This window comes from Triticum dicoccoides, chromosome 5B (assembly GCF_002162155.2).
Source record: "Triticum dicoccoides isolate Atlit2015 ecotype Zavitan chromosome 5B, WEW_v2.0, whole genome shotgun sequence".
Classification (NCBI taxonomy): Eukaryota; Viridiplantae; Streptophyta; class Magnoliopsida; order Poales; family Poaceae; genus Triticum; species Triticum dicoccoides.
The window spans coordinates 446,561,678-446,633,766 of NC_041389.1; the positions used below are offsets into that span (position 1 = coordinate 446,561,678).

The 72,089-nt window shown below is 45.9% G+C and overlaps 1 protein-coding gene across 1 annotated transcript; it reads right to left on the minus strand.

Moving 5' to 3' along the window:
• Window positions 1–23,949: 23,949 nt before the first annotated feature.
• LOC119310411 (phosphatidylinositol 4-kinase gamma 5-like) lies at window positions 23,950–28,360 on the minus strand. Its single transcript, XM_037586174.1, has 2 exons — window positions 28,087–28,360; window positions 23,950–26,546 (listed from the first exon to the last, which is right to left on the minus strand). The coding sequence occupies exon 2, from the start codon at window positions 26,337–26,339 to the stop codon at window positions 24,387–24,389; it is 1,953 nt and encodes a 650-aa protein (XP_037442071.1). The 5' UTR covers window positions 26,340–26,546; window positions 28,087–28,360; the 3' UTR covers window positions 23,950–24,386.
• Window positions 28,361–72,089: the final 43,729 nt, after the last annotated feature.

Below are 72,089 nucleotides of genomic sequence, written 5' to 3' on the forward strand. Positions count from 1 at the left end.
CTTACAAGTAAAGATACTTGACACTTGGGGGCTAATGTATGTTGCAAATTTAAAAGCCTTATGTTATAACCGGGTTAAGTAAATTCTTCTTGAGCCGGATAAGTTAACAGGTATAGCAGATTTCTAAAAGTCTATAGCATATTTGTTCAATAAGCAATAGACTTGGGGGCTGGTACAGTATGTAAGACTCAAGTAAACAGTATAAGTAATACCTCAGATTTGTGCTGTATTTGTTTCACCATGTCAATTTCCAGGTCACGGCTATTATGCACTTGATTCAGATAGCCCGAGACTATATCACCAATGCTTAAGTGAGTATAATCAGTAATGTCCTGCTTGGCCTGTCGGTGTTGGGCAAATTCCTCCTTGGCGGTACATTTGGCACGGACGGTAGGTCGTCCTGGTTCAACAAACTGAGACTTCACAATCTCAACTTCCGGTTCATTTGTTTTGACCGGGCTAGGAGTTTCCGGGTCACTTGTGTGGAGAGTATCTTTGGCAAGTGGATCAGAAGTTGGCATTGGAATATCAGAAACCGGGTCTGGCGGTGGCCGATGGGCAGAGCTGTTTGGAGCAGATGCATTAATCACCAGTTCAGCTACGACCGGCTCTTCGGATGGCTTATTCTTCTTTGCCCGTTTACTGGGCTTCACTTGCATGCTGTTAACAAAAGTAGAAGGATGAATACGCAAGCATAGGTAAAGTAAAAGTGCATAAGGTTACATTACCTGGGAGCAGTTTTGAAAGTCGGCATGTTTGACTGCATGGATTCACTGGAAGAAGGAGAGGTATCCTGATAATTGGAGTCGGGCGAAGTAAGAGGATGACGAATTAAGCCCGCTAAAGGTAAAACAGAACGTAAGTAGGAGATAACCTCAGTCCGACGCTTCCTGGTTACGTCAGGTAAGCCGGAGGAGAGTTCAGCATCCTTGTTGTTCCGGGTCTGCCTCCGGCTCTCAAGCTGTTGTTGCTTCAAAAGAAATTGAGGATCTTGATAAGCAAGTGCATGTGAAAATCTTACTTTCCGGGTCACCCTTCGGATCTTTTGCTTTGGCAAAGGCTCTGAGTCGGAGGAGATTATAGTTACCTCTTCATTGGCTGCTCGACTGTTCCCCGTATCCTCCTGAAGGGATAAAATGTCAGACAAGTGATAAGAAGAAACTTAAGAAAATTTAAAGATTACCTCTTCCTCATCTGAAGAGTTATCCTCCAATCTGAGTAAGTCGGAGGCGCTGGGTTTTTTCTTCTTTGAGGTTCCTACCTTGGTGGCTTTCCTTTCAGCTTTCTTGGTCGTCCTGGCTTGTTTGGCAGCTTCATGATCATATTTGGCTTTCCAGAAGTTATCACCGGCCTGTGGAAAAGGTGAAGGAATTATGAGTATCAAAAAAGGTATAGTATAGCAATAAGTATTTGTTACGATTGATAACTTACTGCGGGGGCCGGGTTATTCTTGAAAAATGGAAGTAAGCCGAAGGTGTTGCTCGTCACAGTGCCTTCCTTCAGCAGTGACTGGGTCGTACCATCCACTACGTCATCTGGTAGGTTGTCAGGGCTATGGCGTAACGGATCATTCTTTTCGCCTGTATAAGTACACATTAAGCCGGGACAGCGGCTTAATGGAAGTATTCGCCAAGAGACCCAGACTCGGATCAGGTCGATGTCGTTTAAACCATTTCCCAAGAGAGCTTTAATTTTCTTGATGGTGGAATTGAGAGGCAGGCGTTCAAGGGTTGTCAGCTTGTCTGGTAGCGGATGGTTAGACTCAAGGTGCAGGGCGTGAAAGCCGGGCAGAGGTTTTTCATCAGCCGGAGAAGTGTCCTGACAGTAGAACCACGTCTGGTTCCAAGATTTGGGGTGACTCGGCAACTCAGCATAAGGGAAAAGACAGTCTCTCCATCGCTGGATTGAGATGCCGCCAAGCTCAAGACTAGGCCCATTCGCACGTTCATTTTGCTGGTTCATATAAAAAAGTTTCCTGAACAATAGCAGACTTGGCTCCTCACCCAGGTACACCTCGCAGAAGACTTGAAAATTACAAATATTTGACACGGAATTGGGTCCAATGTCTTGAGGTCTAAGGTCAAAGAAATTCAAAACCTCCCTGAAGAATTTTGAGCCGGGAGGAGCAAATCCACGGCTCATATGATCCGTAAAAATTATTACTTCCCCTGCTTTGGGATGAGGCTTTTCTTCAGACGGGTCAGGGGCACAGTAAGACATGACATCCTTTTTGGCAGATGTCCAGACTTCACAAACTCAGCTAGTTTGCTATTGGTAACTATGGATGGAACCCAATTGCAAGTTACAGGGGCCTTGGTAGCCTTAGGAGCCATCACAGCAATTGGCCTATGGAAAAACAAGAAAATCCGGTTCAATTTTAACCCGGGAGAAAGATCCTAATTATTCAAAGTGGCAGCTTAATGAGGGGCCTAATGATATAAGGATGACTGTGCAAACAATATTTAAGCCGCTACAGTTCTGTTTCAGGGCATTTACCAGAAGAGGTTTCCGGGTGATAAAAACAAGTTTTCACAGATAACAGTTATTACGCTGGATCAGAATATTGCTCTGAAAAGAAATTTTTCTAGACCTAAAAACAGGGCAGAGAAGTTCGTACACTCAAAGAGGGTTTCCAAACAAGGGAAATGAGATATATTTCTATGCAAGGTCAACACAAACAAGTACCGCAGCAGTTCTACGTAGTTTTCACGATCTAAGCAGGGCATTGGAGGTAAGAACTAGCGAGGGTTTGCGTCAGGCAGTGATGAACGCTGACGAACTCGACAAAGTCCTAATGCAGATCTGAGAAGGGGAACGAAAGGAACTCATGGATGGGGATGATCTGCGGAGGAGCACCGTCGATCTCTGGTCAGAGTCAGGTTGATGCAGCGGCCTGAGTCGGTGAAGACGAGGGGCTCGACAGTGGCGGCGGCAGAGCTCGGGAAGAGGCAAGAGGAAGAAGATGACTGGGGAAAGACCTAGGTCACCCTATTTATAAGGGAAGACTGACCGAGAGGGCGCGAAAGACGAGGAGATAACGTTTATTATCCAGCGGCTCTGGCGCCTCGATTCTCGGGATGGTCAGTAAAGACAGAGATCCGTTGAAAGATTCGACAGAATAAAAAATGAATTACAGGAAGAATGATGTCACGCCGGGCTAAGACGGATCCAGAAGATGACGTCATGGCGGGTTAACAAAAACCCTTCGTATAGTCAAGAAGGCTGAAGATTTAATTCTTTAAGAATATTTTTTAGATTGACATGAACAGGTTCAAATCAATCTGGGGCCTAATGTTGGGAATATAACTATTTGTGTAAGCCACCCAGGAGGGGCCGGGTTACGCAAAGAGATTCATTAGAGAGAAGCCCAAGGCCAAGCATGAAGATAGCGGATCAAGAAGGGCTTAAGGCCCACTGGCGACTTAAGGCCCGTTGTAGTAAACCGTTGTAATAACATTACTTGTATCATAAGGTAGACTTAACTAGTCACCGAGCCGGACATTGTTTATAAGCCGGCCAGGACTCTGTAAGCCGCAGGGTGTCCACCCGTGTACATAAAGGGACGACCCGCTGACGGCTTAGGGCAAGAAACAACTCATCGAGAACCAGACATAGCGTGTTTCGCTCCCTGGTCATCGAAACATCAATACCAACCCAACTAGACTTAGGCCTTACCTTCACCGTAAGGGGCCGAACTAGTATAAACCCTCTCGTGTCCTTTGTCCCGATTTAACCCCTTCAAGCTTCCTAGTTGCGATGGCTCCACAACTAAGTCCTTTCACGAGGACATCTGACGTGACAATTCCACGACATAAATGATGTGGTCGATGGCGTCACTGTGACACGGTCCTTGTTGTCATGAAGGTCGTGTCTTGCAAAAAAGTCTATCAGAGGACGCTAGGCGTCCATCTTGTGGACGAGGCGACAGCGGTGTGTTGACAATGATGTTGATGAAGACCTTGGTGATGATGCCTCATCATGATCGAGGTAGCAGCAAGCGTGAAGTAATGCTTCGCTTGAAGGCATCCCTCGCTGACGACGTGTGTTGATGCCTTGCTGCTGAAGAAGTCGATGAAATCATGCTCCACACCGGCCTGCGTGTAGTTGATGCCACTTCTCGTGAATGTGCTTGAGGAAGTATGTTGTCTATATATGCTAGATATATTGATTATGAAAATGTTGAAGTTGGAGAAATGGCCGAGGGCCAAATGGGTTGTCGCACTACCCAAACGAACCAAATGGATCAGACGGTTGGGCGCACTGCCCAGATTGACATGGACAGGCGCGGACGCGAGCCAAACTGGCGATCCAAACAGAGAAAATCCGTGTACGTTTGGGTCCTTGCGGTGGAGTTGACCTTAGCACCCCTGAAGACAACTGGCGCTCACTACAACGTCGTGTGGGCCAACCCACAAACATGAATTGGTGGTCGCTCGGGTTGTGCTATGGTTTTGGTCTGTTTTCTTTTTCTGCAGGGACTTGGGTTTGATCTGCTTACCTGACCCTCCTGACCATTGACTCCGTTGATCATTGGCTTGACCCATTGACTGTTAACTTGGTCGTTGATCGATCAAAAAAAGTTCACACATTTGAAAAGTTCACATATTTAAAAAAAATGTGCACAAATTTCGCAAATATGAAACAAGTTCATGAATTCAAAAAAAGATCATGAATTCAAAATAGTGACAGTGGAGCATTCAATAACACAAGAGAAGTAGGAAACCACCTATGAGATTATATAGCAGATAAATTGTAGGAGGATTATATTGCAAGAAGAGCTTGATATATGTATTGCAACATGTACTACAAACAAATAAATTGTGCTTTTCATAACGATGAACTGTCTAAGTGAAAGTTATGCCAGGGCACGTTTGTCAGCCTACCCTTGAGACCAGGACTTCTATATAGGAGTAGCAGATTCCCCGGTACCGTCTCGCTCTTCCCGTTTATCCTGTCTTGTTGGCGACGTGAATTTCACCACCAGGCTCAAGCAGGCATTGTGCGTTGCGAGAGAACCCCCTCACCAGCTTCCTATGCAACCTATATACCAGAACAAATGGTTAATGAGTAATTCAAAGAATGACTCAAACGCCTGTTAGAACATCAGATTTTGACAAAAGGTTCTTGGGCTTGTCTCCAACCAAGTAGAAAATCACCAGACAAAAGCCATTGATACATAAAAATAGGCTTCCTTCTAAGTACAAACTCTGTTGCTCATTGCATAAGCACAACACACTCAATCCATCTAAATTTTGGGACAATGTGTTTTTGGAATGGACGTATGTCTACTATAACATGTGAAGCTTTGAAGATTATGTTAAAATATGTCTACTCATGATTATGTTAGTAGTTGTGGGTCCGGAGCTTACACGTGGGACCGGGTGGACGTGGGTCCGGAGCTGACATGTAGGCCCGTGCAACTAAATCCCCAAATCATTCTAGCTCACACCCATCCGCCCGGCCGGCTGTCCTGCGCCGCCGCCGCGGCCACCTGCGCCGCGGCCAGCACCTGCCCCGCCACCAGCTGCATGGCCTGCTTCGCCGCTACCTCCCTGCGCCTACGCTCCACGGCTCATTGTGACGCCCACCACCTTCCTGCGACGCCACGGGTGGGGCGCCCGCCACCTGCTCGATTCGCGGCGCGGCCTCCTTCCGTGCGCCCGGCCGGAGCGCTCAAAGGTGGGGGGTTGCTGGAGCTATTTGAACTAGGAGGAAGAACCCTAGGGCGAAATGGTGAGCGGCGGCGACCCCGGAGTATTTGGCGAGGCAGGCATCGGGCCGGAGATCCGCCGCGTCCACGACTGGGTTACCGAGGGGTAAGTTTCGCCTCTTGTTTAGATTGAGCTTAGTTGTGCATTTGAACACTCGATTCAAGTAGGTTTGCCCAATTAGTGTGCTGATTGCGTCTCTGTTTTTTGCCGGTTAGGATGGAGTTACGGTTTGCTTTCATGGTGCACATTAGAAGGGACCGGTACATGTTCGATGCAAAGGATAAGAAGAAATACCAAGGAGGTTTTGATTATCGGTTGCCAATGGCTAGTAATTGGAGTTTCAGACAATTTGGGAGGTAATTTGTAGCCAATATCCTTGGGGTTTGCTTGATGAAGTGGTATACAAATACTATGATGGGGAAAAGAATTGGGTGGCAGTTAGTAATGATGAAGAGCTAGCTACCATGTTTGTTAGGCATAAAGAGAAAGATAATTTTCATGTGAGGCTGCAAGTTGATGTGCTTGAGCAGGCATTTGGACCTAGGATGGCGGGTGCAACATCTCGGGGAGAATCAAGTCATCGTAATGGCATCTCTAGCCAGAACAGTTCAGTTGGTGCACGGCGACATGGTGGCTCGACAAGTGTGGGCAACAGCAGTAGGGTCCCCCTTGAAGTGGAGCCTGATGGCTACAATTCTGGGGTTGATGAAGAGAAGTTATATTCTGATGTTATTCAGAATTTACGACGGGCTCCTCGGGCTGAAAACCAAGATGAGGCTCAGAATGCAGTCCGTGTGGATGATGACGCGATGGGTGAGGACGAAGACCTTGCAGCTGTTGAATGGGACCCTTTGAACCCTCAAATGGAAGAAGGTACAGTTTTTGCATCCATGAATGAGTGTAGAAATGCACTTGTGACATACTGCATCAAGGTAGAACGTACTTTCAAAGTTGACAAGAGCGATCAAGTACTTACAGAGTGCACTGTCCGACTGAGGGTTGTCCATGGAGGTTGCTTGCATCTAAAATGCGGAATAGCACTAATGTTCAGGTCAAAGTGAACCCTTTTAAGCACACATGCCAGGAATGAACCCTTAGGAAGGATACAATCAGTAGAGCCAAGTCAAGATGGGTGGCAGAAGAAGTAAAAAAGTGGGTGAAAGAAAACCAGCAAGTGGGTCCAAAGGAATTGCAGAAGAACATCAAAGATAAGTTCAAGATAGATTTACCATACATGAGGTTGTTCAATGGTAAACAACATGCTATGGATTCTATTTATGGTAACTGGCAGGAAAGTTTTCAATTGTTGTATTCATTCAAAGGTGAAGTGGAGAGGACAAGCCCAGGTAGTATTGTAGATTCACCGTGGAGTACACATTCAGGGGAGTGACAAAGACCAAGGAATGCTTTAGAAGGGTTTTTGTCTGCTTTGAGGCTTGTCGCCGGGGTTTTTTGGCAGACTACAGGCCTTATTTGGCTATTGATGCCACTTTTCTCACAGGGGGGTTTAAAGAACAGTTAGTAGCAGCTTGTGCAGTTGATGCACATAGTTTTGTATTTCCAGTTGCTTATGGTGTGCTGGAGACAGAGTCTGAGGAGAGCTGGACTTGGTTTTTGCATAATCTCCGCCGGGCTATTGCACATCCCAATGGGTTGGTCATTCATACAGATGCCTGTAAAGGTTTAGAAGTGGTCGTGGACAATGTGTTCCCTGGAGTAGAGCATAGGGAATGCATGCGTCACCTTGCTACAAATTTCATGAAGAAATTCAAAGGAAAAGTGTATACCGACAATTTATGGCCAGCATCTTTGACATGCAGTGTGAAGAAGCACAACTACCACTTGAGGCAGTTATACATGAATCCCAAAGTGAAAGAATACTTGGAAACACACCACTCCAAGTTATGGGCCAGAAGCCAATTCAGTGAAGTGAGCAAAGTTGACTATGTGCACAATAATCTAGCAGAATCTTTCAACTCAACGATCCGGAAACTAAAGGGTCATTATATGGTGGATTTGCTTGACAGGATAAGGATAGAATACATGCAGAAATTTCATTATCGTGCAGGAATAGCCGAGGCAAAATTCATGGGCCACATTATCATCCCTGCCATGATGAATGAACTGAAGCAGAAGACAACAGGCTTGGAAATGAACATGACGCTTTGCTCGGGTACCACAGCAGAGATATCATATTTGGATAAAGAGAAGAGGGAATGGAGATATCCAGTGGATTTAGAAGCTAGAACTTGCAGTTGTAGGCAATGGCAGATAACTGGGTTGCCATGCATTCATGCCTTGTTTTTCATCACTTCTCTCCCAGGTCCAGCAGGGAACATACAGCAGTATGTGCATGATTACTACTCTGTTGCAAGGTTCAAAGCCACATATGCTTATGCCTTGCCTGCTATGGAGGGAAAACAACAATGGGACATGGTGGACCCTAGATTCAAGCTTTGTGTTCCAGTTCTGAAGAGGGCAACAGGTAGACCAAGGAAGAGTCGAATCAGACCTCGCAGCGAAGGAGCTGGACTTGGAGCGAGGAAGCGTAAGTGCACAAGATGTGGTGGGTCTGGTCATCTCGGTAAGTATTGTGATAACACAATAGATCCAGCGTTCTGAGAGAGTTTTGATGAAGGCTTCGATGAAAATGTTGGTCAGCAGCCGGTTGCCTCAACAGATGATGAAAATGATGGTCAACAGCCGGTTGCATTAGATGAGGATTTTGACGAGGTTCCAAATGATGATGGTCAACACCCGCATGATTTTGACGATGATCCAAAATATCCTCCAAATAATGATTCAAGTGAGGCTCCAAATGGTGATCCAAGTGAGGCTCTAAATGGTGATCATGGTGATCCAAGTGAGGCTCCAAATGATGATCCAAGTGAGGCTCCAAATGGTGATCCAAGTGAGGCTCTAAATGGTGATCATGGTGATCCAAGTGAGGCTCCAAATGATGATCCAAGTGAGGCTCCAAATGATGATCCAAGTGAGGCTCCAAATGGCGACCAATCTTCTGTTGTTGTGAGTTCTGCTAGGTATGTAAATCTTGCAAGGGTCAAATACTACTGTACATCTATCACTTGACACGATCTCATTACCGTTTATGTTTGGACCCTTTATGTTTTGCACAGCTCTATGGTAGGTTTGAAGAAGACGCGCAAGGTACCGACAACCAAGAGAAAAAGAGAAGAAACAATGAGCACAAGGTGCACGAGGAGCAAAGTGATGGCAAGAAGCTCAAGGAACAGACAGAAGCCCCAACGCTATCTATGAACAATTATGAAACATTATGAATAAGGAATGATGTTGTATTATGAAACATTTATCACTTGACATGTTGTATTTCTGTTGGATGATGTTGGACCTATGTTAGAAGTATGTTTGACATGATGTTTAAATATCTGTTGGATGATGTTTGAATGAGCACATGGTTTTTCCTCTTTTTTTGATTTTTTTGAATTTTGTTTTGCTCATTTAAATTCTGGCCAAACCTAACTTTGACCAAGATTTAAGCAAGTCTAAAACATCAAAATGAAAAACTAAGCCTGGATACTTCTTAGTCAATCCAAAATGAAGTTGTGGTGAGGTTTTTGAAATTTTCATGAAAAATATGCTAAAAAGAGGGGTCCAAAGGTAGGGTAAACGGCCTCATTTCTAAGCAAGGTTTTTTTCGACCTTATCTAAATCAGCCAAATAACTTTCCTACACATATATTCTATATGTACAGACTATGTGCGCTTGTTTTTCCATTTTTTGATTTTTTTTAATTTGTTTTGCTCATTTGAATTCTGGTCAAACTTAACTTTGACCAAGATTTAAACAAGTGTAAAACATCAAAATGAAAAACTAAGCCTGGATCCTTCTTAGTCACTCCAAAATGAAGCTGTGGTGAGTTGTTTGAAATTTTCATGTTCATTTCCCCAAAACACTTCTCTTCACTTCATACAAGAGAGTTTGAGATACTCGAGATATCATACAATACACATGAACTTATCATTTAAATGTATGTAAAGCTTGTTTATCAACTTAAATCGTTAGTATATGACATAAGAAGACTATGTGTGTAGGTTTTTCATTTTTCTGATTTTTATTTAATTTATTATGCTCATTTGAAATCTGGTCAAACATAGCTTTGACTGCTCCAAACCCCTCCCCAACCCCGCTAACCCTAGCGCTGAATAAGTACCGTTCATCTAACCCTAGCGGCGATCAAGGGCCGTCGATCTAACCCTTCTAGAAGGAATCTGCGGGGAGGAGGCGGGCGATCCGCGAGATGCAATCTGATTGGCTGGGAGATTGCTTTTTTAACAAATATCGGGCGCGCTGGATGGACCGTTGGGCCGTCTCGTTGTCTGGGCCTGAGACCGCAGTAAATAGCCCGTCTCAGCCTTTCCAGGCCTTGCATGCATGGAGGCGGCTACGTGGGTTTGCGCATGCGCGGGAGGCGGCGCCGTGCATGCATGCGAGTGAGGCGAGCAAGGCGCGCTAGGTGAGCTAGGCTAGCGAGGCGAGCTAGGTGGTTCAGGGCAGTGGTTCAGGGCAGCGATTCACATGCACTGCCCGGTCAAAGATGCATCGTTTTCGTGCAAAAATTTAAGTGTGCAAAACATAATGGATACACACACGCGTCCGGATTCACACACGCATCGTTCTCATCCTTTCTCTCTTCCTCTCCCACCCACAGGCATATAAATGGGGTGCCTCTCTTCCTCTCCCACCCACAAGCCAGATCCGATCCTCTCCAACTTCAAACACCCAAGCGACCGAGCCCTCCCCAAGCGAGACCAAGTGAAGAAGATGCAGTTCAACGGGCCGACCTTCAGCCGTCCGCCTGTGGTGCCGGAGCTGCGCTACCCACCGGGCGTGCTCGTGGAGAGGGAGCTCCATGTGTGGGCTATTTCAAGGTGGAGGGGTTCCGTCGAACTCACCCGCGCCTTCCTCAGAGCCGGCTATGCCCACCTCCCACGGGGCTCGCCGAGGATGTTCACCCTCAACGAGGTTCGTGACCGCGGCGGCATCCTCCTACTACTCACGGTCATCTTCACCAACCCATTTGACGCGCGCGAGCTCCTCGGCGAAGTCTTTTGGTGCGGCTGCGAGGCCATCTTCTTCACCATCTACAACATCTACACCAACTACGAGCGCATCTTCCCCGCTCCAGGCCAGATGCACTCCCTTCCCTACGACGACGAGGAGGAGGTGTGAAGATGAAGACGGTGTTGAAGGGGCGCGCGCGGCCAAGGTGGAAGAAGGAGGTCAAGATGAAGATGTTCAAGCCCGGAGTCAAGCTCGTCATGTTTGCTTTTTTATTTTGTTGCTTTTCTATGTCGTGTCGTGTCGTGTCATGTTTCGTCTGTGTCCGTGAACTGTCCGTGAACTTATCTAAGTTATTCTAATGGTACGGTGTGTTCCATCTTATTATGTGTGTTAAAAAATGTCCGTGCCCAAACTTATCATTTCTTCCCTAAACAAGTCATGAAGTTCGAGAACTTGTGGTTTTCGGAGGGGGTGAGAAGCCCTCTGTTTCATTCAAACAAAAAGTCATGAACTAACATGCAAATTTATTCCCTTTAAATCCTAAACCAAGTGTCACTCTAACTCTAAACCAAGTGCCACTCTGACCAAAATCATGTGGTAGTGCAACATACATTTTCAACCTTCCAACCCTCCAAAATTTAAGTGCAAAACAAAGGAAAACCACTCTCACGCGTGTGCAAACATTCACGGTCTCACTATTTTTTTTAAAAAAAATTCACAGTCTCACTATGTATACCTTCCTTCCCTACCCATGTCAAAGTCTTGCCATCTGTCCTAGCGGTTACCAGCGCAGCCCTAAACACCACAAAACCACGCGGTCCTGGGTTCGAGTCCCCAGCTGCACCAATTTTTTGTGCATTTTCCACCCTTCATTTTTTTAGACATATTATGTTTTTCTCAATGTAATGCCCTTAAAAAATATTCATTTATTTTGGCACCTGGCATAAACCTCTACCAGAGCTGAGGCACATTTTCCATGACCTTTTGGTCTTTGATTTAAATCATGGTGTATTTGAATTGGATTAATTAACAGCTCCAAAAAATTTCTAACCTTAATTGTTTGGCTCCGGAATAATTCAATTAGCTTCCACAAAAAGTTTCAGCATTATGATTTACTGCCTAAATTAAATCAGAATAGAAAACAGAAAAATAAGCAAGAAAACCCCTGAATGGGCCTAATTGGATGCACTTGGCCCATTAGTCTAGTCTGCACTTGGCTCTACGCTCTGAATTTGGCCCAAGAGCAACCTTTTTTTTGGACAGAAAGGCAGAGCAGAGAGCTGCATTTCATTGATCAAAAGTTTCTGAATTCCTAATTTCTTCTCTTTTTTCCAACATATTTAAATGTTGGTCACTTCTTATCTTTTTGTTTCAACATTTAAACAACTTTAACCAACATTTAAACTAGGTGAATTTCTCAAACAATTTCAAGATTACAAAATCCTTCATAATTCATGCCTTTCCATACATTTTCAACATTACAACCAGTGCGGTTACCATACCTACAAATACCCAAAAGTATTTGCAAATGAGTATTGGTAGTGCTTGATCTTCAAGCTTCCTAACCTTCTTCTTCAACATCCTAAGCTCAATAGCTAGCTCTCTGTCAGTGCGTGCTTCGCCATCCATCTCTTCTTCCGGAGCTCGTGGTGTGGCCACTGCCGTTCGTGGCAGCATGCGCAACCATTCTTCATGCTCTTCTTGCAGTTCATTCATCAGAGTCTTGGCCAGAGCATCGACCCAAAGAAAGAAGCATGTCACCTGCATGAACACCAAACAGATCAACCCATTGCTCAAACATCCCGACGACGAAAATGGTGCAATTGCCCCGATTCTTACCCCATTCTCGCTGCACACGTAGAACGGACGATTCTGGTTCCTTGGTGTGTGAGAAACCCTTCGATCAACGCCAGCACGGCACCACGGACAGACGAAGACAGGCATGTCCACACGCGCCCGGCTCTGCATCCGCGAGGTGGCGCGGGAGCTTGAGGAAGACATGGAGCTCGGAGCCAAAGGGGATCTCAACGCCGCCGCGCCCTCCACTGCTAGCTTCCCACCGCCGCGCCCTCCACAGCTAGCTTCCCGCCGCCGTGCTCTCTCTCTCGCCGTGGTCACCGCCGTGCTCTCTGTCTCCGTGGTCACCGCCGCTGTCGCCCGCTTATATAGCACACCCGCCAACGGCTCTCTGCTCAACGGCTCTTTGTTGGGTCCCACAAGCCATGCGTGCAACGGTCTGAATAAAATTGGCCGTTTCTGCCGCCTGGTCCCACCTGTAAGGGCCGAGTCAAAAGGTTGACCTGACGGAGACGGCAGAGTTCACGGAACGAGTCGGTGCGCACGGACTAGGGGCAAAACTGAGCACAATTCGCATCTGAGGGCAAAACTGAGCACATGGACACCACTGAGGGCAAAAGGATAATTAACCCTATGTTTTATATACAAAGGACAAGATAAAGTGCATAATGTTGCGATTCATTCGCTTATCCCTTCTACTTTAATTTCAGCACAATAGACAAATGAATCACATCATAGCATGAACTTCTGCAAGTCATACGTTATGCAGTTATGCACCATGACCTATATGATTTCACATATTCTTTTTGGAAAACTCGGCGTGCCTCGATCATTATGGATTTTTTTGAGCCGAAACCATAGAACAACCGTTGTATGGTAATTCGATCATTATGGATTGATCGATCACAATGAGTCGCTTACTTGAATTATTATTCTTATGGTCAACCATATCAACATACTAGCAGAGGTGGAGCATGGGAATGAGATTTTATTACCCCCCTGGTCCCAATACTCATATTATGTCTTTGGCCCTCCCCTGATAGATTGGCGGGGGTGTTGGCTTTGTCTTCGCACTGCTATGCTACTAGAGCAGGGCGCCGGGGCCTAGGCTGGAGGAGGCGGCGCCAGAACTACAAAGGCCACCTCGCTGTATGGGCATTTGTAGTTGAGGTTTTCTCTGTAATTGTTCAATTATTGGCCTTCATACTGCCCTGCCTCACAACAGTAGGTGGTGGCAATGGCGCTGTAGATGTTGCGCTTCGGCCGGTCCCCCTTCAGCCGGTGTAGAGCTTGAATGTTTTAGTAACTTCGCCCCATGTCATCCTTCCCTCCATGTCTCCTTTCATGGACATTGTCTGCACCATTGAAATGCAATTCTTTTCACAACTCGTGATGAACTGAGGCAAAACAAAGCTTTCAAAAAATATGTAAAAAAAGATTTGATAACATCTGAAGCTTCAGAAAAACATATATTAACAAATCCACTCATTCAAATCGTTGTTTGTTCTAGCAATAATCATAAAGAACTACATAGCATTTCAAACAATGACAGTAACATGGGGAGGTTTACACCGAAGTTTAGTAGTTAGCTGTCTTGCATTATAGGTTGTCACGTAGGATCTCTTCTGTGTACATGATCTATGTAACTTGTGCAAATTGTTTTTCATTCTCGCAAGGAACCATCAAGAGAGAAAAAAAACTCAGCAAGGAAATATAAGTAACTTTCTACCTTGGAACATGACTATCCAGAATGTACCAGGGCGATCTAAAATACTGGAACATTTTTGGAATGAAGTAGCATCTAATAACCCATGGGAGAGAAGTACTTGCATTTTCAAGTGCCAAATAAGAAATGACTCCTTTTCCATGGCTTTCGGCTTTTTAGGGCCTTTTCCATGGCTTGTGGAAGAAAAGAAAATACACGGGTGGGCCGTGTGCTATGTTGTGCTGAGTCACCTTGTTGTCGAAGGTTGTGGCTTGCGGGCTGAGCCCGTAGTCGTAGCCGTGAGCGCAAAAATACATGTGCCGCCAGCGGAGCTTGAAATGGTGAAACAGACGGAGCATTCGCCGAACCTAATCCTCAAGTGGAAACAAAAACATAAATGGAGACGATATATGACACTGCGAGTAACTCCAACCATGCAAGCCTCTCAGTCAGACCCACATCATGTGAGTTCATGCTCGTGTGGCCGAGAATCACCATAGCCGGCAGGCGGGTTCAGGCACAGCAAAGGGAGAACAGCCATGGTAGCTATGGACCCATCAACGTCCATTAGGACACTTCCAAGTAGGAACGCACATGCTAACATGCTCCACACCTAGTGCCTGATAATCTCGAGCCAGCATGCGCTAACCCCCGCTTGATCCAACACGCCTATTGTTAATTCGGCCAGCACGATGGTGCATGGACAGATCTTTGACCGGGGGATATCTAGAGTAGCTGAGAGAAAAACAAACGGACATTAGGGAATAATTTAGTTATTACAAGGCCAAGAATCTTAACTGATAACATTTGGGCATATTGATGGTACACATATTCCTATGACTATCTCACCACATGAACAAGAGCCTCCAAACAGAAAGCAAACAATCGTACAAATGTTATGGTTGCAAGTGACTTTGATTTAAGGTTTGTGCATGTGCATCCTAGCTAGGAGGGAATAGCCTCGGATGAAAGGGTTCTCCAAGATGCATTTAACCATGGATTTCAAGTACCGCATGGTAAATATTATCTTGTAGATGCAAGTTATGCAAACACACCACAATTTCTTGCCCCATACCATGAAACTAGCGGATAGCATTTGCAAGAACAAGCACAAGTACGTCAAAGGCCACGTAATCGTAGGGAACTATTTAACCTTTGCCATGCATAACTACGGAATCATGTAGAGAGAATTATTGGCATAGTGAAAAAGAGATTTCCAGTTCTGAGAGTTGCTACACACTATTCTCCCGGCCAACTAGTTGACATATCAATGGCATGTTGTGTCCTGCATAATTTCTTAAGGCTTCGTGGTGGAGATGCACCATGGCTCAACAATGACACTCTGGATATTAACCCACATCTAATTGTGGACGTGCCCACTGGAGATGAAAACTACACTAGTGATGTTGAAGCATTCAATAACATAAGAGAAGTAGGAAACCACCTATGAGATTATATAGCAGATAAATTGCAGGAGGATTATATTGCAAGAAGAGCTTGATATATGTATTGCAACATGTACTACAAATAAATAAATTGTGCTTTCCACAACACCGAACTGTCTAAGTGAAAGTTATGCCAAAGTACGTTTGGCCAGCCAACCCATGAGACCAGGACTTATTTTTGAGCCGCTGAGACTAGGACTTGTATATAGGAGTAGCAGATTCCCTAGTTCTGTCTCGCTCTTCCCGTTTATATGTCTTGTGGGCGACGTGAATTTCACCATCAGGCTCAAGTAGAAAATCACCAACAAAAGCCATTGGTGCATAAAAATAGGCTTCCTTCTAAGTACAAACTATGTTGCCCATTGCATAAACACATCACACTCAATCCATCTAAATTTTGGGACAATGTGTTTTTGGAATGGACGTATGTCCTGCTATAACATGTGAAGCTTTGAAGATTATGTTAAAATATGTCTACTCATGGTTTATATACAAAAGACAAGATAAAGTGAATAATGTTGCGATTCATTCGCTTATCCCTTCTACTTTATTTTCAACACAACAAACAAATGGATCACATCATAGCATGAACTTTTGTAAGGCATATACGTTATGCAGTTATGCACCATGGCCTACATGGTTTCACATATTTCTTTTTGAAAAACTTGGTGTGCCTGGACCATTATGGATTGATTGATCACAATGAGTCGCTTACTCAAATTATTATTCTTATGGTCAACCATATGAGCATACTAGCAGAGGTGGAGCTACGTGTTAAGCTAAGGGGGCCAATGCCCCCCCCCCCCCAGCCCGGTTTGAACTTATTTATGAATAATTATTATGGGAATGAGATTTTATTATCCCAACACTCATATTCTGTTTTTGGCCCTCCCCCGATGGATTATGTCTAGCTTCGCCATTGCATTGGCCGGGTCGCTGGCTTTGTCTTGGGACTTCTATTCTACTACTGTTGTTGTCACAGACAGCAACGAGATCTAGAGCAGGGTGCCGGGGCCGAGGCTGGAGGAGGCGGCGGCGGAGCTTCACGAGGCCACCTCGCTGTTTGGGCATTTGTAATTGAGGTTTTCTCTGCAACTGTTCAATTATTGGCCTTCATACTGCCCTGCGTCACAGCAGCAGGTGGTAGCAGTGGCGCTGACGTTGGAGGTGTTGCGCTTCAGCCGGTTCCCCTTTAGCAGGTGTAGAGGTTGAATGTTTTAGCAACCTCGCCCCATGTCATCCTTCCCTCCATGTCTCCTTTTATGGACATTGTCTGCACCATCGAGAAGAGGTCTTTCTTGAATGCAATTCTTTTCGCAACTCATGATGAACCGATGCAGATCAAAGCTTTCAAAAAATATGTAAAAAATATATTTGAGAACATGTGAAGCTGCAGAAAAACGTATGCTAACAGATCCACTTATTCAAATTGTTGTTGTTCTGACAATAAGCATAAAGGACTACAAAGCATTTCAAACAATGATAGTAACATGGGGAGGTTTACACCAAAGTTTAGCGGTTAGCCACCTTGCATTATAGGTTGTCACGCAAGATCTCTTCTGTGTACATGATCTGTGTAACTTGTGCTAATTGTTTTCCATTCTCATAAGGAACCATCGAGAGAGAGAAAACTCAGCAAGAAAATATAAGTAACTTTCTACCTTGGAACATGACTATCGAGAATGTACCAGAGCGATCTAAAATACTGGAACATATCTGGAATGAAGTGGCATCTAATAACCCATGGGAGAGAAGTACTTGCATTTTTCAAGTGCCGAATAAGAAATGACTCCTTTTCCATGGCTTTCGGCTTTTTTAGGGCCTTTTCCATGGCTTGTGGAAGAAAAGAAAATACACGGGTGGGACGTGTGCTATGTTGGGCTTATTCGCCTTGTTGCTCCAAGGTTGTGGCTTGCAGGCTGAGGCCGTAGTCGTAGCCGTGAGGTGTAAAAATACATGTGCCGCAGTCTGCGAAGCTTGAAATGGTGAAACAAACACGGCCTTTGCCAGATCCTGATTCTCAAGTGGAAAACGGAAACATAGTTGTAGACCATATATGACACTGCGAGTAATTCCAACCGTGCAAACCTCTCAGTCAGATCCACATGTAAGTTCACTATACTGATGCAGCCAGTGAGTTCAGTGCTCGTGTCGCCAACAGTCACCATAGCCGGCCGGACTCAGGCTCTGACAGGCGCAGCAAAGGGAGAACAGCCATGGTAGCTATGGACCCATCGACGTCCATCAGGACACTTCCAAGTAGGGACAGACACGCATGCTAACAGGCTCCGCACCCAGTGCACGATAATCTCGGGCCAGCATGCGCTAACCCTCGCTTGATCCAACGCGCCTATTGTTAATTCCACTAGCACGATGGTGCATGCACAGATCTTTGACCAGGGGATATCTAGAGTAGCTGAGAGAAAAACAAACGGACATTAGGGCATAATTTACTGCCTACTAGACCAAGAATCTTGACTGTTAAGTAACATGGCCCCTGCTTGGGTAACTACAAAGCTTTACGTTAGTTTTAGTTAATCAGGCACGTACTCTACTCTAATCAATCAGCCTCGCCACCAGAACATGCAGATGCAGACCGCACTGCAAGAAAAATAGGTCGATGGCCGAGCAATGATCTGAACCAGTGGAAGAACCCGATCACGACAAATCGTAGTTTCTTCTCCAAATGTTGTGGTTCGGAGATACGGAGTATGTTTTGTTTGAATCCGATCACGCTCCTTGAATACACGATGAGGCGTTGCAACTTTGCAAGTACTGAGATCCGTCTCATGTCCCATGGGTTTGTCGCTAAGAAAAAATATACTCCATCCGATAATTGTTAAGATTTTGCTTTCAAGAAAAATGGATGGGAGTAGATGAAGGGGGCATGTTCATGCCAATAATTAATTGTCCAGTAGTATCCAAATACAGACATTTTTTGTCCATAATACACAATTGGTAGCGCACATTGCCACCGAACGCCGCCTTGGTACGTCCAACTCCTCTAGATATACACCTCGCGTCTATGTGTTCGATGAAATGTCTGAACATGTTTTTTTATTCTTTTGGCCATTTTTAGGTCACCGATGGATTCTCACGAAAAGACCAATATGGAAACAAGGACCTTGACGAAGTCATATAAAACAAGTTCATCGGTTCTTTGATTTCAGACAACGAAGATGTTGAAATGATGATGATGAGCATCCAAGAGGAAATGGAGAAGGCAGAGGAGCATATACTGGACTTTTCAAGGCCCCACAAAGGGTCAGAGAGTTATTCCCCGGGAAGGATTACCAGTGCACGACTTCTGTACAAGGACTACTTCAAATTAAATGGAATCAACATACCTTGAAGTCTTCCTTTGACGTCCCTTCCAAATGAGCAGAGATCAGTTCTTGCACATAGCGACTGTTGTGAAGAAGGTCGATGACAACTTCAAACTGGGGAAGGATTATTGCAGACAAATTTCTTTCTTTCCTCTGCAAAAATGCACGGCTGCTCTCAGGATGCTTGCTTATGTAAGGCTGCAAATGCGATTGGTACTGTAATCCGAATGGGAGAGACCACGACTCTAAACACCACAATGAAATTTGCATGCATTGTGGTGAAGGTGTTTGGACCAGAGTACGTGAGAGAGCCAACTGTGGAGGACAAAGAAAAATTGTTTGCAAATGAAGTATTAAGAGGTTTCCCAGGTATATTGGCATCAGTTGATTGCATGCACTGTCAATGGAAAAACTGCCCAAATGGTTTGTGTGGGTTGTATCAAGGTCACGTCAAAGAAACCACCATCGTACCTAAAGCAGTGGCATTGAAGGACTTGTGGAATTGGCATGCCTTCTTTGGCACGTGTGGTTCATGCAATGACATCAATATGCTCCACGATCTCCTTTGTTCAATAGACTTTGTGACGGTGAAGCTTCGCCGTGCAACTACACCGTCAACAGGCACCAGAGATGGAGCCAGCCAACGCAAGGAGACGGGGAAAAGTCTATATATAGTGGTGTTTTCCAGCATTTGCCCCTGTAACTAGTCATACTAATCATGGTTTATGTGTACTACTTAGTGGAGAATGGACGGAGCAGCCCGGGCGGCTGCCCAGGGTCGCCGGGAGGTAGCTCCACCCCTGACGGGCACAACTACATGGGGTACTACCTTGCTGATGGTATCTATCCTGAATGGACGGCGTTTGTGAAAACCGCATCCGATCCCATGAAAAGAAACAAAGCCACTTTGTAACAACGCAAGAGACAACTAGAAAGGATGTGGAGAGGGCATCCGGAGTGCTTCAAACTCGTTGGGATATTGTTCGTGAGACTGCAATGATGTGCGAAGCGGAGACATTTTGGCAGCTCATGACATGTTGCATAATATTGCACAACATGATTGTCGAGGATGAGGATGAAGGGGTAGCCTGCTGGCATGATTTTGAGAAGCCCGGTGTTTAGGTCCACCTCCCAGAACAAAGAGGCGGAGCATACTGCCAATTTTCTAGAGATGCATCGACAATATCGATATCAACAGATGCATATGCCACTTCTGAATGATCTTGTGGAGTATGTGTGGATCATCCACGCTAAAAATGAGCAAACTTTGCTTTTGATTTTTCAATTAAGCACTAGGAACAATTTTTATTTTTACACCATGTTTCAATTATGTATTCTTAAGTATAATCATTTTTATTTATATGCACTGTCATTGTTTGGCCGGCGATGATCGACGTGCAAGTGTTTGCATGTATTTGATGTTCCAAAAGTAAGGCCTGTGGTTGGGTCGTTCGAGGACCGGTCGGTCATAAATGTACAAGGCCCCGGAATAAGAAATTTCAATTGTAGATGCTCTGACTTCTGCTTCCTCGATAAAGTAATGATCTAAATGCTTTTATATTTTTTTACATTTCATCAGGCTGAAACTACTCAGCCAACTAAAAAGAGGCTGAAACTACTGAATGCGAACGTACGTTGGGGGCCTAGCAGCAGCACGCCAGACTTCTGATTCGAAGGAATCCGAGACCGCAGCTAGTGATCTCCCCACAAGCACCAAAACAGCACCATCGGAACCCGGTTCCCACACACGATTGTTTTCTCAGTCACACCCCACGCACGCACGCAAGGTCCTTCGATCCAAGGACACCACCACCACAGAAGCACGCCTCGCCGTGGCGAGCGCGCGCGCATGGCGGCGCATTCCCAGGGACAGAAAAGAACAAGCCCCCCGCCTTCCAATTCCGTCCGCATCGGCCGCGCCGAGGCGGCGGAGGAGGCACGTACCCCTCCCCTGTCTGCATGGCCGGTGCGTGCGTGCGTGCGTGCGCGCACCGGAGATCGCCCGAGGTTTTCTGTACATCCTCCATGGCCGGGACCAGGGCATCGGTGCCTGCGCGCGCGCGGGCGACAGGCCGCGGATTAAGAAACTGGAAAGCGCACACACAGCAGTTTGATATTGGGCGCGTCAGACGGTGCCGGGTTTGAATATGCGGCAGCTCCCTTTGACTAGCATCGCTAGCTGTGTGCGGTGGAGCTGAGCTGATCAGTGTGGCGTGGATGGATCTAATCTGCCTCCTTGGTTGGTATATAAAACCCCTGCACTGTCATCTAAACCTCTCCTTTCCCCTGTGCTCGTCCGGTTCAGAGGTGCCAGCAGGTAGCTCCTTGTTGCCAGGTTGCGAGGGAGACCATGAGGTGCGCAAGGAGTGTTCTTCTCCTGCTGCTTCTGCTCTCCCTGTCTGCCTCCACCGCCGAAGCACACAACAAGGTTGGTATACAATTTCGCAGTAACTTCTTGTCCACGGCACGCTCACACTGCGTGCAGGTGGCGCTGTCTCTGGCAGTGAATGCCAGCAATGGCGGAGTGGCGCTGATATCTTGCTTCTCGATCGTGAAAATGCAGGAGAGCTTGGCCGACAACGACGCGGCACCCTTGACCGGCCGGAGATGGCACCTGAGAGCACGGAGGGCAATGGCGGCCCGAGGGCACGGAGAGGCGGGGAAGGATGAGGCCGTGGGCGCCAGCAACACAGGTGCAAACCCTGCCCGTGCACGCGGAGGGAAGAAAACCGTAGAGGTTACCGTTGTCGGGTTAGGCGGTGAGGGTGCCGGGCGAAGGGGGAGTGGCGGCGGCGGCAGGCGCGAGTTTGACGGCCAAGTGCCGCTCCATTCCGATTACCGCACTCCCAGAGTTCATCCGCCAAAGAATAACTGAGGCGCGGCAAAAAGGCAAAGGCTTCTTCTTGGTTCTTGCCACTGATTGATTACTGCTAGTGGTAGTTCATTTTTTTCTCCTGAAGTAGAAGTACAGTGGTAGTGCAGTGCTCCTCGACAATTAAATAAGCTAGTGTTCTTTGCTTGTACTGTAGAGATTCTTGTCAAATCTTCCACCCCATCACCCAAACTTAAACCTGTAATTAGTGTACTGCAAATGTGTCGCGTAGAGAAGGGTAATCAATTAGCTGTACTTCTTTTCACAGCAAACCACTGGACCCTGAATGATGGGCTGATACGTGCCATTTCTGTTGTTATTGCAGGAGCAAATCAAGAATCAGATCATGAATCTGCTGAATTTGTACATGATGAGGCAAGTGCAGCAGCCGCACGCTTTACATGATTTAGCATTGTAGGCATTATTTAGACGGCACATGAGCACATGGCTGGCAACATCACATTTGCATACAGCTGCAGTTCCTACCATGTACTGACGGTTGCAGCTTCATTTCCAGGGTAAACGGAGCAAGAGATCAGCAGCAGCTCGGCCCGTGCTTCAGGGAGCAAGCGGCCATCGTCATCGTCACCATGGTGGGGACGTGGCCTCCATGGCGTCCGACATGCTGAGGATGGACTACTCCGTCTCCGTGGACGTCCACAGCCGGCGGCCCATCAATAACGACGCTCCGTTGGACGAGCTCGTGGAGAAGAAGCCCTAGCTAGCTGCCGGTCGACACACGCGAGAAGATGCGACTCCTATTGCAATAAGATACAGATAGTGACATGGTGTTAGGCTAGCTAGTAGGGGCCATTAGCTAGCACATGGTTAGCTTATTAGTTAGGGAGGGAGGGACTCTCCGGGCCGCACGTAGAGCCCATGCCCGACCCTCGATCGATGGAGCAGATCGAGGTGAGTTGGATGGGCAGTTTTGGTTGCGCCGTGCTCGGAGAGGTAGTAGCGTCTGTAATCTGTCAGCAGCAACATCTCTGAAGCTGCAGAGAATGTAACGCATGATATACTTCAGGTTTCAGCATGTGGCAAGCAGTATGTGTCTCGGCGTACGAAATGCCTTGCAGGTTCAGAGTTCAGAGCAAAGTGATCAGCCCATCGCAGCTGTTATATTACACGTCTCCGAGCTCCCATCATCATAGTTGCTTCCGTCTTGGGGCTCGGATCCTTCCAGACCAAACGAAAGGAGGAAGCTAGCTAGCTATGCCTGCCTGCCTTGCCTTGCCGTAGCAGCCAGCCTGCGCGCCCGCATCTGCGCTCTCGGCCGGCCAATGGCAGCCGTGGCGAACCGGACCACGCCAACTCCCCATGCCGCCGCCGCGCCGTGACAGCGATAGGGCTGGCCGCCAATAATAGAGGAACGGGACGATCGGAGTAGACGATCACACGGCAGCGAAGCATTGGGAGGCAGCCACATCAGGGTGGTCAGAGCGAGACACCTGTGGACACCTGTTGCTGTTATCCTGCACCTGGACCGAGCGATGGACTGCACGACTGCACCCACGACCATGCTCGCTTGAAGTTTTCTGATCTAGTACGTGATGGGCTTGGACTTCTTCCGTCTAGTTTTTATCTGTAGTTCACAGTCCAGATGCAGGAAAGCGACCTCCACTGATGATGATGTTCTCACTCTGGCGTGTGACACGGACCGGCCACCTAACCTGACGGGAAAAGAAGGGCCTGGAGAAGTCACTTCAGGTGTAGAAAACACCAGAGTGACGACACTCCCCAGGGTCCAGTCCAAACTTCCCTAGTGCATACGTCGCGGGCAGAGGACAGGGTCAATAGATTTGTGCTTCCGTTACCAGACATGTCGATATCTGGTCATCTGGACACTGGAGGGAAGCCGTCAGTCCGCACTGACGGTGGAACCAGCCAACCCGCAAGTTTCTACGGCACCTGGGGCGCCCTTTTGACACTACCCGAACCAAAGTTCCAGATCAATCGCTCGTATCACATCAACGTACTATCCCACGTTCTCTCAACAACTTACGCATCAAAAGCACCAAAGCAGAGATGTAAACAGATGATACATATATGTAATCCAGGTGCATATTCATACTATATTATTATTATTATGGTAAGCGTCTCGGAAATGGTACAGTGGCGAAGCCGAAACAGCGGCGGCGCCGACAACACTCAACACGACCACCACCGGGTACCACCAGCCCTGATGGAGCCCGGCGTTGCGAGGTAGGAGTAGTACTTGGTATATATACAGACGAAAGAAAGAACAAACCATTTGATATGTCAAAAGCTAAAACTATGCACAAACACGAAGACACACTTTGCGGGAAGATCGCATGTCAAGGGGACGGTCTTTATTTTTATCGAACCACCTCTATCTTCTCCTCTCCTCGATCCGTAGTCCAAACACACACCTACAGGCGCATAGGGCTGCTTCCGGCTGCCGCGAAGAAAACACCTGCACACCTGGGTCGCATCTACATTACCTTTGGGTACGTACTGCTACCTTCAAAACTGGCAAGAAGTTCCCAGCCTCTGCAGCGGGCGCGGGCCGGCGCCAGCCGCGTGCTTCCGTGCTTCGAAGGCGCTCGGGAGGAGCTCCTGGAACTTGTCGAGGAACGCATTCCACTCCTCGGAGCCCATGTCCGACAGCTTCACAAAACTGGCGCTGGGAGGGAGCATCTCATTCGCGCTCCTGCTTCCAGACTGATACATACTACCTTCGCCACTATAGTTAGTTTTAGCAGCCACCTTGCTCTTCGTCTTCGGAATGCCTCCGTGGTAGGGTTTAGCTTTCCCATGGAAACCAAACCCCTTCAGCGACGCGGACAGTTTTGAGACAGGAGGGACCAGCTTCGGAAACATACCGTTCAAGGGGTCAGAGTCATCCTTGATCATCTCCTTGTCATCATCCTCCTCCTCATCACACTCGGCTAGCTTTGACAGTGGGTTCCTGTGACTTGCCTTCATGGGACCAAACCTGCTGAATGAGGGTGATTCAAATGCATCTGAATCATCCTCGCCGTCAAGAGAGAACTGGGTGAAGTCATCATCGTCGTCTTCAACTCCGGCTTCTGGAAGAAATAGCTCTCTGTCCTCGACCCACTTCCTTGCCTCCATGCAAAGAAGCTCAAGCTCACTTGGCTCTTCTTCTTTCCCAGTAAACTGCCTGCTCATCATCTCTCCTATTTCGGACAAGCAGAGGCCAAATGCTGCACCTTCCTTGAGAAATATTGTTGACAGCACCAGCACCCGCAGACATGCCTTGCGGATCATGGGAAGCTCCATCCGTAGCATATCAGCATCTTTTAAAGGATCCAAATTTGCAATGTATTCAAGTTCCTCCTCAGAGAAAGGGATGGATGCTTGTGGCCAGTGAATCCATTCAAAGTAAGGGTCCTCTAGACATTCGGGCAGACAAAGACCATGATCAATAGGAATGAGTTCAGTCTGCACTCCAAAGTTGTCAGACCCAGGACCAACTTTCCTGACCAGAAGATTGCCCGAATGCCTGTCCGTGTTGAAGATTCTGATGTCAAGAATGCCAATCCTGTGCACAGCAGATACAGGGAAGCTTGATGTCCCATGGTCGCTGGCATCAAAATCATGAGGTATGAACTGCTGCAATGATGCAATCTTGCTCACAGCCTGTGATTTGTTGTGGAACATCTTATGATTGCAGCCAACAGTGGCATTCACATTGAACACAGTGTGTGTGATCTTGACCAGCATGGTTGGAGGAACATTTGCAAAGTGGCCGTGGTCAAGGAGGTAAGCAGCAACCTCTCTGAACCCTGTCTCACCAACTCGTACAGACCTTTTGAGGCCTGGCTGTCCAAGTGTCTTCCCTACAAAGCCTTTAGGATTATTTGGAGCAAATGGTTCCTCATCCGTTGGCTTTACAATTGCAACATGTTCACCCCAAATGTTATTGAAGTAGTAGGCACCACCCATCCCACTGTTAACAGCTACTGGGTCAACATCATTCCTTATGGCTTTGACAATATCCTTAGCAAGCTGTTTCATCTGAGGGGAAGGGCTTGAACATCCAAGGATAGCAATGGGTCCACTACGGTCTCGCTGTTGCACGCCGTTTCCAGTAGGAGAGAGACAAGGTGTTGAGCTGCTCCGATGCATCTGATTCCTTGTGAGGAGCAACGGCGAGTCATTGCGGACATTGCTGAGATCATTGTTCAGAACAAGATCACCAAAGGTCAGTGAGCTCTCCTCTGTGGAAACATTCAAAGCTATCTGCAGCTTTTTTTTCACAGAGTGCGCATTTTCCCCCCTCTCCAGTTCAATGCCCAGGACAGAACCATTATCAGTTTGAACAAAAACTCTCTTCCAGCTCAATGGTCTCCCCTCAGTTTTGCTGCTTGCAGGATAGTCACTGCTGAAACTCCGATCCAGGACTGCAACAGCCATCTGTGTCTGAACAGGACAATCCAAGTCCCTGGACATAGAATGGCTGAGCTGCCTGCCTGCCTTTATCTGCTTCCACCTCTCCTGTAGCCCACCAGAGAAGCAAGAATACTCGTAGCAAGAGGAAGAAAGAAGACTTCAAACTGATCACTGCAGAGCAATCAATAGTAGGCCATAGATGAAGATGTATGCACACCCTCTTGCATCAACAGAAAGCACTTTATCTCACAATTCAGTGGTAGATACCTGCAAAAGAAAGAAAAAATGAACCATGAATAACGCACAAGATAAGCTTTCTAGATATAAATTTTTAGACATGTAAAACCAGGAAAAAAATTGGAAGTATGGCAAACATATATCCTGGTGAGAAGGACGCAGAAGCAAAACAGAAGGACATGTTATACGGTAATGGCATGAATTTCTACAAATTTCGAGTTAAACAGTCTAGCACACCACGAAATAGACTCAAGTTGCTGCCACAAAACAAAGCCTCTTTGGATCTTCTTGTTTGCTCATTTCAGTATTTCTGTTTTCTTCGTAAGTCTTGTACCATAGCAAGCAATAGCCGATAGCATGGCTTCATAAAATTCTTAGTAGTACTAACACAATACACCCAGGGCAGTTGTTAAGCATATTGAAGTTAAAATACACTTGACAATTCTTCCACCCTTACATCTAGATTCCACATCTTCACTTAATCAATAACCATAAACCCCAGACAGGAATAAATATATTTCGGTCCCATGGTGACAGTAGGCTTTAGATCTCAACTTCATTCATACAGTATCATCATTTGATACAAATATCTAGAATTTCAGACATAAGCATGCATACAACTCACAAATAGAAGGCTAGCTCCCACTCTTGGCAGGAATAGAACAATCAAAACTGCAAACAGCTTCTCATAACAACAAACAATCCTTATGATCATGATTCATGACTGTATATGATAAACTTTTTTTAGTTCATATAAGAGAAGATATCACCTTATCCTGAGCTAATAAAAAATCATCATGACCATCACTCAGGTAGAGGAATAAACCGTAGTAGATCTGCAGGCAGTGGTCGAGAGCAAGTAGTTGTTCCTAAACTGATCTCAGTCGGTAGTTCACTAGCCATGGGTAGATCTAAAATTTCAGAGTATCATTACTGAACTCACAAATATCCATCACCAGAACATACACGGCAAAACAATTGGTCGTACCCAGATTAAAATAAGTTAGTCAGAATTATACCGGAGAAAATCTCTCTTCGCTGCATGTATCAATTTCTTCAGATCGCCTAGATGGTTTGACAATACTAGGGAAACGACAAAGCAGGAGCTCGGATAGAACCCCGCAGTAGCGCGGATCATCACACACTCACTCCTACCAACTCGACACGATAAAATTCGTGAGTAAACAGCTTAAAAGTACGAACCCGCGCATGGATCCTGCGTGTTCCCAACCGACTAGACGAACCCCCAAATCCCACGCATTTCGACTGAACAAAACCCAAAAAAAGTAACAGAGGACCCAGCAACACGCACGCATCGCAAGCATTCTCAAATCCTCCACAGCTCAGAACCTAAGAAACTGAAACCCTCGGACGACGGGTCGAGAAATCGCGCGCTAAACCGCACAAGAGAGCAAAACAAGGCGAAATCTCTAGCCGACGCGCATTTCCGCAGGAGCGGCACGCATAGCTCCGGTTCGTCCGAGAGACGTCTCGAGCCCGCACTATCCTCGTCGGACTACAGCGTCCATCCCACCACTGTCCCAGCGCGAGGCGAGGTTGCAGGACTCACCGGCGGGACGGCGGATCTGGGCGCTCGAAGGCGGGGAACGGGACGGAGCGACACCGCCGCCACCTCCTCCTCGGGCGGCCGGGCGAGTCGCCGGCGCAGATCCGACGGCGGGCGGCCGCGCCGTACGGCCTCCTCCTCCTCCCCGCGGTGGCGCGATTCCTTTGTCCTTTTCCGGGTATAATTATTTTTCCTCCTCCTCCTCCTCCGCCTTGCTCAGTGGGTGAGGGTGTGGCTTAACTCGAGGTAGACCAGAGGGACGGGTTAATCTAATACTCCCGTGGTTAAGCCGACCCCTTCGCGCCTCTCTTATAGCCGGCCAGATTTGCGATTTGGCCCCTCCGAAATGGAGCTATTGGCTTTTGTGGGGTCTTGCCTCCTGGGGTCACGACAAGAAATTTTGCCACTTGCACATTGTTGTACTACTCGCTCTGTTCCGAACTACTTGTCTTAGATTTATCTAGATACGGATGTATCTGGCACTAAAATGAGTCTAGATACATATGTATCTAGACAAATCCAAGACAAGTAATTCGGAACGGAGGGAGTACTTCGCTGCTTTGGATCGTTCATGGGGTGACAGAGGCCTGCGATGTATTGTATTTATGAGTTTGTTGGGAGCGTGTGTATGCGCTGGCTCGTGTGATCATCTGAACTACGATCCAATTTTGTGTATTGTGTCATAAATCTCTAATGTGGTCTCATTGTTTTTAAATAAAAATAGGCTTTCTGGTTATATTCTTTCTATCCGCAAAAAAAGGTTATATTCATTCAACGCTATGGTGTGTACGTCAACTACGAGACGTCTATATTGACTTTGGTAATCTTAAAATCTGTTAGTCCAGTCTCTCAAAGTTGATTAGGGTGTTCAGTGCACATACGGGTGAGTGCTCATTTGTGTATGTAAGCATCTGCGTCTTTGTGTGTTTTAAAAATGAAAAAAATAGTGTGTTACAGAACGGTACAACCTCGTGTTCTATTGACATATTAGGATTTTACACCCCAATTATTTGAGTGTATTGTTTTGATGCCTCTTTGATCCCATATCTAAAGTAAGCATGTCTGTATTTTTGGCAAGTTAAGATTAATGGATAGTGTTGTTGTTTGGATTGGGATTCATTGTTGAGTACCACGTCATGAAAGTCTCTATTAGGTTTTACAACCCTCAATCTTATTGAGAGAATGACAGGCGGAACAACAAACGCCAACATATTTATGTAGTACCACATTCCTTCAAGATGGTCTCCGAATATGCATTTTCATCAAGTCATTGTCGTGTTTACGTGTTGCTTCTAGCTCGGTCTCTTTCTAAAAATCAATTTATTAAACTTAATTTAAAATAAATTGAGTTGGTTCAGCCTTTTTGGGTGTAGAATTAAGTATACCTTTTTTGAAAGTTTAGAATCAACTATCTCACCCAAACCATGTGCTGGTATCCATTCCCATCCATAGATACGTGCTAGTGCAACATGGCTGTCAACAAACTGGACTTCTTCCATCGGAATATGTTCAACTACCATACATGACGTGCACTGTTTTTTTTTAAATTAATCACAACAACTGCAGGAAACATTTTTCAATTACTGTCCCTGCTTCTCTGTTCTGGGCAAGATTATACCTTACGCTTAAAACAAGAGCAAACCGTAGTGGTAGTAGGGAGTATTACCCGAAACTGAAGAGGTGGACATCGCCAAGTGCGTGTCCGCAAAAAGAGGGTCGCATACGTCCTTTCATGCAAAAAAAGAGCCCCCGATACTTTCCTCGGGCTCCCGGTCCGGCAAACAATATTTCACGGGTCGAGAGGGGCAAAACGGGAAGAGGCGGGGGAAAGCGACGTGGGGGATTAATTAGCGAGCCGTCACGTCGTGCGAGTCTGTTGCTTCGGGATCGGAAGAAGCCTCTAGAACGGCACGGCAGGTCCGGTCCGGTCCGCACATGGCACCCCGGCGCTCTGTTCTGACCGGGCCGGCCCGATGCCCGGGCACCACCTGGCGCGGCGCGACTGGAGCGGTGAGCGCACCGCGGGACGTGCCCGTTGGGGTGGGGCCGGGGGGCTTGGGCCCCGCGTGGAAGCGGGCGTGGGTGGCGTGCGCCGCTCACCCGCGGTGCGCGTTGGCTGTAGCCTGCAGGAGGGATGGCTGGACCGGTGTGGTGTGATGAGTGAGTGGAGTCGCTCGCGTACGTGGTGGCGCGTCCGCGCGAGCCGCTACGCTGCCTGCGCGGGGGCGGCAGCGCGGCGGTGGCGCGGGATCGTGGCCCGTGGGGGTGGGAGGCAGGCGAATCTCCGGTGACCCCCTCCCTGTGCGTGGAGCTGCGCGGGGCAAAATTTCGTGTTTTGACCTTCTTTGATATAAATTCAGGATTTGACCTCCGTTAGAAAAAAATTCAGGATTTGACCCTTTTCTTACCGCCAGGGCCTCTGGCGGTAGGGTTAGACAGCCTATCGTCAGGGCCCCTGGCGGTAGGGTGCAAGGAGGGGGACGGTCGCCGTCTCCACGTGCTGACGTGGATTAGCACCTTACCGCCAGGGAACCTGGCGGTAGGCTATATAATCATACCGCCAGCTCCCCTGGCGGTAGGGTGTGCAAGGGTTTTCGAGGCAAAACTCTTCTGTAACGAAAAAATCGAGTGCCCTGGTGGTAGGGTCAACCTACCGTCACATGGGCTGGCGGTAGGTTGTCTAACCCTATCGCCAGGGTCCTTGACGGTAGGGTCTTGTCTATTTCAAGTTTAATTTCTTTCTTCTTTTCAAAAACAACATATCTCAAACTATGATATAGAGTCAAAAACAACAATGATATAGAGTCAAAATAACATATCTCAAACAATTAAACTTGGGCATTACATAAACATGTCATACGGAGTTCCACATAAACTTAGTTCAAATAGCAAAGTTAGTTCCACATAGCAAACGGAGTTTCACAAATAGCAAACACATAGTTCAAATAGCAAACACATAGTTTCACAACTACTAGACTTTTCAACTATAGCCAAGTATCAAATAGCAGAATTTAAGTCATCCTTCCCCTCTTGTTCTTGGAGGCACGGTCCTCGTTCCTCTTTGAATGAGTCTCTTCAGTGTTCTTGTTCAAATAGCCAACCATCATTGTCTTAACTAATCAATATATAATTCAGATAAACAAACTCATAAGTCACAAAAGGGCATCCACAAACCTCCATCCCATAACCCTAGCCCCCATTGCATCCATCCCTTTTTTTAGCGCCACCACGTGAGGCCATTGCATTGATGATGACGACAAGGTTGTTGCGGCCCGCCGTTACCCATCTCCCCTCCAGGTCTGACATGTCGTTCCCATGTTGCTATGGATCCCTCATCTGCAGTGTCTCCCAACCTCTCACTGTCACCTCTCGTTGTACGTGCGGCAGTTGGTTGTGGTGACATCATTCCTAGCTGATCGTCCATGGTCTGTGCTTGTTTTGGTGTCGACGACAGTTGCTTCGTTACCTCTTGTTAGGCCTTTGGCCTCTCCCCGCCTATCTCGTCGTCTACCTCTCCCCTCCAGTTGGTCGAATCCTCAAACAGATCTAATAGTAGATCCACTGGATGTGGACCATACGCCTCCCCTCAATCCGTCTTTGACTAAAGATAGGCTTCGCTATTTGTTTTTTCTTAGCAATTTGGCTGGGTCATGATAGGCGCATGGTCTTTGGGTGGCTCGGCTTGTGTTGTATCTACTTTTCCTGGTATGTTACTTGCCCGAGATTCGATCATCGGTATCCCTATACCTTGTTCAATCTCGTTACCGGCAAGTCTCTTTACTCGTTCCATAACGCATGATCCCGGGCTAACTCATTAGTCACATTGAGCTCATTATGATGATGCATTACCGAGTGGGCCCAGAGATACCTCTCCGTCATACGGAGTGACAAATCCCAGTCTCGATTCGTGCCAACCCAACATACACTTTTAGAGATACCTTTAGTGCACCTTTATAGCCACCCAGTTACGTTGTGACGTTTGGTACACACAATGCATTCCTACGGTATTCGGGAGTTGCACAATCTCATGGTCTAAGGAAATGATACTTGACATTAGAAAAGCTCTTAGCAAACAAACTACACGATCTTGTGCTATGCTTAGGATTGGGTATTGTCCATCACATCATTCTCCTAATGATGTGATCCCGTTATCAATGACATCCAATGTCCATGGTCAGGAAACCATAACCATCTATTGATCAACGAGCTAGTCAACTAGATGCTCACTAGGGACATGTTGTGGTCTATGTATTCACACATGTATTACGGTTTCTAGTTAATACAATTATAGCATGAACAATAGACAATTATCATGAACAAGGATATATAATAATAACCATTTTTATTATTGCCTCTAGGGCATATTTCCAACAACCTCCCACTTGCACTAGAGTCAATAATCTAGTTCACATCACTATGTGATTGTAATGAATCCAACACCCATGGGGTTTGATCATATCTTGCTTGTGAGAGAGGTTATTAGTCAACGGGTCTGAACCCTTCAGATCCGTGTGTGCTTTGCAAATCTCTACGTCATCTTGTAGGTGCAGCTACCCCGCGCTATTTGGAACTATTCCAAATAACTGTTCTACTATATGAATACGGTTTACTACTCAGAGTCATCCAGATTAGTGTCAAAGTTTATATCGATGTAACCCTTTACGATGAACTCTTTTACCACCTCCATAATCGAGAAAAATTCCTTAGTCCACTAAGGATAACTTTGACCGTTGTCTAGTGATCCATTCCTGGATCACTCTTGTACCCCTTAACTGACTCATGGCAAGGCACACTTCAGGTGCGGTACACAACACAACATACTGTAGAGCATAGGGGACGACCTTCGTCCTTTCTCTCTCCTCTGTCGTGGTCAGGTCTTGAGTCTTACTCAATACTCACACCTTATAACACAGCCAAGAACTCCTTCTTTGCCAATCTATTTTGAACTCCTTCAAAATCTTGTCACGGTACGTATTCATTTGAAAGTACTATCAAGCAATTTTGATCTATCCTTATAGATCTTGATGCTCAATGTTCAAGTAGCTTAATCCAGGTTTTCCATTGAAAAACACTTTTCAAATAACCCTATATGCTTTCCATAAATTCTATGTCATTTCCAATCAACAATATGTCAACAACATATACTCATCAGAAATTCTATAGTGCTCCCACTCACTTCTTTGGAAATACAAGTTTCTCATAAACTTTGTATAAACCCAAAATCTTTGATCATCTCATCAAAGCGTATATTCCAACTCCGAGATGCTTACTCCATCCCTTAGAAGGATTGCTGGAGCTTTGCATACTTGTTTGCATCTTTTAGGATTGACAAAACCTTCTGGTTGTATCACATACAACCTTTCCTCAAGAAAATCGTCGAGGAAACAATGTTTTGACATCCTATCTGCAAGATTTCATAAATAATGCAGTAACTACTAATATAATTCCAACAGACTCTTAGCAACGCTACGAGTGAGAAAATCTCATCGTTGTCAACTCCTTGAACTTGTTGGAAAACATCTTATCGACAAGTCGAGCTTTCTTAATTGTGACACTTACCATCATTGTCTGTCTTACTTTTAAAATCCATCCGTACCCAATAGCCTTACGACCATTAAGTAGTTCTTCCAAAGTCTACACTTTGTTTTCATACATGGATCCTCTCTCGGATTTTATGGCCTCGAGCCATTTGTCGGAATCCAGGCCCACCATCGCTTCTCCATAGCTCGTAGGTTCATTGTTGTCTAGGAACATGACCTCCAAGACATGATTATCGTACCACTCTGAAGCAGTACGTGTCCTTGTCGACCAACGAGGTTTGGTAGTGACTTGATCCAAAGTTTCATGATCACTATCATCAGCTTCCACTTCAACTGGTGTAGGCGCCATAGGAACAACTTCCTGTGCCCTGCTATACACTGGTTGAAGTGATGGTTCAATAACCTCATCAAGTCTCCACCATCCTCCCACTCAATTTTTTCAAGAGAAACTTTTCCTCGAGAAAGGACCCGTTTCTAAAAACAATCACTTTTGCTTCTGGATCTGAGATAGGAGGTATACCCAACTATTTTGGGTGTCCTATGAAGATGCATTTATCCGTTTTGGGTTTGAGCTTATCAGGATGAAACTTTTTCACATAAGCATCACAACCCCAAACTTTCAAGAAACGACAGCTTAGGTTTCTCTAAACCATAGTTCATACGGTGTCATCTCAAAGGACTTACGTGGTGCCCTATTTAAAGTGAATGCGGTTGTCTCTAATGCCTAACTCATAAACGATAGTGGTAATTTGATAAGAGACATCATGGTATGCACCATATCCAATAGGGTGCAGCTATGATGATCGAACACACCATCACACTATGGTGTTCCAGGCGGTATTAGTTGTGAAACAATTTCCACGATGTCTTAATTTTGTACCAAACTCGTAACTCGGATATTCATCTCTATGATCATATCATAGACATTTTATCCTCTTGTCACGACGATCTTCAACTTCACTCTGAGATTACTTGAACCTTTCAATAATTCAGACTTGTGTTTCATCAAGTAAATATACTTAGGATCTACTCAAATCATCTGTGAAGTAAGAACATAACGATATCCACTGCGTGCCTTAGCACTCATTGGACTACACACATCAAAATGTATTACTTCCAACAAGTTGCTTTCTTGTTCCATCTTACTGAAAATGAGGCTTTTCAATCATCTTGCCCATGTTGTATGATTTGCATGTCTCAAGTGATTCAAAATCAAGCGAGTCCAAACGATCCATATGCATGGAGTTTCTTCATGCGTACATACCAATAGACCTGGTCCGCATGTCTCAAACTTTTCAAAAAACGATTGAGTCCAAAGATCCATCAACATGGAGCTTCTTCATGTGTTTTATACCAATATGACTCAAATGGCAGTGCCACAAGTAGGTGGTACTATCATTACTATCTTATATCTTTTGGCATGAACATGTGTATCACTACGATCGAGATTCAATAAACCATTCATTTTAGGTGCAAGACCATTGAAGGTATTATTCAAATAAACAGAGTAATCATGATTCTCCTTAAATGAATAATCGTATTGCGATAAACATAATCCAATCATGTCTATGCTCAACGCAAACACCAAATAACAATTATTTAGGTTTAACACCAATCCCTATGGTAGAGGGAGCGTGCGATGTTTGATGACATCAACCTTGGAAATACTTCCAAGTTCCAACACATATCGTCACCTCGCCTTTAGCTAGTCTCCGTTTATTCCGTAGACTTTTATTTCGAGTTACTAACACTTAGCAACCGAACCGGTATCTATTACACTGGTGCTACTAGGAGTACTAGTAAAGTACACATTAATATAATGTATATCCAATATACTTCTATCGACCTTGCCAACCTTCTCATCTACCAAGTATCTAGGGTAGTTCTGCTTCAGTGACCGTTCCCCTCATTACAGAAGCACTTAGTCTCGGGTTTGGGTCCAACCTTGGGTTTCTTTACTAGAGCAGCAACTGATTTGTTGTTTCATAAAATATCCCTTCTTACCCTTGCCCTTCTTGAAACTAGTGGTTTTACTAACCATCAACAATTGATGCTCCTACTTTATTTCTACTTTCGCGGTGTCAAACATCGCAAATAGCTCAAGGATATCTATCCCTGATATGTTATAGTTCATCACGAAGCTCTAGTAGCTTGGTGGCAGTGACTTTGGAGAACCATCACTATCTCATCTAGAAGATTAACTCCCACTCAATTAAAGCGATTGTAGTACTTAGACAATCTGAACGCATGCTTAACGATTGAGCTTTTCTCCTTTAGTTTGCAGGTTAAGAAACTTGTCAGAGGTCTCATACCTCTTGACATGGGCACGAGCCTGAAATCCCAATTTCAGCTCTTGGAACATCTCATATGTTCCGCGATGTTTCAAAACGTCTTCAGTGCCTCAATTCTAACCATTTAGAATTACGCATTGAACTATCACGTAGTCATCAAAACGTGTATGTAAGATGTTCGCAACATCCACAAACGACGCGCGAGGTTCAGCACACCGAGCGGTGCATTAAGGACATAAGCCTTCTCCGCGACAATGAGGACAATCCTCTATTTATGAACCTAGTCCGCATAATTGCCACTATCAACTTTCAACTAAATTTTCTCTAGGAACATATCTAACATAGCAGAACTAAAGCGCAAGCTACGACATAATTTGCAAAGACCTTTTGACTATGTTCATGATAATTAAGTTCATCTAATCAAATTATTTAATGAACTCCCACTCAGATAGACATCCCTCTAGTCATCTAAGTGATACATGATGCGAATCGACTAGGCCGTGTCCGATCATCACGTGAGACGGACTAGTCATCAGCGGTGAACATCTCCATGTTGATCGCATCTACCATACGACTCATGTTCGACCTTTCGATCTCTTGTGTTCCGAGGCCATGTCTGTACATGCTAGGCTCGTCAAGTCAACCTAAGTATTTCGCGTGTGTAAATTTGGCTTACACCCATTGTATGCGAACGTTAGAATCTATCACACCCGATCATCACGTGGTGCTTCAAAACAACGAACCTTCGCAATGATGCACAGTTAGGGGAACACTTTCTTGAAATTTTAGTGAGGGATCATCTTATTTATGCTACCGTCGTTCTAAGCAAATAAGATGTAAACATGACAAACATCACATGCAAATCATAAAGTGACATGATATGGCCAATATCATCTTGCGCCTTTGATCTCCATCTTCGAGGCGCGGCATGATCACCTTTGTCACCGGCATGACACCATGATCTCCATCATCGTGTCTTCATGAAGTTGTCTCGCCAACTATTACTTCTACTACTATGGCTAACGGTTAGCAATAAAGTAAAGTAATTACATGGCGTTTTCGTTGACATGCATGTCATACAATAAATTAAGACAACTCCTATGGCTCCTGCCGGTTGTCATCCTCATCGACATGCAAGTCGTGATTCCTATCACAAGAACATGATCAATCTCATACATCACATATATCATTCATCACATCCTTTTGGCCATATCACATCACATAGCATACCATGCAAAAACAAGTTAGATGTCCTCTATTTGTTGTTGCATGTTTTACGTGGCTGCTATGGGTTTCTAGCAAGAACGTTTCTTACCTACGCAAAAATCACAACGATGATATGCCAATTGCTATTTACCCTTCATAGGGACCCTTTTCATTGAATCTGATCCGACTAAAGTGGGAGAGACAGACACCCGCTAGCCACCTTATGCATCAAGTGCATGTTAGTCGGTGGAACCTGTCTCACGTAACGTACGTATAAGGTTGGTCCAGGCTGGTTCATCCCACAATGCCGCTGAACCTAGCTATGACTAGTAACAGTAAGCAAATTGACCAAATCATCGCTCACAACTACTTTGTGTTCTACTTGTGCATAGAATCTACGCATAGACCTAGCTCATGATGCCACTGTTGGGGAACATAGTAATAATTAAAAAATTTCCTACGTGTCACCAAGATCAATCTAAGAGATGCTAGGAACTAGAGCGAGGCAGTGCATCTTCATACCCTTGAAGATTGCTAAGCGGAAGCGTTACAAGAACGCGGTTGATGGAGTCGTACTCGCGGCGATTCAAATCGCGGAAGATCCGATCTAGCACCGAACGGACAACTCCTCCGTGTTCAACACACGTACAACACGGGGACGTCTCCTCCTTCTTGATCCAGCAAGGGGAAAGGAGAAGTTGAGGGAGAGCTCGGGCAGCACGACGACGTGGTGGTGGAGCTTGTGGTTCTCATGCAGGGCTTCGCCAAGCACTATGGAGGAGGAGGAGGTGTATGAGGAGGGAGGGGCTGCGCCAGGGAAAAGGTCCTGCTGCCCTCCCACCCTCCATCTATTTATAAGGTGAAGGGGAGAGGGGGCCGGCCCCTCTAGATACCATCTAGAGGGGGAGGGGCGTCCAGGAGGGGGAAACTTGCCCCCCAAGTAAGGTGGAGGCGCCCCCTCCCCTAGGGTTTCCAAACCCTAGGCCCTTGGGCGCTTGGGGGGGGGGCGCACCAACCCACTAGGGGGCTGGTTCCCTCCCATATTCAGCCCATTAAGTCCCCCAGGGCAGGTGGCTCCGCCCGGTGGACCTCCGGACACCTTTCGGTGGTCCCGGTACAATACCGATAACCCCTGAAACCATTCCGGCGACTTAAACTGGACTTCCCATATATAAGTCTTCACCTCTGGACCATTTCGGAACTCTTCATGACGTCCGGGATCTCATTCGGGACTCACAACAACCTTCGGTAACCACATACAATTTCCCATGACAACTCTAGCGTCACCGAACCTTAAGTGTGTAGACCCTACGGGTTTGGGAACCATGCAGACATGACCGAGACGTTCTCCGGCCAATAACTAACAGCAGGATCTGGATACCCATGTTGGCTCCCACATGTTCCACGATGATCTCATCGGATGAACCACGGTATCGGGGATTCAATCAATCCCGTATACAATCCCCTTTGTCCATCGGTATGGTACTTGCCCGAGATTTGATCGCTGGTATCCCTATACCTTGTTCAATCTCATTACTGGCAAGTCTCTTTACTCGTTCTGTAACGCATGATCCCCTGGCTAACTCATTAGTCACATTGAGCTCATTATGATGATGCATTACCGAGTGGGTCCAAAGATACCTCTCCGTCATACGGAGTGACAAATCCCAGTCTCGATTCGTGCCAACCCTACAGACACTTTTGGAGATACCTATAGTGCACCTTTATAGCCACCCAGTTACATTGTGATGTTTGGTACACCCAAAGCATTCCTACGGTATCCGGGAGTTGCACAATCTCATGGTCTAAAGAAATGATACTTGACATTAGAAAAGCTCTTAGCATACGAACTAGACGATCTTGTGCTATGCTTAGGATTGGGTCTTGTCGATCACATCGTTATCCTAATGATGTGATCCTATTATCAATGAGATCCAATGTCCTTGGTCAGGAAACTATAACCATCTATTGATCAACGAGCTAGTCAACTAGAGGCTCTCTAGGGACATGTTGTGGTCTATGTATTCACACATGTATTACGGTTTCTAGGTAATACAATTATAGCATGAACAATAGACAATTATCATGAACAAGGAAATATAATAATAACCATTTTTATTATTGCCTCTAGGGCATATTTCCAACAAAAACGCGATAGTAGAAGCATATGAAATCCGTTTTCGATGAACTAGAGTTTGTCATGAAGATAACCACAAGCTCTAAAACCTCAAAAGAAAATACAAATAAGAATCAAGAAAGATGATGCAAGGATGCAATGGTTTGAGCTCTCGACAAATGATGCGATCACGCTACTTACTTGAGAGCCCCCCTTGATAGTACGGCTATTGATCCTATAACCCGGTCTCCAAACTATCACCATGAGACCGGTAAAATATAAAACCTATCAAGGGCAAACCTTTGCCTTGCACAAAGTCCACTTGAGCTAGATGATGTCGATCTTGACTCCCTCAAGTTGGACCACCTTTCTTGACTGTGTTTGCTCGATGAAGACTAGTTGATTGCTCCCCCATACTCCACTATGGGTGAGCCACTCTTTAGAACATTTTCACAAGTCCATTGTCACCACAATGGACGGCAATCTTCAAGAACTTGATCTCTTTGTGATGCATCTCTAGAACGTGCACACCACAACCTAACCCGACAAAGAACTCTCACGAAGACCATGGGTAAGTACACATAGCGTAATGGACAATGCTTACCATACGATGGGATCACTTGATCCCTTGGTACCTCTTATACGGTTTGGATGTTGATTAACTTGATTCACTCTTGACTTAGTCTTGATCGACCTTGAATCTTTCCAGCTCTCTACATTTGGATGATGTCTTGAAGGTAGACATGAATGATCACACAATCTTCTTCTTCAAGACATGCTTGCAATAAGCTCAACACTCACATGACCAATCTTTGGATAATTCCTTAATAGCACCTTGGTCAACTCATAAACTCCTTGAAACCAACACATGGACGTCAAGAAAATCCTATGGACAAATCCTTCAAATATAACTCAATGCAACCATTAGTCCATAGAGAATGACATTAATTACCAAAACCACACACGAGGGCACCACATGTCCTTTCACTTAATTATTCGGCGTCACACTCCTATTGCCGTCGGTTGGTACTCACCCCTCCCTCACGACCATCGTTCTACAGCTTTTGTTGATAGTCAGTCTAGTGGCGTTGGGTTGATAGGCCTCCTTGTTTGGCGATGTTGCGCTAGTCTTGTGCATGTGGCATGATTTTCCAGGCTTAGGATCCTTCGTCCCTTCTATGTGTTGTGCTTATGTTATTATGATTGTTGTTATCATGATAATCACATCTGGGTCACATTGTAGCTCACGGGTGTCTAGGCTCTTACGATGGACGATTCTTGCTTTTCATGCCATGTGATGTACTATCATGAAAGGTTTGGTCGTGGATTGTCAATTCTTGAGTTGGTAATCCTTAGGTTGTTTTAGTTTGTATCGTGTATCTTGTATGGGGGTTGTCCTTTGTTGGGGAACGTAGCATGCAATTTCAAAAAAAAAATCCTACGATCACGCAAGATCTATCTAGGAGATGCATAGCAACGAGAGGGGGAGAGTGTGTCCATGTACCCTCATAGACCGAAAGCGGAAGCGTTACTTAACGCGGTTGATGTAGTCGAACGTCTTCACGATCCAACCGATCCAAGTACCAAACGTACGGCACCTCCGAGTTCAGCACACGTTCAGATCGATGACGTCCCTCGAACTCTTGATCCAGCAGAGGGTCGAGGGAGAGTTTCGTCAGCACGACGGCGTGATGACGGTATTGATGATGTAATCTGTGCAGGGCTTCGCCTAAGCACTACAATGATACTATCGAGGAGTAAACAGTGGAGGGGGGCTGTAGCGACCAAACCTCAAACAGTCTGATCTCTGTGCATCAGTGTCATCCCTAGATCGGTAATGCTGACACGCACAGTACACGAGGATTTATAACAGAGTAGCAATCACACACTTATTACATCGGATGTCTCAAAAGAGAACTTATTACAGTAATATGGCTTAAGGCCATCTAAAATCGATAACAGCAGAAGGCTTGGAAGATAAAGCGAGTCCATCAACTCCAACGGCACAGCTGAGTGAAAGACAATGACCTATGGCACCTTACTCGTTGTCTGAAAAGTCTGCAACATGAGATGTTGCAGCCCGAAACGGGTCAGCACATGGAATGTGGTGGCAATGTAACACATAGAGTAATGAACAGAATAAATGCTATCACTACATGCATATATGGTTGGTGGAAAGCTCTATGGTTACAGTTTTGCATAAAGCCAATTTTTCCCTACAACAAAGGAATACATTTTATTTAACTATCATGGTGGTTGATAAACATTGAGAAGGTTCCTCCAACTCAATCCCAATTAAGCACCATCATTAAACCCAATCAAATTATATTTAAAGTGATGAGATCAACATGATAATCCAAGATCCAGATACTCAAGATGTCCATAAACAGGGACACGGCTAACCATGATTAGTTTATACACTTTGCAGAGGTTTGCGCACTTTTCCCCACAAGACTCAAAATACATCCATGGTCGGAGATTTGAGACACAGTCTTTCTGAAACAATAACTCTTTACTCTGGGTGGATAGTTACACCTACTTTCCCCTACATCTGCTAGCCCACCACTGAAAGAGGTCATGCAACATACTCAACTATGCTAGAGCCCATAATAGCTTGTAGCTGCACACGGAAGTTTCTCGCATGAATAATCTTATGATCCCTTTGAGCCTGGGTGGCGGACCTTAGGATGATCACACGGAACCCTGGGATATCCTAGGACAATAGTGGATTCTCCAGGTGCCCACAAACAATCCACCCAGATGTGTATTTAAGTAGCCACCTTAAGTTAACCATTAGTTAGCAATACTCACATCTGTCATGGATACACTCACCCAAACCACGTCCACGAGCATAGCATAGCAATATAAGCATAACGTAGATGTAACTCCCAAAGGTTTGATAATAAACAGGGCAATAGGTTCTACCACATCATCTACTTCCCAAAACTCACATGTTAAAACAGATCCTAACCATGCAGTGTTTGAGGGTTGATCTAATGCAATAAAAACTAGGTAGTAAAGAGGTATGATCAAAGTGTTACTTGCCTTGCTGATGATCCATGAAACCTAGAGACTCGTAGTAGCAAGCTTCGCACTCCGGGTACTCTATCACAAACAAACAAATACATACATAAGCACTCAACTAGAAGCACGGGTAAAACACAAATAAGAGATCTAACCAGAAAGTTCAACTTAAGAACTCTAGTTTGCAAAAAGAAACAAATCAAACGAAGCAACAAAACTCAAACTGCGAAAGAAACAAGATCCGTTTACTAATCTGGACTAAAGTCAAATTTTATAGTACCAAAATCTTGTTCAAGTTGTTTAAACAGAAAGAGGGCTTCGAGATCAAGATCCAGACGCTTGAATCGCCTGATTTCGATAAATGAGCGAAAAGATAAACTAAAACGAAGATTAGGGCAGAAATCGCGATCGAAAATAATCGCGGAAAAACCCTGGAAAAAGAAAAACTGACGAATAGACTAACGAACGAACGTTCGCTGTCTAAGGCTAATGGGTGAACACCGTTCGTTAAACGAACGTACGAACGAACGTTCGCTATTTAACTAAACCAGAAAAACCGAAATGATCTAATCTAAAAAAATGAATCTAGGTTTTCAAAATAAAACCGAATGGTTTTTAATACAAAACCGGGGGCTACCTCACGACAGGCGACGGCGGCGATTACTCCAGCGAGGTCCGGCGACGTCGGCGGCTCCGGCGGGGCGACGGGCGGCGGCGGCACGGCACGGCAGCGGCGCTGGCTAGCGGCGGCTAGGGTTTTGGCGGTGGCAGCGGGTTGGGCTGCGGGGCAAGGAGGGTGCGCCTTATAAGGCCCGGGGCGGCGGGGAGTCCGGGTCTCCCACTGCCCGTAGGTTGGTTTGACTCTTTCTTTTTAAAATATTCCGACGCGCAGAAAAACGAATAAAAGAAATACTAAACAGACTCCAAAAATCCTGAAATAGATTTTCCCCGTCCTCTAAAAATATAGAGGACAAAGTGAACATTTATTTGGGCCTCTAATGCAATTTTGGAAAAACATATTTTTTCCTAATTCAAATAAAATAGCGATAAAACTCTGAATAAAAAAATTATTTGATTTTAATATTTAACCTCCAATATTTCTTTATTCTGGGAAAGTCATTTTATCCCCTCTCTTTATTTTCATATTGGAAATATTCGGAGAGAAAAATGATTAAAACCAAATGATCCTCTTTTCAAAATTTGAGAAAACCCAAATATGAAAATAACGAAATCCCCAACTCTCTCTGCTGGTCCTTGAGTTGCTTAGAATTTCTAGGATAAACCAAAATGCAATAAAATATGATATGAAATGATGATCTAATGTATAACATTCCAAATTGAAAATTTGGGATGTTATAAACCTACCCCCCTTAAGATGAATCTCGCCCTCGAGATTCGGGTTGGCTAGAAAATAGGTGCGGGTGGTCCTTCCGTAGGTCTTCCTCTCGTTCCCAGGTGGCTTCATCCTCGGTATAGTGGCTCCACTGAACTTTGTAGAACTTGATAACCTTGCTGCGTGTGACTCGGCTGGCAAACTTGAGAATCTTCACTGGTTTCTCCTCGTAGGTCAAATCGCTATCCAACTGAATCGCTTCCAGCGGCACAGTATCTCTCAGAGGGATATCTGACATCTCTGCGTGGCACTTCTTCAACTAGGAAACGTGAAACGCATCATGAACTCCTGACAATCCTTCTGGCATTTCCAACTTGTAAGTAACTTCTCCCATACGCTCCAAAACTTTGTACGGTCCCACAAAACATGGTGCTAACTTTCCCTTAGCTCCAAAGCGTTTAACTCCTCGAAGTGGAGGCACACGAAGATAAACTCTGTCTCCGACTTTGTAAACTGTCTCCTTGCGTTTAGATCCGCATAGCTCTTCTGCCTGGACTGGGCTATCTTGATTCTATCACGAATCAGCTTAACCTTCTCTTCAAACTCTTTAATCAAATCTGGTCCAAACAACTGACGGCCTCCAACTTCATCCCACAACAACTGTGTCCTTAACCTCCTTCCGTACAAAGCTTCGAAAGGGGCCATCTTCAAACTGGCTTGATAACTGTTATTATAAGAGAACTCTGCATATGGCAAGCTACAATCCCAACTCACTACAAAAAAAAGACACATCTGTGACATTTTGGGCGGAATGAATTTTTTTTCTGTCATACTTATGACACTTCTATGACGATAATTGTGACAAAACCCGGTATCATCATAGATATGGTGGGCTCCTACTTCTATGACAAAAAATCATGACAGAAAATTGGCTTTTCGTCCTGGTTGGGCCGGAGACGCAACTGCATGACATTTGTTGGGCCGTCCATGACGGAAAAAACCATGGTAGAAGTGAAGGCGAGGAAAATATCGGGGTGTTCCCGGTTACGGTGGGTGGTCGGGGCCGAGCGATGCACAGAGGTTTGCGTGTTTCTCTCGTACACGCACACGCGTGGGTGCGAGGCATTGGGCTCTAACTGAACCCGAGCGAGGCATTCGCCTACTGAACCCGAGTGATTACACTGCAGGCTACGCGTTACTGAACCTGAGCGATCGATTGATGGTTGTTAACTGAACCCGATCGAGCGATTCCTTCGCTACTACTGCTAACTGAAGCCGATCGATGCTGCCTTTGGATGAATAGTAAGCTGGGGGGGGGTGGATGAATAGTTCCCGGTGGGGGTGGATGAACAGGACCCCATGGTGTTGCCTCTGGATGAACAGGACCCCGATCGATCGAGCCGGTTGGGGCTAGATGAATGGGACCCCATGGAGGGCTGGATGAATAGGACCCCCTGGAGGGCTGGATGAACAGGACGACCCCGTGGAGGGTTGGATGAACAATAGATGGTGGAGGGGTGGATGAACAGTAGCCCGTGGAGGGGTGGTTGAACAGGAGCCCGTGGAGAGGGGTTGTTGAACAATAGCGGGTGGAGTAGCGCGCGGTGGAGGCTGGATGAACAGGAGCCCGTGGATGAACAGTCACAGGTAGAGGCTGGAGAAGGTCGACTGTGGATGAACAGTATCCCGTGGAGGCTGGAGGAGATCGACGGAGGAGATGAACAGTATCCCGTGGAGTCCCGTTTTGCGGTACGCCACACCCCTCCCGATGAACAGGACCCCTGCTTCGACCGTAGCGCTCCAACACAAGTCTGTTTCCTCCGTTTTGCGGTACGCCACACCCCTCCCGATCAACAAGACCCCCTTTCAACCGTAGGAGGTCCAACACAAGTCCGTTTCCTCTGTTTTGCGGTACGCTAGACCCCTCCCGATGAACAGGATCCCGTTTCGAACGTGGCCGGTCGAACGCAAGGTTGTTTCCTCCGTTCTGCGTTACACCAAGCCTCGTTTCCATCGCCTGTTCCGTCCAAGCCATCTCGATGAACACGACGACGCATTCCGTTCCGACCCAACCGGTTGGCTCCCCATGAACACGACGCCGACGCTGTTTCTCCGTTTCGACCCAGCCATGTACACGAGCCCTGGTCGTACGTATGCGCCAGTAGGCGTTCGATACCTCGCCCGTATGTACGTATGTGGCCGTATTTTCTTTCTTGCACACTGGCCGTTGTATGTACGTGTACATGCTACGTGCGCGCCTCTACTACAACACGTGCGTGCCTCTACTACGACACATGCACGCCTCTACATCGACCAATATGTACGTACACGTTCGCGACCAGAATGACAACGCTACGTACGCTTCGACCAGGTGGGTCCCGACTGTCAGACACTTCCTTGCGTGCGAGGTGTCGCTGGTGGGTCCCAGCAGTCAGGGGGCGAATCGTTTTTTTTGCCCGGACGCACTTCCTTGAGTGCGAAGATGTAGCTGGTGGGTCCCAACAGTCAGGGGGGAAACATTTTTTTCGTGAAATGCGGTGGCCCGACCGGTGGGTCCCCGCTGTCAGGTGGAGGAATAATTATTTTGTGCGTAATAAGGAGGCACTTCCTTGCGGTCATCGTGGACCCAGCTGTCAGCCTCTCCATGTACAGTACTCTTCGGATGGAAGTCGTTCCTTGACCACGTTGACCACGCCGCGCCGAGAGCACCAGGGTGGTGGACGATGGCGAGGCCTAGGAAGGGGACGACGCAGAGCCTGGGAAGACGCGGCAGTGTAAGCCCGCGCGGAGAGGAGTACGAGGGTTCACTGGTTCGGCTACGGTGTGAGGCTGCCGTCGCCGCAGGGCCTGGCCAGCGGTGGGAATAGTAGGGGCGGTGAGGCCTCCGTGGCAGCACAGCCGGCCACGGGAGGCAGGAGCATGCGGCACAACCGGCGCTGCTTTGGGCGAGTGGAGCAAGAAGACCAGAAGTTGAAGAAGCACTACGGCCATTGGATGGACATCGTACAGTCACTGGAGCTAGAATCATTCATATTGACTAAGTTGACAACCCCTCCATCCCCGTCAACTTAGTAGGCCCACAAGTCAGCCTCCTACCAAGGAGGGTCCCAGCTAGCAGGGGGAGTATTCATTTTTTTGTGCGTAATAAGGAGGCACTTCCGGTGGGTCCGAGCTGACAGAGGGGGGAACTTTTTTCGCAAAATATGGTGGCCTGACCGGTGGGTCCATTCTTTCAGGTGGAGGAATAATTATTTTGTGCATAATAAGGAGGCACTTCCTTGCGGCCGCCATGGACCCAACTGTCAGCCTCTCCACATACAGTACTCTTCCGATGTAAGTCGTTCCTTGACCATGTTGACCACGCCGCGCCGAGAGCACCAGGGCAGTGGACGACAGCGAGGCCTAGGAAGGGGACGGCGCGGAGCTGGGGAAGATGCGGTAGAGGAAGCTCGAGCGGAGAGGAGTACGAGGGTTCACTGGTTCGGCTGTGGTGTGAGGCTGCCATCGCCGCAGGGCCTGGCCAGCGGTGGGAATATTAGGGGCGATGAGGCCTCCGCGGCAGCACAGCCGGCCACGGGAGGTAGGAGCATGCGACACGATCTGCGCTGCTTTGGGCGGCTGGAGCAAGAAGACCAGAGGTTGAAGAAGCACTACGGCCGTTGGATGGACATCGTACGGTCACTGGAGCTAGAATCGTTCATATTGACTAAGTTGACAAATCCCTCCGTCCCCATCAACTTAGTAGGCCCACAAGTTAGCCTCCCACCAACGAGGGTCCCAGCAAGCAGGGGGAGTATTCATTTTTTTGTGCGTAATAAGGAGGCACTTCAGGTGGGTCCGAGCTGACAGAGGGGGGGGATGTTTTTTCGTGAAATACGGTGGCCCGATCGGTGGGTCCTCGCTGTCAGGTGGAGGAATATTTTTTTTGCACGTAATAACGAGGCAGTTCCTTGCGGCCGCCATGGACCCAGCTGTCATCCTCTCCACGTACAGTACTCTTCTAATGAAAGTTGTTCCTTGACCATGTTGACCACGCCGCATCGAGAGCACCAGGGCAGTGGACAACGGCGAGGCCTAGGAAGGGGACGACATGGAGCCGAGGAAGATGCGGCAGTGGAAGCCCGCGCAGAGAGGATTACGAGGGTTCACTAGTTTGGCTACGGTGTGTGGCTACCGTCACCGCAGGGCCTGGCCAGCGGTGGGAATAGTAGGGGCGGTGAGGCCTTCACGGCAGCACAGCCGGCCACGAGAGGCAGGAGCATGCGACATGACCGGCGCTGCTTTGGGCGGCTGGAGCAAGAAGACCAGAGGTTGAAGAAGCACTACGGCCATTAGATGGACATCGTACGGTCACTGGAGCTAGAATCGTTCATATTGACTAAGTTGACAAAGCCCTCCGTCCCCGTCAACTTAGTAGGCCCACAAGTCAGCCTCCCAGCAAGGAGGGTCCCAGCTAGCAGGGGGACTATTCATTTTTTTGTGCGTAATAAGGAGGCACTTCCGGTGGGTCCGAGCTGACACAGGGGGGAACATTTTTTTCTCGAAATACGGTGGCCCGTCCGGTGGGTCCCAGCAGTCCAGGGGAAACGTTTTTTTTGCGAAATACGGTGGCCCGTCCGGTGGGTCCCTGCTGTCAGGTGGAGGAATAATTATTTTGCGCGTAATAAGGAGGCACCTCCTTGCGGCTACCGTGGACCCACCTATCAGCCTCTCCACGTACAGTACTCTTCCGATGGAAGTCGGTCGTTGACTACATTGACCACACCATGCCGAGAGCACCACGGCGGTGGACGACGGTGAGGCCTATGAAGGGGACGACGCGGAGCCTGGGAAGACGCGATAGTGGATGCGCACGCGGAGAGGAATACGCGTCAACTTCTTTTTTTAGGGGAAGCGTCAACTTAGTAGGCCCACAAGTGTGTGGCAGAGAACTTATAGCCCATTTCCGATTTGTTAGAATGTATAGCTCTTTTTTCAATTCTAATAGAATTTACTACAACCCATTTACAGTTTGTTAAAAGTGTTGGAAATATGCCCTAGAGGCAATAATAAAAGTATTATTATTATATTTCCTTGTTCATGATAATTGTCTTTTATTCATGCTATAACTGTATTATCCGGAAATCGTAATACACGTGTGAATATATAGACCACAATATGTCCCTAGTGAGCCTCTAGTTGACTAGCTCGTTGTGATCAACAGATAGTCATGGTTTCCTGGCTATGGACATTGGATGTCGTTGATAACGGGATCAGATCATTAGGAGAATGATGTGATGGACAAGACCCAATCCTAAGACTAGCACAAAAGATCGAGTAGTTCATTTGCTAGAGCTTTGCGAATGTCAAGTATCTCTTCCTTTGACCATGAGATCGTGTAACTCCTGGATACCGTAGGAGTGCTTTGGGTGTATCAAACGTCACAACGTAACTGGGTGACTATAAAGGTGCACTACAGGTATCTCCGAAAGTATCTATTGTTTTATGCGGATCGAGACTGGGATTTGTCACTCCGTGTAAACGGAGAGGTATCTCTGGGCCCACTCGGTAGGACATCATCATATGCGCAATGTGACCAAGGATTTGATCACGGGATGATGTGTTACGGAACGAGTAAAGTGACTTGCCGATAACGAGATTGAACAAGGTATTTGATACCGACGATCGAATCTCGGGCAAGTAAAATACCGCTAGACAAAGGGAATTGAATACGGGATTGATTAAGTCCTTGACATCGTGTTTCATCCGATGAGATCATCGTGGAACATGTGGGAGCCATCATGGGTATCCAGATCCCGCTGTTGGTTATTGACTGGAGAACATCTCGGTCATGTCTGCATGTCTCCCGAACCCGTAGGGTCTACACACTTAAGGTTCGATGACGCTAGGGTTATAAAGGAAGCTTGTATGTGGTTACCGAATGTTGTTCGGAGTCCCGGATGAGATCCCGGACGTCACGAGGAGTTCTGGAATGGTCCGGAGGTAAAGATTTATATATAGGAAGTCCTGTTTTGGCAATCGGGACAAGTTTCGGGGTCATCGGTATTGTACCGGGACCACCGGAAGGGTCCCGGGGGCCCACCGGGTGGGGCCACCTGCCCCGGGGGCCACATGGGCTGTAGGGGGTGCGCCTTGGCCTACATGGGCCAAGGACACCAGCCCCTAGAGGCCCATGCGCCAAGATAAAGAAAAAAGGGGAGAGTCCTTAAAGGGGAAGGCACCTCCGAGGTGCCTTGGGGAGGATGGACTCCTCCCCACCCTTAGCCGCACCCTTCCTTGGAGGAGGGGGCAAGGCTGCGCCCTCCCCCTCTCCCTTGGCCCTATATATAGTGGGGAAAAGGAGGAGCAATCATACCTAAGGCCTTTGGTTGCCTCCCTCTCCCTCCCGTGACACATCTCCTCTCCCGTAGGTGCTCGGCGAAGCCCTGCAGGATTGCCACGCTCCTCCACCACCACCACGCCGTTGTGCTGCTGTTGGATGGAGTCTTCCTCAACCTCTCCCTCTCTCCTTGCTGGATCAAGGCGTGGGAGACGTCACCGGGCTGTACGTGTGTTGAACGCGGAGGTGCCGTCCGTTCGGCACTAGGATCATCGGTGATCTGAATCACGACGAGTACGACTCCATCAACCCCGTTCACTTGAACGCTTCCGCTTAGCGATCTACAAGGGTATGTAGATGCACTCTCCTTCCCCTCGTTGCTGGTCTCTCCATAGATAGATCTTGGTGACACGTAGGAAAATTTTGAATTTCTGCTACGTTCCCCAACAGTGGCATCATGAGCTAGGTCTATTGCGTAGATTCTTTGCACGAGTAGAACACAAAGTAGTTGTGGGCGTCGATATTGTTCAATATGCTTGCCGTTACTAGTCTTATCTTGATTCGGCGGCATCGTGGGATGAAGCGGCCCGGACCAACCTTACACGTACGCTTACGTGAGACCGGTTCCACCGACAAACATGCACTAGTTGCATAAGGTGGTTGGCGGGTGTCTGTCTCTCCCACTTTAGTCGGATCAGATTCGATGAAAAGGGTCCTTATGAAGGGTAAATAGCAATTGGCATATCACATTGTGGTTCATGCGTAGGTAAGAAACGTTCTTGCTAGAAACCCATAGCAGCCACGTAAAACATGCAAACAACAATTAGAGGACGTCTAACTTGTTTTTGCAGGGTATGCTATGTGATGTGATATGGCCAAAAAGGATGTGATGAATGATATATGTGATGTATGAGATTGATCATGTTCTTGTAATAGGAATCACGACTTGCATGTCGATGAGTATGACAACCGGCAGGAGCCATAGGAGTTGTCTTTATTTATTTGTGACCTGCGTGTCAACTTAAACGTCATGTAATTACTTTACTTTATTGCTAACCGTTAGCCATAGTAGTAGAAGTAATAGTTGGCGAGGCAACTTCATGGAGATCATGACGATGGAGATCATGGTGTCATGCCGGTGACGATGATGATCATGGAGCCCCGAAGATGGAGATCAAAAGGAGCAAAGTGATGATGGCCATATCATGTCACTATTTGATTGCATGTGATGTTTATCATGTTTATACATCTTATTTGCTTAGAACGACGGTAGTAAATAAGATGATCCCTTACAACAATTTCAAGAAGTGTTCTCCCCTAACTGTGCACCGTTGCGACAGTTCGTGTTTCGAAGCACCACGTGATGATCGGGTGTTAGATTCTAACGTTCACATACAACGGGTGTAAGACAGATTTACACACGCGAAACACTTAGGGTTAACTTGACGAGCCTAGCATGTACAGACATGGCCTCGGAACACGGAGACCGAAAGGTCGAGCATGAGTCGTATAGAAGATACGATCAACATGAAGATGTTCACCGATGATGACTAGTCCGTCTCACGTGATGATCGGACACGGCCTAGTTTGACTTGGATCATGTAATCACTTAGATGACTAGAGGGATGTCTATCTGAGTGGGAGTTCATAAGATGAACTTAATTATCCTGAACATAGTCAAAAGACCTTTTGCAAATTATGTCGTAGCTCGCGCTATAGTTCTACTGTTTAGATATGTTCCTAGAGAAAATTATAGTTGAAAGTTGATAGTAGCGATTATGCGATCAGTAGAAAGCTTATGTCCTTAATGCACTGCTTAGTGTGCTGAACCCCAAACGTCGTTTGTGGATGTTGCGAACATCGGACATACACGTTTTGATAACTACGTGATAGTTCAGTTAAATGGTTTAAGTAGAGGCACCAAAGACGTTTTCGAAACATCGCGGAACATATGAGATGTTTCGAGGGCTGAAATTAGGATTTCAGGCTCGTGCCCACGTCAAGAGGTATAAGACCTCCGACGATTTTCTTAGCCTGCAAACTAAGGGAGAAAAGCTCAATCGTTGAGCTTGTGCTCAGATTGTCTGAGTACAACAATCACTTGAATCTAGTGGGAGTTGATCTTCCATATGAGATAGTGATGTTTCTCCAAAGTCATTGCCACCAAGCTGCTAGAGCTTTGTGATGAACTATAACATATCAGGGATAGATATGATGATCCTTGAGGTAGTCACGATGTTTGACACCGCGAAAGTAGAAATCAAGAAGGAGCATCAATTGTTGATGGTTGGTGAAACCACTAGTTTCAAGAAGGGCAAGGGCTAGAAGGGATACTTCATGAAACGGCAAATCAGCTGCTGCTCTAGTGAAGAAACCCAAGGTTGAACCCAAACCCGAGACTAAGTGCTTCTGTAATAAGGGGAACAGTCACTAGAGCAGCATTACCCTAGATACTTGGTAGATGAGAGGGCTGGCAAGGTCGATAGAAGTATATTGGATATACATTATGTTAATGTGTACTTTACTAGTACTCCTAGTAGCACCAGGGTATTAGATACCGGTTCGGTTGCTAAGTGTTAGTAACTCGAAATAAAAGCTACGGAATAAACGGAGACTAGCTAAAGGTGAGCTGACGATATATGTTGGAAGTGTTTCCAAGGTTGATATGATCAAGCATCGCACGCTCCCTCTACCACCGAGATTGGTGTTTGCGTTGAGCATAGACATGATTGGATTATGTCTATCGCAATACGGTTATTCATTTAAAGAGAATAATGGTTACTCTATTTTTGAATAATACCTTCAATGGTCTTGCACCTAAAGGAATGGTTTATTGAATCTCGATCGTAGTGATACACATTTTCATGCCAAAAGATATAAGATAGTAATGATAGTACCACTTACTTGTGGCACTGCCATATAAGTCATAATGGTATAAAACGCATGAAGAAGCTCCATGTTGATGGATCTTTGGACTCACTCGTTTTTGAAAAGTTTGAGACATGCGAACCATGTCTATTGGTGTATATGCATGAAGAAACTCCATGCAGATGGACCGTTTGGACTCACTTGATTTTGAATCACTTGAGATATGCAAATCATACCACATGGACAAGATGACTGAAAAGCCTCGGTTTCAGTAAGATGGAACAAGATAGCAACTTGTTGGAAGCAACACATTTTTGATGTGTGCAGTCCAATGAGTGCTGAGGCATGCAGTGAATATCGTTATGTTCTTACTTCACAGATGATTCGAGTAAATGTTGAGTATATTTACTTGATGAAACACAAGTCTGAATTATTGAATGGTTCAAGTAATTTCAGAGTGAAGTAGCAGATCATTGTGACAAGAGGATAAAATGTCTATGATATGATCATAGAGATGAATATCTGAGTTACGAGTTTTGGCACACAATTAAGACATTGTGGAAATTGTTTCGCAATTAATACCGCCTGGAACACCATAATGTGATGGTGTGTCCGAACATCATAGTTGCACCCTATTGGATATGGTGCGTACCATGATGTCTCTTATCGAATTACCACTATAGTTCATGGGTTAGGCATTAGAGACAACCACATTCACTTTAAATAGGGCACCACGTAATTCCGATGAGATGACACCGTATGAAGTATGGTTTAGAGAAACCTAAGTTGTCGTTTCTTAAAAGTTTGGGGCTGCGATGCTTATATGAAAAAGTTTCAGGTTGATAAGCTCGAACCCAAAGCGGATAAAATGCATCTTCATAGGAAACCCAAAACAGTTGGGTATACCTCCTAATTCAGATCCGAGAGCAATATGGATTGTTTCTAGAATCGGGTCCTTTCTCGAGGAAAAGTTTCTCTCGAAAGAATTGAGTGGGAGGATGGTGGAAACTTGATGAGGTTATTGAACCGTCTCTTCAACTAGTGTGTGGCAGGGCACAGGAAGTTGTTCCTGTGGCACCTACACCAATTGAAGTGGAAGCTTATGATAGTGATCATGAAACTTCGGATCAAGTCACTACCAAACCTCGTAGGACGACAAGGACACGTACTACTTTGGAGTGGTAAGGTGATCCTGTCTTGAAGGTCATGTTGCTAGACAACAATGAATCTACGAGCTATGGAGAAGCGATGGTGGGCCCGGATTCCGATAAATGGCTTGAGGCCATAAAATCCGAGAGAGGATCCATGTATGAAAACAAAGTGTAGACTTTGACAGAACGGCTCGATGGTCGTAAGGCTAATGAGTATAGATGGATTTCAAAAGGAAGACAGACAATGATGGTAAATGTCACCATTAAGAAAGCTCGACTTGTCGTTAAGATGTTTTCCGACAAGTTCAAGGAGTTGACTACGATGAGATTTTCTCACTCGTAGCGATGCTAAGAGTCTGTTGGAATTATATTACCGATTACTGCATTATTTATGAAATCTTGCAGATAGGATGTCAAAACATTGTTTCCTCGACGATTTTAATGAGGAAAGGTTGTATGTGATACAACCGGAAGGTTTTGTCAATCCCGAAAGATGCTAATAAGTATGCAAAGCTCCAGCAATCCTTCTAAGGACTGGAGTGAGCATCTCGGAGTTGGAATGTATGCTTTCATGATGATCAAAAATTTTGGGTTTGTACAAAGTTTATGAGAAACTTGTATTTCCAAAGAAGTGAGTGGGAGCACTATAGAATTTCTGATGAGTATATGTTGTTGACATATTGTTGATCAGAAATGACGTAGAATTTCTGGAAAGCATATATGGTTATTTTGAAAGTGTTTTTCAATGGAAAGCCTGGATTAAGCTACTTGAACATTGAGCATCAAGATCTATAAGGATAGATCAAAATGCTTAATAATACTTTCAAATGAGCACATACCTTGACATGATCTTGAAGGTGTTCAAGATGGACCAGTCAAAGAAGGAGTTCTTGCCTGAGTTGTAAGGTACGAAGTTAAGACTTAAAGCTCGACCACGGCAGAATAGAGAGAAAGGACGAAGGTCGTCCCCTATGCTTAAGACGTAGGCTCTTCAGTATGCTATGTTGTGTACCGCACCTGAAGTGTGCCTTGCCATGAGTCAGTCAAGGGGTACAAGAGTGATCCAAGAATGGCTCACAGGACAGCGGTCAAAGTTATCCTTAGTAACTAGTGGACTAAGGAATTTTCTCGATTATGGAGGTGGTAAAAGAGTTCGTCGTAAAGGTTACGATGATGCAAGCTTAACACCTATCCGGATAGCTCTAAGTAGAGATACCGGATACGTACAATGGGGCAACAATTTAGAATAGCTCCAAGTAGAACAATTGTTTGGAATAGCTCCAAATAGAACGTGGTAACTGCATCTAGGAGATGACATAGAGATTTGTAAAGCACATACGGATCTGAAAGGTTCAGACCCGTTGACTAAAACCTCTCTCACAAGAAACATGATCAAACATAAAACTCATTGAGTGTTAATCACATAGTGATGTGAACTAGACTACTGACTCTAGTAAACTCTTGGGTATTAGTCACATGGCGATGTGACCTGTGAGTGTTAATCACATGGCGATGTGAACTAGATTATTGACTCTAGTGCAAGTGGGAGACTGTTGGAAATATGCCCTAGAGGCAATAATAAAAGTATTATTATTATATTTCCTTGTTCATGATAATTGTCTTTTATTCATGCTATAACTGTATTATCCGGAAATCGTAATACACGTGTGAATATATAGACCACAATATGTCCCTAGTGAGCCTCTAGTTGACTAGCTCGTTGTGATCAACAGATAGTCATGGTTTCCTGGCTATGGACATTGGATGTCGTTGATAACGGGATCACATCATTAGGAGAATGATGTGATGGACAAGACCCAATCCTAAGACTAGCACAAAAGATCGAGTAGTTCATTTGCTAGAGCTTTGCGAATGTCAAGTATCTCTTCCTTTGACCATGAGATCGTGTAACTCCTGGATACCGTAGGAGTGCTTTGGGTGTATCAAACATCACAACGTAACTGGGTGACTATAAAGGTGCACTACAGGTATCTCCGAAAGTATCTATTGTTTTATGCGGATCGAGACTGGGATTTGTCACTCCGTGTAAACGGAGAGGTATCTCTGGGCCCACTCGGTAGGACATCATCATATGCGCAATGTGACCAAGGATTTGATCACGGGATGATGTGTTACGGAACGAGTAAAGTGACTTGCCGATAACGAGATTGAACAAGGTATTTGATACCGACGATCGAATCTCGGGCAAGTAAAATACCGCTAGACAAAGGGAATTGAATACGGGATTGATTAAGTCCTTGACATCGTGTTTCATCCGATGAGATCATCGTGGAACATGTGGGAGCCATCATGGGTATCCAGATCCCGCTGTTGGTTATTGACTGGAGAACATCTCGGTCATGTCTGCATGTCTCCCGAACCCGTAGGGTCTACACACTTAAGGTTCGATGACGCTAGGGTTATAAAGGAAGCTTGTATGTGGTTACCGAATGTTGTTCGGAGTCCCGGATGAGATCCCGGTTGTCACGAGGAGTTCCGGAATGGTCCGGAGGTAAAGATTTATATATAGGAAGTCCTGTTTTGGCAATCGGGACAAGTTTCGGGGTCATCGGTATTATACCGGGACCACCGGAAGGGTCCCGGGGGCCCACCGGGTGGGGCCACCTGCCCCGGGGGCCACATGGGCTGTAGGGGGTGCGCCTTGGCCTACATGGGCCAAGGACACCAGCCCCTAGAGGCCCATGCGCCAAGATAAAGAAAAAAGGGGAGAGTCCTTAAAGGGGAAGGCACCTCCGAGGTGCCTTGGGGAGGATGGACTCCTCCCCACCCTTAGCCGCACCCTTCCTTGGAGGAGGGGGCAAGGCTGCGCCCTCCCCCTCTCCCTTGGCCCTATATATAGTGGGGAAAAGGAGGAGCAATCATACCTAAGGCCTTTGGTTGCCTCCCTCTCCCTCCCGTGACACATCTCCTCTCCCGTAGGTGCTCGGCGAAGCCCTGCAGGATTGCCACGCTCCTCCACCACCACCACGCCGTTGTGCTGCTGTTGGATGGAGTCTTCCTCAACCTCTCCCTCTCTCCTTGCTGGATCAAGGCGTGGGAGACGTCACCGGGCTGTACGTGTGTTGAACGCGGAGGTGCCGTCCGTTCGGCACTAGGATCATCGGTGATCTGAATCACGACGAGTACGACTCCATCAACCCCGTTCACTTGAACGCTTCCGCTTAGCGATCTACAAGGGTATGTAGATGCACTCTCCTCTCTACTCGTTGCTGGTCTCTCCATAGATAGATCTTGGTGTTGCGTAGGAAAATTTTTGAATTTCTGCTACGTTCCCCAACAAAAAGTACAACCCATTTTCTGGCTAGGACAACGATTAATAATTTCAACCAACCATTCAAGACAGAATTCAATAAAATCTCCCACATTTTGATGGGATCTGAAATATTTTTATCCCGAAATTTCTAGTCAGATTATATATAAATTTGTATTACGTAAAAATCCAGCGAAACATTGCGCGTGCAACAATTAAAAATTAAGATTTTAAAAATCCATAAATAATATTTTAGAAACTAATTTCGTTTTTGGTGCATTTTTTATTGTTACTGCTCTGTTTTTATAATTACATCCCATTTATTTTATTTTAAAGCCCATTTTCCTGTTAAGCCTAATGCATCCCTCCTAGGAAAGATTAGGAGCCCAGCGGGGCGGAGAATAACAAGTTGGCCTTGCCTGGGTATTCCTCAAAAAACGTATAGCTGGGCTAGCCATTTTCATCTTGAAAAAAAATTAATATCTGGGTTGGATATCTAGCCTGGGCTAGACGGGCCACAACCCGCCCAGTTAATACCCTGCTCTCCTCTGAACAACAATGAAAACATCGCCAAGAAAAACTCTATAGTGCTCACGCCTCAAAAACACAAATACTGCTCGAGTTGCTTGTGTTGGGGAACGTTGCATAAAATAAAAAAATTCCTACGTTCACCAAGATCAATCTATGAGTTCATCTAGAAACGAGAGAGAGAGAGAGATGCATCTACATACCACTTGTAGATTGCGTGCGGAAGCGTTCAAGAGAACGGGGTTGAGGTAGTCGTTCTCGTCGTGATCCTATCACCGGAGATCCTAGCGCCGAACGGACGACACCTCCGCGTTCAACACACGTACGGTCAGCGTGACGTCTCCTCCGTCTTGATCCATCAAGGGGGAAGGAGAGGTTGATGAAGATCCAGCAGCACGACGGCGTGGTGATGGATGCAGCAGGACTCCGGCAGGGCTTCGCCAAGCGACTACGGGAGGAGGAAGAGGTGTAGCAGGGGGAGGGAGGAGCCAAGACTCAGGGTGCGGCTGCCCTCCCCCCTCCTTTATATAGGCCCCCAGGGGGGCGCCGACCCTGGAGATTGAATCTCCCAAGGGGGGTGGCGGCCAGGGGGGTGGAGTGCCCCCCAAGGCAAGTGGTGTGCCCCCACCCTAGGGTTTCCAACCCTAGGCGCAGGGGGGGCAAGGGGGGGGGGGCGCACCAGCCCACTAGGGGCTGGTTACCCTCCCACTTCAGCCCACGGGGCCCTCCGGGATAGGTGGCCCCACCCGGTGGACCCCTGGGACCCTTCCGGTGGTCCCGGTACAATACCGGGTGACCCCGAAACTTTCCCGATGGCCGAAACAGCACTTCCTATATATAATTCTTTACCTCCGGACCATTCCGGAACTCCTCGTGACGTCCGGGATCTCATCCGGGACTCCGAACAACATTCGCTTTGCTGCATACTCATATTCATACAACCCTAGCGTCACTGAACCTTAAGTGTGTAGACCCTACGGGTTCGGGAGACATGCAGACATGACCGAGACGGCTCTTCGGTCAATAACCAACAGCGGGATCTGGATACCCATGTTGGCTCCCACATACTCCTCTATGATCTCATCGGATGAACCACGATGTCGAGGATTCAAGCAACCCCGTATACTATTCCCTTTGTCAGACGGTATGTTACTTGCCCGAGATTCGATCATCGGTATCCCAATACCTCGTTCAATCTCGTTGCCGGCAAGTCACTTTACTCGTACCGTAATGCATGATCCCGTGACCAGACACTTGGTCACTTTGAGCTCATTATGATGATGCACTACCGAGTGGGCCCAGTTCCGTTTATACAGAGTGACAAATCCCAGTCTCGATCCGTGTCAACCCAACAGACACTTTCGGAGATACCTGTAGTGCACCTTTATAGTTGCCTAGTTACGTTGTGATGTTTGGTACACCCAAAGCACTCCTACGGTATCCGGGAGTTACACGATCTCATGGTCTAAGGAAGAGATACTTGACATTGGAAAAGCTCTAGCAAAACGAACTACACGATCTTGTGCTATGCTTAGGATTGGGTCTTGTCCATCACATCATTATCCTAATGATGTGATCCCGTTATCAACGACATCCAATGTCCATAGTCAGGAAACCATGACTATCTGTTAATCAACGAGCTAGTCAACTAGAGGCTCACTAGGGACATGTTGTGGTCTAAGTATTCACATGTGTATTACGATTTCCGGATAATACAATTATAGCATGAATAAAGGACAACTATCATGAACAAAGAAATATAATAATAATCCTTTTATTATTGCCTCTAGGGCATATTTCCAACAGTCTCCCACTTGCACTAGAGTCAATAATCTAGTTACATTGTGATGAATCGAACACCCATAGAGTTCTGGTGTTGATCATGTTTTGCTCGCGGAAGAGGTTTAGTCAATGGATCTGCGACATTCAGATCTGTATGTACTTTGCAAATTTCTATGTCTCCATATTGAACATTTTCACGAATGGAGTTGAAGCGACGCTTGATGTGCCTGGTCTTCTTGTGAAACCTGGGCTCCTTGGCAAGTGCAATAGCTCCAGTGTTGTCACAGAAGAGTTTGATCGGCCCCGACGCATTGGGTATGACTCCTAGGTCGGTGATGAACTCCTTCACCCAAATTGCTTCATGCGCTGCCTCCGAGGCTGCCATGTATTCTGCTTCACATGTAGATCTCGCCACGACGCTCTTCTTGCAGCTGCACCAGCTTACTGCCCCACCATTCAACATATACACGTATCCGGTTTGTGACTTAGAGTCATCCAGATCTGTGTCGAAGCTAGCATCAACGTAACCCTTTACGACGAGCTCTTCGTCACCTCCATAAATGAGAAACATGTCCTTTGTCCTTTTCATGTACTTTAGGATATTCTTGAACGCTGTCCAGTGTCCCTTGCCGAGATTACTTTGGTACCTACCTACCTAACTTACGGCAAGGTTTACATCTGGTCTGGTACACAGCATGGCATACATAATAGATCCTATGGCTGAGGCATAGGGGATGACACTCATCTCTTCTTTATCTTCTGTCGTGGTCGGGCATTGAGCCGAGCTCAATCTCACACCTTGCAATACAGGCAAGAACCCTTTCTTGGACTAATCCATTTTGAACTTCTTCAAAATCTTATCAAGGTATGTGATTTGTGAAAGACCTATGAGGCGTCTCGATCTATCCCTATAGATCTTGATACCTAATATGTAAGTAGCTTCTCCAAGGTCCTTCATTGAAAAACACTTATTCAAGTAGGCCTTAATGCTGTCCAAGAATTCTATATCATTTCCCATCAAAAGTATGTCATCTACATATAATATGAGAAATGCTATAGAGCTCCCACTCACTTTCTTGTAAACGCAGGCTTCTCCATAAGTCTGCATAAACCCAAACGCTTTGATCATCTCATCAAAGCGAATGTTCCAACTCCGAGATGCTTGCACCAGCCCATAAATGGATCGCTGGAGCTTGCATACTTTGTTAGCATTCTTAGGATCGACAAAACCTTTCGGCTGCATCATATACAACTCTTCCTTAAGATAACTGTTAAGGAATGCCGTTTTGATGTCCATCTGCCATATCTCATAATCATAGTATGCGGCAATTGCTAACATGATTCGGACGGACTTAAGCTTCGCTACGGGAGAGAAAGTCTCATCGTAGTCAACCCCTTGAACTTGCCGATAACCCTTAGCGATAAGTCGAGCTTTATAGATGGTGACATTACCATCCGTGTCCGTCTTCTTCTTAAAGATCCATTTGTTTTCTATCGCTCGCCGATCATCGGGCAAGTCAGTCAAAGTCCATACTTTGTTTTCATACATGGCTTCTCTCTCGGATTGCATGGCTTCTAGCCATTTGTTGGAATCTGGGCCCGCCATTGCTTCTTCATAGTTCGAAGGTTCACCGTTGTCTAACAACATGATTTCCAGGACAGGGTTGCCATACCACTCTGGTGTGGAATGTGTCCTTGTGGACCTACGAAGTTCAGTAGCAACTTGATTCGAAGTACCTTGATCATCATCATTAATTTCCTCTCCAGTCGGTGTAGGCACCACAGGAACATTTTTCTGAGCTGCACTACTTTCCGGTTCAAGAGATAGTACTTCATCGAGTTCTACTTTCCTCCCACTTACTCCTTTCGAGAGAAACTCTTTTTCCAGAAAGGATCCGTTCTTGGCAACAAAGATCTTGCCTTCAGATCTAAGGTAGAAGGTATACCCAATGGTTTCCTTAGGGTATCCTATGAAGACGCATTTTTCCGACTTGGGTTCGAGCTTTTCAGGTTGAAGTTTCTTGACATAAGCATCGCATCCCCAAACTTTTAGAAACGACAGCTTAGGTTTCTTCCCAAACCATAATTCATACGGTGTCGTCTCAACGGATTTAGACGGTGCCCTATTTAAAGTGAATGTAGCTATCTCTAGAGTGTATCCCCAAAATGATAGCGGTAAATCGGTAAGAGACATCATAGATCGCACCATATCCAATAGAGTGCGATTATGACGTTCGGACACACCGTTACGCTGAGGTGTTCCAGGCGGCGTGAGTTGTGAAATGATTCCACATTTTCTTAAGTGTGTACCAAATTCGTGACTTAAATATTCTCGTCCACGATCTGATCATAATAATTTTATCTTTCAGTCACGTTGATTGTCTACCTCATTCTGAAATTCCTTAAACTTTTCAAAGGTCTCAGACTTGTGTTTCATCAAGTAGACATACCCATATCTACTCAAGTCATCTGTGAGAGTGAGAACATAATGATATCCTCCGCGAGCCTCAACGCTCATTGGACCACACACATCAGTATGTATTATTTCCAATAAGTTGGTTGCTCGGTCCATTGTTCCGAAGAACGGAGTCTTGGTCATTTTGCCCATGAGGCATGGTTCGCATGTGTCAAATGATTCATAATCGAGAGACTCTAAAAGTCCATCAACATGGAGCTTCTTCATGCACTTGACACCAATGTGACCAAGGCGGCAGTGCCACAAGTATGTGGGACTATCGTTATGAACTTTACATCTCTTGGTATTCACACTATGAATATGTGTAACATTACGTTCGAGATGCATTAAGAACAAACCATTGACCATCGGGGCATGACCATAAAACATATCTCTCATATAAATAGAACAACCATTATTCTCAGATTTAAATGAGTAGCCATCTCGTATTAAACGAGATCCAGATACAATGTTCATGCTCAAACTTGGCACTAAATAACAATTATTGAGGTTCAAAACTAATCCCGTGGGTAAATGTAGAGGTAGCATGCCGACGGCGATCACATCGACCTTGGAACCATTCCCGACGCGCATCGTCACCTCGTCCTTCGCCAGTCTCCGCTTATTCCGCAGTTCCTGCTGTGAGTTACAAATATGAGCAACGGCACCGGTATCAAATACCCAGGAGTTACTACGAGTACTGGTAAGGTACACATCAATTACATGTATATCACATATACCTTTAGTGTTGTCGGCCTTCTTGTCCGCTAAGTATTTGGGGCAGTTCCGCTTCCAGTGACCCTTCCCTTTGCAATAAAAGCACTCAGTCTCAGGCTTGGGTACATTCTTTGACTTCTTCCCGACAACTGGCTTACCGGGCGCGGCAACATCTTTGTCGTCCTTCTTGAAGTTCTTCTTACCCTTGCCCTTCTTGAACTTAGTGGTCTTATTGACCATCAACACTTGATGTTCTTTCTTGATTTCAACCTCTACTGACTTCAACATTGAAAATACTTCAGGAATGGTCTTCACCATCCCCTGCATATTGTAGTTCAGCACAAAGCTCTTGTAGCTCGGTGGGAGCGACTGAAGGATTCTGTCAATGACCGCCTCGTCCGGGAGGTTGATCTCCAGCTGGGACAAGCGGTTGTGCAACCCAGACATTTTGAGTATGTGCTCACTGACAGAACTGTTTTCCTCCATCTTACAACTATAGAACTGTCAGAGACTTCATATCTCTCGACCCGGGCATGAACTTGAAAAACCATTTTCAGCTCCTCGAACATCTCATATGCTCCTTGTCGCTCAAAACGCTTTTGGAGCCCCGGTTCTAAGCTGTAAAGCATGCCGCACTGAACGAGGGAGTAATCATCAGCATGTGACTGCCAAGCGTTCATAACGTCTTGGTTCTTTGGGATGGGTGCTTCACCTAGCGGTCCTTCTAGGACATATGCTTTCTTGGCTGCTATGAGGATGATCCTCAGGTTCCGGACCCAGTCCGAATAGTTGCTGCCATCATCTTTCAGCTTGGTTTTCTCTAGGAACGCGTTGAAGTTCATGTTGACATGAGCGTTGGCCATTTGATGTACAAGACATATTTTGCAAAGATTTTAGACTAAGTTCATGATAATTAAGTTCATCTAATCAAATTATTTAATGAACTCCCACTTAGATTGACATCCCTCTAGTCACCTAAGTGTTACACGATCCGAGTCGACTAGGCCATGTCTGATCATCACGTGAGACGGACTAGTCATCATCGATGAACATCTCCATGTTGATTGTATCTTCCATACAACTCATGTTCGACCTTTCGATCTCTTGTGTTCCGAGGCCATGTCTGTACATGCTAGGCTCGTCAAGTAACCCTAAGTATTTTGCATGTGTAAAACTGTCTTACACCCGTTGTATGTGAACGTAAGGATCTATCACACCCAATCATCACGTGGTGCTTCGAAACGACGAACTTTAGCAACGGTGCATAGTTAGGGGGAACACTTTCTTGAAATTATTATAAGGGATCATCTTATTTACTACCGCCATTCTAAGTAAACAAGATGCATAAAACATAATAAACATCACATGCAATTATATAAAGTAGTGACATGATATGGCCAATATCATATAGCTCCTTCGATCTCCATCTTCGGGGCTCCATGATCATCATCGTCACCGGCATGACACCATGATCTCCATCATCGTGCCTCCATGAAGTTGCTCGCCAACTATTACTTCTACTACTATAGCTAACGGCTTAGCAATAAAGTAAAGTAACTACATGGCGTTAAATCATTGACACGCAGGTCATACAATAATTAAGACAACTCCTATGGCTCCTGCCGGTTGTCATACTCATCGACATGCAAGTCGTGATTCCTATTACAAGAACATGATCTCATACATCACAATATATCATTCATCATTCATCACAACTTCTGGCCATATCACATCACATGACAATTGCTGCAAAAACAAGTTAGAAGTCCCCTAATTGTTGTTGCATCTTTTACGTGGCTGCAATTGGGTTCTAGCAAGAACATTTTCTTACCTACGAATAACCACAACGTGATTTTGTCAACTTCTATTTACCCTTCATAAGGACCCTTTTCATCAAATCCGCTCCAACTAAAGTAGGAGAGACAGACACCCGCTGGCCACCTTATGCAACTAGTGCATGTCAGTCGGTGGAACCTGTCTCACGTAAGCATACGTGTAAGGTCGGTCCGGGCCGCTTCATCCCACAATACCGCTGAAGCAAGAAAAGACTAGTAGTGGCAAGCAAGTTGACAAGATCTACGCCCACAACAGATTTGTGTTCTACTCGTGCAATAGAGAACTACGCATAAACCTAGCTCATGATGCCACTGTTGGGGAACGTTGCATAAAATAAATTTTTTCCTACGTTCACCAAGATCAATCTATGAGTTCATCTAGCAACGAGAGAGAGATGCATCTACATACCACTTGTAGATCGCGTGCGGAAGCGTTCAAGAGAACGGGGTTGAGGTAGTCGTTCTCGTCGTGATCCTATCATCGGAGATCCTAGCACCGAACGGACGACACCTCCGCGTTCGACACACGTATGGTCAGCGTGACGTCTCCTCCGTCTTGATCCAACAAGGGGGGAGGAGAGGTTCATGAAGATCCAGCAGCACGACGGCGTGGTGATGGATGCAGCAGGACACTGGCAGGGCTTCGCCAAGCGACTGCGGGAGGAGGAAGAGGTGTAGCAGGGGGAGGGAGGCGCCAAGACTCAGGGTGCGGCTGCCCTCCCCCCTCCTTTATATAGGCCCCCAGGGGGGGCGCCGGCCCTGGAGATTGAATCTCCCAAGGGGGGCGGCGGCCAGGGGGTGGAGTGCCCCCCAAGGCAAGTGGTGTGCCCCCCACCCTAGGGTTTCCAACCCTAGGCGCAGGGGGGGCAAGGGGGGGCGCACCAGCCCACTAGGGGCTGGTTCCCCTCCCACTTCAGCCCATGGGGCCCTCCAGGATAGGTGGCCCCACCCGGTGGACCCCCGGGACCCTTCCGGTGGTCCCGGTACAATACCGGGTGACCCCGAAACTTTCCCGATGGCCGAAACAGCACTTCCTATATATAATTCTTTGCCTCCGGACCATTCCGGAACTTCTCGTGACGTCCGGCATCTCATCCGGGACTCTGAACAACATTCGGTTTGCTGCATACTCATATTCGTACAACCCTAGCGTCACCGAACCTTAAGTGTGTAGACCCTACGGGTTCGGGAGACATGCAGACATGACCAAGACGGCTTTCCGGTCAATAACCAACAGCGGGATCTAGATACCCATGTTGGCTCCCACATACTCCTCGATAATCTCATCGGATGAACCACGATGTCGAGGATTCAAGCAACCCTGTATACTATTCCCTTTGTCAGACGATATGTTACTTGCCCGAGATTCGATCGTCGGTATCCCAATACCTCGTTCAATCTTGTTGCCGGCAAGTCACTTTACTCATACCGTAATGCATGATCCCGTGACCAGACACTTGGTCACTTTGAGCTCATTATGATGATGCACTACCGAGTGGGCCCAGTGACACCTCTCCGTTTATACGGAGTGACAAATCCCAGTCTCGATCTGTGTCAACCCAACAGACACTTTCGGAGATACCTGTAGTGCACCTTTATAGTCACCCAGTTACGTTGTGACGTTTGGTACACCCAAAGCACTCCTACGGTATCCGGGAGTTACACGATCTCATGGTCTAAGGAAGAGATACTTGACATTGGAAAAGCTCTAGCAAAACGAACTACACGATCTTGTGCTATGCTTAGGATTGGGTCTTGTCCATCACATCATTATCCTAATGATGTGATCACATTATCAACGACATCCAATGTCCATAGTCAGGAAACCATGACTATCTGTTGATCAACGAGCTAGTCAACTAGAGGCTCACTAGGGACATGTTGTGGTCTAAGTATTCACACGTGTATTACAATTTCCGGATAATACAATTATAGCATGAATAAAAGACAACTATCATGAACAAAGAAATATAATAATAATCCTTTTATTATTGCCTCTAGGGCATATTTCCAACAGCTTGGTCCCAGCTGTCGGCCGCACCTTGTGCAATTCTCTCATTTATATTGACTACATAGGTTGACAATGGTGTGGGACCATGATGTAAGGAAACCAGGAGGAAGCAAAAAAATAGTTGTACATAATAACGAGTCACTTCTGTACGTACGGCTATGGCCCTAGTGGGTCCCTACTGTCATCCAGTCAAAATAAAGTCATCTCCTGAATCCCTATGTTCGTTGACCATGTTAACAATGCTCGGCGCCACGACGAGCGCAACAACTCGAAGGACGACGGAGAGGGCCTCACGGGCCCTACGGATGGTCTGATACAGCGCCCGCTGCTCATTCAGGAAGGCAGGATCATCGGACACCTATGAGCACCTTCCAGAGACTGAGATGGCATGAAACGGTAAGGCCGCGCTTGGGAGCTCTGGTTTATTTCACACATGTATTAAGATACAAGTGTAATTTACTCGTCATCAGAAACAACGCATAAAATACAGGCGTAATGAAACCGAGGGCCCGAGGTCTGTAAGTAAAACCAGCGGGTTATGCGTGTAATTTGAGAGACCAGTGTATATTTTACTAGTCGAAATCGACCAACCAAGCGCTTTGCCCGAGACCATCTGCTTTTATTTACAAGCGTCAGTTTTACAAGCGGTTTTGGTCGGAAAATGACGATCCAATCATGGCCTAAGATGATGAGTTGGTCGGAAGATCATATGGTTTCACGTCTAACCTGCCCAACTTATCGTATAGGCTATGAATGAAACATAAGACTCTTAAGCACGGAAACAACAGAAGAGGATGATCTTCTTAACAATACGAAGCATTATTCCCAGGAGACACGGTGAACAGCTCGTGATGCCGCATGCCACAACATTCCAAGCTGAACTTTGCAATCAAACACAAGGCCTGGCATTACATAGACAATATTCAGAACAAACTCTTAACACAGGAATATCTCAGCAAAATAACTATTTACTTCTAAACTGAACACATGAATAGAAAAAAACGATCAATGCTGCTCACAGCAAAGGGCGTCCCACTCAAAAGTATCAAATGCATGTCTTCTGGCTAACATCAATGAGCAAATTTTGACAAGGGTTTCCAATTCCAATATATTAAACTAATGTCTTCTTGCTAACATCAATGATTAAACTTTGACAAGCTTTTCCCATTCAAAATATGTAATGCCTGTGATCGTGGAGTCCTGTCATGGCTTCTTGTACTTGTTTGGGCACTTTTTGCCCAGTGCACTCCATGTGTTGTAGAGTTGCCTATGCTCTCTGCGGACTAGTCATGTCACCAGCGTCTAATAATACTCTATAAAGCTTCTTGGTCATTCCTTTTGTAATGTAGCGCAAACAGTGACTACTTCTTTCTGCAAAGTGGAACGACCAACTAGACCCAGTAATGCAGCAGTTTGTCTTGGACACATTGGCTCCTTTTGTGCAGTTCAACTAAAATCAAAGTCGGAATAAAACCGAGCTTTAATTTTAATATCCCTGTAAGCAACAATAGGCATAAGGGAAACAATTACTGAGAAATAACGGTTGATGACTTGTACTCCCAAAAGAAAAGCATCTACTGATCTACCTTATCTTAATGGGAACAAAGCAGGAGAGTAGCAATTCTCCATCAATGTGATTCATTCATATTGACTGAGACATTATCTTAACAATGCCTTGTTTCAACATGTATAAAGAACGACAAAGTAGAAAAGTACCATTCCTAAAATAATGCGACTGATTCATTTTAACAGAGACATTATCTTAACAATACCTTGGTTAAACATGTAGAAATAACTACAAAGCAGGATAGTACCATTCCTAAAACAATGCGACTGATTCGTTTTAACAGAGGAAAAAAAGGAATCAATTACTGGCCAATAAAGGAGGATGAAACATGCGGCCACAAAAATGCTAATCCCGGCAATCCCTAACAAGTGTTGCGGTTTTGAACTAAGATTCAATAGTTAATTCTGAGAGTGGCATTGCTTAATTTTACCAGCGGCATTAGATTAACGAAAAGCATAAATAGTTCCAAGGGAGAGTGGGAGCAACAACAATATGTGCTTCCATCTCCTTATAAAGGGGGTGATGCAGAGTTTGTTGTAACAAAGCAACAAGCATCATGTCTGGGTTGGTCCCATTTTTGTTCACTACTTAATGGGAAAAGACAGCAATACAATAGCTTCAATTCAACATTTATTTAAAACAGTACCAATACAAGTAGCACAACATCTCAACGCACACTGCACAATCATGTGGATGAAGGCCTGTACTGACCTTTCATGAGACGACCATTATAAAATACGAATCTACCAACGTGAATAGGAAATCCCATCTCGTTTTTTTAGTTGCACTGAAATCAAGCAAAGTGTTTTGCGTAGCGAAGCAAAATGTCACAATAGCAAGAAGTTGAATAGATACCCCTGTTTTAACAGAGGCAAAAAAGGAAACAATTACTTGCCGATAAAGGAGGATGAAACAAACGGTGACAGAAAGAAGCAACTAACTTATCTTGATGGAAAACAAAGTAGGATAGTAGCATTTCTAAAATGGTTGCATTGATTCATATTAACAGAGACATTCTCTTAAAACAACATTCGTTAAAAAATGTAATTTACTTTTAACAGTGGCATTGCTTCAATTTTCCAGCGGCATTCTTAGATTAACAACAGCCAAATAGTTGTATGGGACATGCCAGCACCACGTGCGTCCACACGTATAAATGGGTGATGCAAAGTATGTAGCCAATCAGCATATCTATGTTGGTCCCATATTTGTTCTCTTTGAACCTTTTCCCTATGTGAGAGCAGCAAATCTAGTCCTGCACAAACTACCTGACCCCCCTAGTTTCTTTCCCTTTTCAACAAAGAGATCGGTTCCTTACAGATGTGTGTACTGGGTTACCCCCTTTTTCCCTTTTCGACCAACAAAGCGGCTGGATAGCCAGTCTATACTACTTTCCGTCCTTCCATTCCTCATTGAACCACGTCCTAGATTCATGCTCCACCCCACCGCACCCTTCTTTCCTCTTTGAACCAAGACCTAGATTCGACTACAGATCGAAAAAGATCCACATGCAGCTAGAGCAACGATGGTTTCATAGAAACTTATATCTTAGGGTCGTCGGGATGTGGCAAGGCGTGCGGCGGGAGGCCGGATCTGCCCACACTACGTATGGCAGCGAGGAAGAAGTGGTCGGTGGCCCTCCAGCATAGGCGTTTGGTGAAAGAGAATAGCGCAGCCGGCAGTGGATTGTCTCCCTCGCCGAAGGCGATAGAGTGAACCTGCACCTCCTCCCCTTCCCAATGCGATGGGATCCGTATGCCTCCTTCACCAAATGTGAGGGGAGAGAGAGAGACAAGAGGCCAATGCAATCATGTTTAGATCTAGTGAAGAGAGGGTGAGAGAGTGTGAATATAGCAAACCCTAGCAAAGGAACGTTGAGCCTCCAGCGTGTATATATATATGTGTAGTGCGGCGAGAGTGTGGAGAGTGCAAACCCTAGCAAACAAGCGCCGAGGCTCCAGCTTATATATATACTGTAGTATGGACTAAGCTCCGGTGCCTTAACTGCACCTGCTTTTGGCCGTATGACAGGTGGGCCAGCCACATTTTGGGCCCACCTGTCATAAACTCAAAGGCAGGTTAAAGTAAATGAAGCTGCGTCCATATAGTACTCGTGTATACGACTAGTATATGGTGGAGTGTTTTTATTATTTTCTCCATAACAATCATTTTAAATTGTGTAAGTACAAAACGAAACTCTTTATTTAACGTACCAGTGAAGAAAACTACTAAGTACTCCCTCTGTCCCATAATGTAAGACGTTTTTTCATATTACGTTGGTGTCAAAAAACATCTTATATTATGGGACGGAGGGAGTACTTCTGATGAACTAACGATCCACATGTCCTGGTCGCACTTCCTGTCCTTCACATGTGGTACACTACCCTCCCTTAAGTGAACAACCACACATGCGCCAAATTATCAAAAACATGTGAGAGTGTGTACAGATAAAGAATTTTAATTTCAATTATCAGAAAGGTTTGAGAGTATGTACAGTTTGCCCTTTCTAATAATTATGGTTTGTTGTGTTCGGCCTAAACTTGGTCAAACTTTACAAAGTTTGACTTCAGTCAAATCTAATATGCGGAGTAAATAAAAATGGAGGGCTACTACGTCCATCCGGGTTTTTAGTCCACACCATTTTTTCAATCAAAGTTAATAGCTGGACAAATAAAATTACAGGGGAGCTGGAGACAAAGTTGTGAGAAGGCTTAGAAATCAATACAAAACTTATACTATTAGTACCAACGTCGATCCTTCTTCGAGGAAACATTTGGTTCATAGCCAATTGTGTGATAAAATTGCACCAACGTGAAAGACGACTGCGTCTCCAATGCAACCAAGGTGAACTGACGAAGGATATCATCTTTGTGGGTAACAAGCAAAGAGCACTGATGGAAGATAGCTTGTTTTTCATTGAAAATCGATCAGCTTCACCAGCCGACACAACCATGAGGCGCAACCATGAGCATCAATAGGTCATCATGGTGATGCATCATCCATTTGGCATCAAGTTTGGGTGAGGCACCTATGAAGTTCGACAAATCCTCACTGTGGTCTGTTTCTTCTCAGTAATCAAGCTCGAGGAAGGAAGAACCATGTGGCAGAGGACAGTGAGGCTGAACAACAATGGCCATCCAATTTTGTGCAGTTCCACTAAAATTGAGGAAGACATGCCCGGGTATGGAAATACGCATCGCTGTTTCCAAAAATATAAAAAAGGGATATAGTGTTGTTACTTTGTTTTACAAGATTAACAACGACATCTCAATTGTCAATAAGAATTAATGAAAAGTACACCAACAAACAGAAGCATCATGATTACCTTGATGGGAACTAAACCAGGATACCCAAGAAAAAAAGCATTTCTTCATTTAACCAGTGATAGTATTAGATTAACAGCAGCAATAGGAGCATATGGACAATGACCGCACAACCACCATGTACTTTTTGTCGAAACAACATGTATACCTCCACCGAGGCATAAATTAGGACAACTTTTCGAGTGGCATTTCCTCTATAATAGTAGGTGATGTTGGACCAGCCGACGAACCCTAGCTACTATACATGGGGAGCTAGGGAGAAGAAACCCCGCATGCAGCAACCTGGGAAGCTAGACCAGTACAAGAAGTTATACCTCAGGTGGGCTAGATGTCGCTTAGGCAGGCGTGCGGGATCTGCCCACACGACGGCAGCGGACAAGGGCGTGGAGGACCTTCGTCCGCGCCAGCGCCGGCTCCAAGAGGACAGTGCACATCGGCTTCCTCCATCGCCGACGGCGACAACATCAATGCTGCTTCTCCTCACCTCCCGCAACGGACGAGATTCGCCCGGATCTGCGACCACCGGTGAGGAGAGAGATAGAGTGGACACTGTCATCTTGTTTTGATATTGAGAGGGTGAGAGGGTGAGAGAGCGAGACGTGAGAAACTCTATCAAACAAGAGGCTATAATGGAGTAAAAAAATCTCTCCATAGCAGTGGTTTTAAATA

Coding starts and splice junctions, on each gene's coding strand:
- LOC119310411 (XM_037586174.1), bottom strand. CDS start 26,339: ATGTCCAGGGACTTGGATTGTCCTGTTCAGACACAGATGGCTGTTGCA.